Source organism: Amborella trichopoda, chromosome 10 (genome assembly GCF_054954075.1).
Source record: "Amborella trichopoda isolate Santa Cruz 75 chromosome 10, AtrichopodaSantaCruz75HAP2 v2.0, whole genome shotgun sequence".
Classification (NCBI taxonomy): Eukaryota; Viridiplantae; Streptophyta; class Magnoliopsida; order Amborellales; family Amborellaceae; genus Amborella; species Amborella trichopoda.
The window spans coordinates 33,593,716-33,665,804 of NC_142345.1; the positions used below are offsets into that span (position 1 = coordinate 33,593,716).

At 35.5% G+C, this 72,089-nt stretch overlaps 1 protein-coding gene and 1 long non-coding RNA gene across 3 annotated transcripts; one reads left to right on the forward strand and one right to left on the reverse strand.

The window, feature by feature from the left end:
• Positions 1–7,414: 7,414 nt before the first annotated feature.
• On the reverse strand, positions 7,415–27,913 carry LOC18446666 (SWIB complex BAF60b domain-containing protein). The gene is made up of 5 exons (XM_011629646.3): positions 27,356–27,913; positions 17,990–18,104; positions 17,700–17,871; positions 17,353–17,543; positions 7,415–7,949 (listed from the first exon to the last, which is right to left on the reverse strand). Exons 1-5 carry the CDS (start codon positions 27,775–27,777, stop codon positions 7,830–7,832), a joined length of 1,020 nt encoding a protein of 339 aa, XP_011627948.1. The 5' UTR covers positions 27,778–27,913; the 3' UTR covers positions 7,415–7,829.
• Positions 27,914–48,826: 20,913 nt separating this feature from the next.
• LOC110008334 (uncharacterized) lies at positions 48,827–53,988 on the forward strand. 2 transcript variants are annotated; one of them, XR_002283131.2, is made up of 2 exons: positions 48,827–49,168; positions 53,405–53,988. It is a non-coding gene; the product is annotated as an uncharacterized LOC110008334 (long non-coding RNA). The 2 variants fall into 2 exon arrangements; XR_016042548.1 differs by having other exon boundaries at positions 48,828–49,164.
• The last annotated feature ends 18,101 nt before the right edge of the window (positions 53,989–72,089 follow it).

Here is a 72,089-nt window from a genome sequence, read left to right on the forward strand (position 1 = left end):
ACATTTCACGCTGTGAAATAATTGTGGTACTCGGACGAAAAGTAGACACTCTCTATTCTCTCTTTTCTGTATATTTGGTTTAAATTACATGACAAATTCATCTTCTCTTCTTTTTTTTGGTTTGTAAATCAACTTATTCTGATTTAAAAAAAAATTGAATTGTTTTTTCAAATTTTCTGGCCAACTCAATGTGGCCGAACAAGTCAAATCGATTTGAGTCAACCAGTTCACCTGGTGGAATGGGAACTTGTGGGCAACAGTTCATCAAGTGGTACAAAGGGTAGCAGAACCGCCTTGGGAGATGAGTCAAATGGGAACTTGTGGGAAACAATTCATCAAGTGGTACAAAGGTAAGCAGAAGTCCGCTTGGGAGATGAGATCTGTGTTGCTAGATGTGTTGAATTTACCCTTTAACTTCTCTGCATGTTTTTCATGAAGCCAATGTGTTGGTTGATTTTTTTGCCAAGGGGTACTTTTTTTATCCGAGATAGTTCGACTATGTAATCTTCTTTTAGCATCTTTTTAATAAGGGAAAAGTTTATATTGAGCCGAGGCTCTAAACAATCAAATTTGAGCCCACCTCAAAAACTTCACTAGAAGAGGTTGTTTTAGTGTCCAAATATCTTTAAACTGATCATTTCAGCATCAAGATGCATGTACTTAAGAAAAAAATGGATTTCAAGTTTTGGAAATAGTGCATCTTGTAGCATGTTTTTTTACCGTCAATTTTTAAGATGTTCAAGTAGTCATAGATCTGCTCGATCTACAGTATTTTAAAATATTTAAATTTTATAATTGAATATGAAAATATATTTTAAGGCTATCATAAATATTTCCAGTATTAAAACTACTTTTCTCTTTACTATTTAAAGATAGGCTCCAATTTGATTGTTTAGAGCCTCGGCTCTATGTAAATCCCACCCTTCTAATAAAGTCTTTGAATTCCTTAAAAAAAAAAAAAAAACGTTCAGCCACCTGGCGGTAGTTTTCTAAACAGTGGTAGAAATTCCATGTTAGTGATTAAGCATCTTAGTGTAGCGTACTTTGTTATAGTGTAGGGGGTTTCTGCATTTTTGAAAGTTTGTATGCCAAGATGTACACATTAGTTTTCACAATTTCCTTTCTTTGTGATTGATTTGAGCTCCAAGTTTAGAAGAAAGTGACTCAAATTCTAAGGAAAAAAGAGACAAAAGTGTTAAAAGACCATACATCCACATAATACTGTGGAGCACTTCAAGATTGAGGTTGAATACCTCAACCTACACGTACAATGGTAGGAAAAGCCTCCCTCAAACTACAAATTGGGATTTCTTCATTCTCATGGTAGGAAACTAGCAGGAGAAGGGCAGCTTCAGGATCATTCTGAAGAAGGTGGGCTTTTCATTCTCCTTAAACAACAAAAGTCAGAGAAAGAAGACCAAGAAATGACATATGATCAGATATCATGCACCCATATTGCATAAGGCAAAGAAATAATTTTTTGCAAAGTAATCAGTAATTAAAGAATTAGAGTTGTAGAGAAAAGAAACCAATAAGCATAACGGCAGGAATCACTCTTGATTCTTTGTTGCCTTATTTACTATTGTTACAAGCAGGTCACAATCACTCCTAACCATTAGATGTTAACTTGGATGGCTTGGGGTATGTCACGAAATTTAAGAGATTTTTTTTTTTTTAACTTTTGGCTCTATTCAATGACACGCTTATAATTATCCGATTTAATATCTGACGAGCAAGAATGATTGTGACCTTCTTGTACTAAAAATAAAATATCTCTTCGTATGCTTTTCGTTAAATTTTCTTGTTACAGGAAGATAGCATAGTAGTAGACAGGTTTATTAGTCATCTTTTATTAGATTGGGGAATTTTGCGGGTTTTCTTTTACAAGATTGGGGGACTTTTGTAGGTTTCAAGGAAGAAGTATTTGATACATATGCAGCAATTCAACTCTCACTTGGCGCATCAAACAGCTATCTTCAAGATGCATAGCAAAAAAACTCCCTCTACCAAAACTAGAATGAATGGAGTAAAGAAAATTCTAAGTGTAAAGAGAACTAAAAAAATGTTCTTGGAAAATTTTAAATTTAAATTTTTCTTGGATCATCATATCTGAAATTATGACTAAAAGTTTCCACCTAAAACATCATTAAGATGGATTTTGGTAGGGATGCATGTAAATAGGTGAGTCGGCTGACTGATTAAAACCATATTAAGATAAATTTAGGGATTTACCCAATTGCAAAATAAGATAAATGCAATGGATAATAGCAATTGAAATTAAAGTACTGCACCCTATGGTGCATGTAGGATAAAATATGTATGGTACATAAATCAAAAAGAAAAAGGTATGTCGTGTGAGCCACTGATGGTGGAGGTGAACGGCTGGCTCCATTGCTCATGCAGGACTAATGGTTTATCTGATGAATACATTGTCTGCTGAGGGTACACGTTTGTATCACGTTATACTCCCCCCATGAAAAAAATAACTCCAAAGAAAGTGAAAACACAATTACTTTTTAAAAAATAAGGCTGTAAAAATTGCCAGCGAAAGGCAATGACAAGGCAGGCCTTCAACTAACTTGAATACGAGACACCTTGCCCACCAAGTTTAGATGAAAACCTAGTAGCTGATAAGAAGAGGCGGGCGGGTTCAGCCACCGAAAAAAAAAAAAAAAAAATCGATTTTGCCGATGGGTAGTGCATATTTTTTAGTGTTATATGAAATTAGTAATAATACTGACTCACAAAAATTCATTAAAAAAAAAAAAAAATTGAAATGTATACAATTAAATCATTTACTTTTGATACAAGAAAGTCACAATCAACATTGACCGTTAGATTTGAAATCGGGCGGTTGAGGATGTGTCATTGTTTAAGCACAAAGTCCAAAACAAAATTTCTTATAACACTTTCATTTATTGGATTTCTCATCCAATATCTAAAAATGATTGCGACCTTCTTATACAAAAAATAAATGATCTCATAGTATACAATCTCAAAAAAAATATCATAAACCAAACGGAAACGAAACCAAAAACAAATATACGGTTTGTCAGTGAATGAGCAAAACACATTTGATTTGAAGGACTCTGCTGCTAACTCCCCAACCATACATTATCCTTGTCGGACGATTGACGATTTGCAAGATGACTGTTCCAAACCCAAATGCTAGCAGACTATTCTTTTTTATTGATTTATTTATCAAACATGTGTTTGCGAGGATTTCCTAGATGATTGTTCCAAACCCAAAATTGCATTGACCAACCAGGATTGTAATTTTTAAGTATAAAGAGATAACAAATCATATTTTTCTTACTTATTTAAGGTCTATACGTAAATAACCCATTTATTTATTTATTTATAGATTATGTTAGGGTACTCACACTATAGAGTAATTTGTCATTGTATTCAACAAAATTGGACGTATACCTTCATTTTGTACATAGAATTTTTTTTAGTAAGGGTATTTTTAGTGATGAGGAGGGGTATGATGTTATTTACATAAGGTGTAACATCACTTATATGGAACTTTAAATGTACTACCGTGCCATATGTATATCTTGTCACATCTCATGTAGATGAAAAAAAAAAAATTTATTAAAAGAATAATCTATATACAAAATAAAGATATTGAAGTATCCAAAATTTATTGAGTACAATAATAAATTAATGTAAACACTCTAAGATAACCCTTTATTTATTTATCAAATATGTATTTGTGAGGTGCATTAAAGTACGAGGGACAAGGAGCCAGTGGGAATGAAGACATGCATTTCAGATAGTGAGTTAGCTTGTTTGCGTCTTCTGATCTTCCTCGCTCAAACCAAACAAATGTTTACCACATAGTTGAATAGAGAGAGAGCACGCATACTACCTTCGCATTGGGGTGGAGGGATGAGATGACATTCCCTAGGGAGGGCCATGGCAAGCTTAGGATCGACCCCAAAAGTAGGGAGGAGGAAAGAGTCTCTGTAGGAGCAAAGGCACAGAAGGTCGGCTTTGCGTATGGTCGAGCAACAACCAGGGTTTGGGGCCGAGGGCGATGGCCCCCTAATGGCAGGCAAGCATTGCTGCAACTCCCCTGAATCCATTCCACAGATCTCCATCCCGTTCCCAAATTCCACAATCACTAACACCACTATTGCAATTACTGTAAGTCGACCCATCTCTCTCTCTCTCTCTCTCCATGCATGAGGTGATAGGGCTTTTATAGGGACGTGAGGGTCACGGTTTGCACCTCGGTAAGGGAAGAAGAGCTGCATTTTATGGGGAAAGTGGTTTGCAGTAAAACTTTGTTGTGTAGCTTGCTTTGAGAAAAGGGTTTTCTTGATATGCAGAACTTGCTTTGTGCTTCTCTTAGACCACCACTAAATGGTTGGTGCACTCTGCGGCTGTCTCATTTTTTTTCACAACAGCGACAACGATTGCTCATCTTACTTCATGCAACAAGGGCTGGCACTGCTATTCCCTGCCCTAAAAAAGAAGGGCTGGGCTCCAAATTAGGGCCCCAAGGCCGGGCTACGGAGTGCCGGCTCGACCCTCCTTGTTTCTTGTTTTTCTTTTATTTTTTTTCATTTTTTGACCAAACCCTCAACGGACCAGGGCCGGTCCCCACATTTTTGGACCAAGCCCTAAATTACCAGGGCCACACCTGTGGGGACAAGGCTGGCCAGGCTCATTGCCACCCTTGTATTCAACTTCAAAGCAGTGCATGTTATCATGATAATTTAAAATTTTCATATATTTTAAGTTGTTATCCTCACTCAAATTCATCGAGAAATCAAATGTCGTATGTCAAATCAAGCAAAATTTACCGATATTTTCAAGGACTCTTGAGCAATCAAAGCAAGGCAAGGCGCACTTCCAAATCTTATTAGAAGACAGTTTTGCTGTCAAAATCCCTTACATTGGACTGGAAATATATCTCCACCCATATTATAAGATTTTAGCTCCAAAATTTATACAAAGCAAGCATATCTATAAATATTTGTAAATCTTAAAAATAGACAATTTAAATAACATATTACAAAATATCCTATTTTTTCGACTTGGAATCATTCTTTTCTTTCATATCCATATATCTTGAGATCGATGATCAATTTGAAGGTTTTCCAGTGTTAGAACAACCTTTTTTGAGTTTTTTTTTTTTTCTTTTTAATATTTTTGTTGTGTAAGGTGGGTTGTCTTGTATAAGCTTTTCTTCCTTTATAAATTTTGGGTGGTTAAAGCGTCATTGTAATGGGAGTATCTCTATGTCACAGCCGACCTTCGTGGTCATGGTTCTTCAATGCTTCAAGCAGATGAACTTAAAAAACATTTAACGTTTTGTTTCATTGGACATGGTTCTTTTCTGTAATTAATTATTAATGATTAATAATTAATAGATGGATAATAGGTATACGCTTGAGCTTAAATGATTATTAGTTAATGGTAGCAATGCTTCTTCTGAAGTACCATTCCATTGGCCAAGAAAAAAAAAAGGATAATAGTTCCATGCATTGGCCATTTGAGAAATGGGTACACCATTCATGCATATAATAGTGCATCACAACCATTAGTCATAGAAGTGCCTCCTATGCATACCTAGGTAGGCAGATATTCCGCAATTTATCATGCTATAATTATTAAGAGAAATTTATCAACCTACACCTATGATTTAAACTATTTAACATTTTACGCATACTTGCGCATCTGATTCCATTGCACATCTAATTCCACGAGTAATGATCCTATGAGACCCTCCCACACCCATGTGTTTGACCCAAAAGATTACCATTAAATTTAGCACATATCTTCAAAAAAATCAAGTCCCACACCTATGTAACAACTTTTCTAAATATTTGTGCCAAATTTAATGAAGATCCTTTGCTGTCCTACACACATAGGTGTGAGAAGGTTTCATAAAATCATTACTCATTCCAAATTGCTCATCATTCTTTTGATCAATTTTCAAAATTATCGTCAAAATGGATCTTGGAATTTACAAGAATACACCTAGGGTGAAATGTTAAATATTTTTTCAAAGTATTTTTATTAGGAAAATTGTTCCAAGAGGTGGTGGACACATTTCTACATTTGTGTCCCCCTAGGTATAAAGCATCTATCTTTTGTGAATGAGTGTTCAATATAAAAACAGTTAGAAATAATGGTCCAAATGTTTTTTCTTTTTTATAAAATCATTATTTTTAAGTTTTAAAATTTATTTATTTATTTCATATTCATGATTTAAAAATTAGGTCCAAAAATCCATCTCAAAAATATATTTCTTATATATTTCTTAAAGTGGACTCGTAGAAACCGTGTCCTTTGTAATAGCTTCCTTACGATTAATAGGGATCCACCAGTGACCAGTCCGGGGGAAATGAAATTAGAACCAGGAGGCAACCGAGTCACGAGACATTACGTAAGCAATGAACACGTTGCATGGTTACAAACGAGTGGGACCCAGTAATATGACTCTCTCTCTCTTTGGTGGGACCTGCTAAACATGACTATCTAGTTCGGCGGTCTGGTTCCAACACCAGATTCATGGATCCGATCTCTCTCTCTCTCTCTCCATGAGAGTATATAAATATCTCTCAGCGTACAATCAATGGGTTAGATGGCAATAATCATAATCCTTGTATCCATATGATTGACATGTCATATGAAACATGCTACATCTTCGAAGTTTAGCTTGATTTGTTAATAAACTCCCAAAGCTGGTTTAAAACTAGTAGGTAACCAGTCCCAGTCAAAAGACCCCCAAGACTCTGCCGGTAACAACCAGATCATTTTTCTGTTTTTTTAGATTCCACATAAATTTTCATCAGAGAACTGGCTGGTTATAATCTGCACTCCCAATCTGGATCCATTGGCTCGTGACCAGTATGGTAGGTTGGTCAGGGTTTTAGAACACCGGAATATTCATTAAAAATTGCTAACATTCTTCCTCCTTTCCCTTGATTAGTGATCTCAGACCACTGAAACGAACTCCCCTATAATTGGATTGCATTTCAAAATGCTTAGGATGCTGGCAAAAGGATAAGAAACCATCGGCACTGACTATGTTTTACCAGCCATGAAGACTTACCAGATTTCTGATCCACTCAGATTCTCCAAAATTTAAAACATGGTTTGCATCAATATTTTATATGGAAAAAATTTATCCAGATATATAATGGGCTAACAACCAGAAAGGTCTACATCAACGTTTATATTGATAAGGGTTTTCCCGTTAGTACACATAAAGGGGTTAAAAACCAGAAAGAGAAAGGAGCTTGTCAAGCTTGGTGAAGCTTTCTTAAAGCAATTATAGAGTTTTCAGGCTTGTATAGCATAGATGAGTTGGGGAACTCCGTTAAACAACATTTAGTACAATCATGAAGAAGGGGCATGAAAAAGACCGCCACCATCTCAAAATCTCAAACCTGAATTGATTAAAAACAGCTGTCTGCAGCAGTTAGAGAATGAGAATTGAGATTCTGATACAAATTCAAAAGGGTACAAAGCAACTGAAATATACATTCAAATGGAAAGGGAATCGTCAATTCAAGATACAAATACCCTTTTGCTTGTGAATCAGAGAGCACGGCTATATCAAACAGCCTTGGATCGGTACCCAAGCTGAGCAAAAGCCAGACCCATATTAAGGTTTCGTGAGAGCAACTATCTTTAATTGCATGATTTTAAGTTAAGTCAGAAAAAAACACACAAGAAAAAGAGAGGGCCAGCTAAGTATTTTCAAGGGCCAGGGCCCAACTCAAAAGTAAAACCTGAAAACTGAATTTGCACAATCTAAATAGCATTGCTAAACGTACTAACCAGTTGAGCCAGTTGAGTTTTCTCTTTCATCTCTTGAAGATATGCCGGTCCAGCATATCTTGCAGTCGTAATCGAGAAAAGTTTTCACATCCAAAAAGCTCTTGAAGCTTGGCATCACAGATTATCGAAGTGGGGTTGACTGGATCCTGTGCAAACAATGTCAGAGATCAGCTGAATGACGCTTCTATTTAACACTAAGGTAGATGTCCCACAAGAAAACCTCATTGTAAGAGAGTTGTTTTCCAAAAATTCCCAAGTATAACGACAATCAGAAGCAAAGGTAGAGATCCCAAGAATGAAACCCGGTGTAAAAAGGAGCCTGTTTATAACTCAATTCCCATGAATACAAGAGTAAAACCCGGTATAAAAAGGAGGCTGTTTATAACTCAATTCCCATAGTATTCATTAATTTCAAAAAGCAAGGAAACAATAAGAAGAGAACTCAGTTCCCATTGAGCATGTGTGTGTGTGTGTATAGTGAGACACGGAGAGACTCGAACACATGTGGCCATGATGACATGGATGAAAGAGTAAAAAATTTAACATATCCCCTGAAAGACATGAATGCCACATAAAACTGAATCACTCTTGACTAGAGTTATGTTTTCTTTTTTATAAGACATGATGAATTGAAGAAAAATATAATAAAATATAGTATAACAAGGGGCATGGCCCCATAAAGCACAACCAACATTCTCATTATATCTTGCAAATGCAAGCTTGCAATCTGTTAGGACTTAAGACACAATCAATGTACATTTCTCAATATAAAATATTTGCAAACAATGATGCCTCAACAAACATATTTACTTAGTTTCTTAACTCATTAATATATCTTTCTTAATATCAAGAAAATGATTGATCTTTTGAAGGTAAAGTTGTTGGGTCAAACCATAGTATTGACCATTAACGTTTATCTTCTTATCATAAAAAGGTTTGTAGGTTGAATGACACATGTATCCCAGCATTTTAGTTTAAACAAGATTACAAGCCAACAAACAGAACACAATGACACAAAGGGTGGTTGAAATTTTAAATGAGTTTATTTGACACTCAAATGGTTCCGAGGATGTTCTTTTTGAGTGCTGATGTGAGGGAACTTAGATTAAGGAGACTTTGTTCGTGAGGGGTGGAGAGCGAAAAAGGAACATTGCGAGGGTATCATGTCAGATAACTGCTTTTACCATCAGGTAAAAGTTACATGAAAAGCTTATGGAAATTCAAAACTGGAAAATATAGATGAGAGGTAACAAACACCGCTGGACACTTGTTAGTGATTCACAAAGTTTAGGGAAGTCTTAATGAACATTTTTCAGGCTAAATAAGTTGAGCTGGACCCAATACGTAGTCTTAATCACAGGAAGTCCTTTACAACAGGAACAGAATGCGGCTTTGCACCATCATGGACCTGCCAACAGCAGCGACATACAGAACCCAAAAGGAGATCAACTCAGTAAATCAAAGAACCTAGTAAGCAAGTGTCATCCCTAGATCAAAGTACCAGATCCTGGCCTGAAGGCGCTCAAGAACTTATTGTGTTGTGGCCTTGTGGGCTACGGGGCAAGGTTTGGTGCGCTGAGGAACATGACTGAAGAAGCCAAAGTGACAATGGCCTCCGTGAATCTTGATGGAGATGCCAACCTCTAGATGCTCGATCAAACCATGGGACGAGTGAAAGGGAGAATTCCTGCCCAGAAATGTGCCATGGATGATCCGACAAGCGCTAATGAGCTAGAAGCAGGCGTAAATACATTAGCAGTCACGAGCCAAGTAACATTTTGGCAGTGGGAATGCCAGATGATTACAAGGTTCTTGCAATTAACGAGAAATACACCTGATTATTTAGAGGGGCAAGCTTGGAAAAGCGAGACTGATTCAATAAAACAGACATGACATCACTACTACATAAGAGGAGAGCTTTCAATGGGAACATAGTCTATGGGAAAAGATTGAATGTGTTTCAGGGTCCCACGACTAATATGGGGCCCTAAGTACATGAAGAACTCCTACATGTAAATTTTTTATATGCATTCTTTCTTCACAGGCATGTTTTAAATGCCAAGGTCGAAGCGCTACAAAGGATTGCAAGTTCACATGCTCATTAAAAAGGTCATACTATCAAATGATCATCACAATTCCAGTCGGCTTTCGATTCAACATGTTTAGAAACCCAAATTATCCTAGCTGTCAACCTCCATCAGATGTTTCTCAAGATCCCACCGTTGGTGAATGGGTTTCATTTTACGCAAGCCATTGGCTGACAGTGTAAACTTTCACCCGTCTTTCCAATTTTCTACAAGCATGTAACTCCCATGGGAGCATGCTACACTTATTCCCCGGAGAAAGGACCTACTAATGAAGATTTCCTAGATGTGAGAGAGAATCACCAGATTGACTTTAAAATCACCAGATGAATAAAAAGAGGGCCATTTTGAGCTCCTAAACACTTTGATCTGATTCAGTCCTAGGAAGTTATTTTTTTCAGGCAGATGTAGAGCGCATATGATTTTCTTAAGGTTGGAATCTAGGTTCAAGAGGTTACATCTCTAAAATTTGGGTTTCCAAGAGCAGTCTAGAGAGGGTCGTACCTCAGGGAATGAATAGACCATATGCTCCCATGGGAGAATGTAATCTTTAAAACATTGATCATGTATAAGTTACTTGAGAGGCCAGCATGGTGGATACGGGTTTTATCATCATCCCCATCATCGTCAAAGCCTTTTCCCAACTAATTGGGTTCGCTACACGAATCCTGATCCGCCATTTTGCTCTATTAAGGGCCATACCTCAGTGAGGGTATAAGTCCCCATATCTTTCTCACTACTTCCAACCATATCTTTTTGGGCCTACCCATGCCCTTTTTGAGCCTTCCACTTGAACTAACCCACACCTCCTAACTGGTGTTGTACTGAGTCTACACCACACATGGCCACCCCATTCTACGGGTTTTATACTTTCATTAAATTAATTGTAAGGGCAAATGGGATGTACTTTCTTCCTAGAGCCTTTCATTTTGCCTAGCACAGGCCTTATGCAATTTGTCTTAAATATGAGTAAATTAGTTTTATCCAAAAACTAGATGAACAAGAAACATGGATTATAAACAAACAACCCCACCAAACATTGTCAGTAGAATATTATTTCTAGCTTCTATATGTATGTGTTAAACTTACATAGAGAGATACTATTTGTGCGCGTATACTATTCTCGCTTGGGAGCATACTATACATTTACCCCCTCAAGAAAAACACCAACTTAGGAGTTTTTTTTTTAATTTGAAGTTTCAGGATCTATCTAGTTATAACTAGATGATTGCTTTCAAAGAAAAAAAATTAGATTTTGAGTTCATAAACATCTACATCATTCCCTCCAAAAATTGCACTTTCCCGGTTAAATCTTGGGATGATATTTTTTTAGGTACATAGAGACTGAGAGTTGAATTTTTTTTTTTTCTTTGAGGTCATTTGCAGGATTCTAGAGATCACATCTCCAAAATTGGAGATCAAAAAGATATCCCTAGAGTAAGGTTTGCTCAAGGGAGTAAATGGATAGTATACTCTCGCGATGACTACTATTTTCATAGATTTAAAGGTATAACAGGGATAAAAGGTATAACAAAGGAAAAAGCCATAATTTTATCATTGTTTGTGCATTTGGAGTTTTACAAAATTTCATGAAAGGACTGTATCAAAGTGTCGAGGAAGTAACCATCATCATCAAGACGGACACAATGCCCTAGACAAGCCAAGGAACGGCTGCCAAAGATGTCATTGTGGCAAGAGTGAATCATGGTTCAAAACCAAGCAAGGGTTAGATTGTTATCCACCATCAAGAAGGATGAAGATCTTTATTATTTCTTTACAAGAAACCGAAGCTTGCAGGTTTCATGGTATAATGGGATATATGGATCATGAGATTGTAAGATGGCATGATATGAAGGTCCTTTTTCTATTTGATTTTCATCAATGGAAAAGATGGCATGCATATCCTTTTTGCATCAAAGATTCCACCAGGGGAAAAATGCAGAACTATTAAGCCCATAATTATTCTTGAAATGACATAGAAAGCAATCACAGTTGTAGTGGAGGCTGCCAGGGGCTTTTGCAGGGATTTTTGATTGCTGGGGTCTGTACGATGCATGTCCTTTTGAAATGCAAAAAGTCAGGCTGGAAAACTAGACACCAGTGATTAAATGCACGAATTCCGGCTTAGGTTCAACTGGGCCCCAAGCATGAGTGACCCGCTTCAACATGGGTCAGTACACTTTAACATAGAAAACTAAAAAAGGGAACTCGGGACGATTCGTCCTCTGGAATCACCAGGGTCATGATCAGAACTGACTTGGACAAATCTATAGTCGCCTGAAGATTTTTTTAACCACTGTTAGGCACAACCGTCTAGGACAGATTCTTTTCTGTTTTAAAAAATAAAGGTTTTAAACAGAGGAGGTTCCACAACAGGCTAGCCCTAGTCAAACTAATCACCTCCAGCTCCTTTACAATGTAGACTTTTGAAGGATGAAATTCACTAAGCCTTTCCTCAAAATTACTCCAAGTATTCAAGTCTTCCTAATGTAGTTCTATTTGCGTTATAGAATTTTATTTGAATATTTAGAGAATAAAACATCTTAAAGAATATCTTACTCAGACAATGTACACTGAGCCAACTCAAGACTTAGCGAGAATAGCTCAACTACATGGGCTCCCAAGCTGAGCCCAATTCTAGAAAATAGATATTCCCAAATTCTAAAAAATGGATATTGCCATATTAACCTTTGCTGTCACGTAGATCCATAAAAACTCTCTCTAAACAAGGTCACAATAAAATAAAAGAGAACCTCGAAAGAAATCCCAGAAGCAGCACATTCCATTTGGTTCCCCTATTGCCAAAAAACTTCAATTTAAGAAACGACAAGAGGAGACCAATCGATCCCATTCTTTTGATATAAGAACCCCCAAGAACAATGAAAAGTACATGCAATTCCATCAAATACACTCCAACATCCACAACACAACAGAAAAGAGTTTGCATTTCATTCTCATAAACAATATTGATTAAAACCAAACGAAAGGATCTAAAGCCATTCAATCAACAAACACAAAATTCTTTGAATTTTTAAAGTTGTGACTACAGAAGTAGTCTACCTTCTCCATTTCTACACCTTCCCACATAGAAAGTGTAAAATGGAAAATAAATAAATGGCTAAATGTTCTATGTAAAAGAAAATCAAAGATCTAGATAAGGTCTCATTCATCTTGACCTCACAAAGTGGAATATCCTCACTTCAGTTCACTCCCACTTGTTTTCTTGTATCGACTTTCATGAACTCATAGAAAGGTATTAGAATCCATAACCGGAGTGCATCCTATTACTATATCTTCCAAGAGAGTCAAAAATTCCAAATGCCAAAAAACTATTGGTTCCCATAATTATCTCCATTAACTTCATAATGTCCAGCATCTCCTCCATCTGTTCATGACCGTTCCTCCAAAGGGGCAACTACTAGCACACCCATTTTTCACCAAATACCAGCCAAAGCCTACCATAAGGAAAACAAACTTCCAGTTCCAGATTTCAACTCAACTGATCATCACAAATTCAACATTTACTCCGATATCCTGTACCAAATCTGATCCCCTTTATCTAATTCTTCAACCGAGCTTCTTAGTCCTAGCTGAACTCCTGAATGGTCTTTCCACATTCCTGAAGCTTCATATGCGGTATTTACATATTCATAAAATCCTCTCCTCTTTAAATTCCATCTCCCAGGAGGCCAAACCCAATTGGAAATATCACTAATTATTCCTTTTTCACTAATTATTTCTTTTTCATTCATTAAAATTTAAAGTTTTAACTTCATGCCTCCATTAAATGTCCCTCCCAATTAATAATGTATAAACGCCCATAGAGATAAATAACCATTTCTTTAAAGGGCAAAAGCAATAGGAATGCATTCATTCAAAATAACAAAAGAAGACAATATATAACTGAATGTATTATTTATTTCGAGTGAAGCCGTATAATTTTTCTTAACATTTTTGCGAGGCCTTTAATGACCTACTCGTTTCTTAAGCTTCTAGTATGATTGCTGTCTTAAGGTTACAATTGGCAATAGCTGTTCACAGTGCCAGAGAACTTGCTCATAAAAAGCCAACGATCGCTGCAAGTACGAGAACTTAGAAACAAATCAGGAATATATCAATTTAAAATATGCAACTTGAGGGTATTGAATGGTATAAACCTCTCTGAAATCACCTTTCTTTTCTTGAGGGAATCACCCTTCCCCCTTTATGCAATGGTTAAGTAAAAATAAATACAGCTGTAATATGTATTCATCTCATGATCTAGGCATCGGCAATGCGAAAAGGTCAACTCTACTTCAACTGAGTTTTAAACTTCAAAAGGCTAGTGAGTAGAATAAAACCAACCATTGAGAGCTGAAAATATGATATAGTTCATGATGACACAGAGTGGATTTGGTATTTATCAAGAAGGGTTACTATAATTTGATGCAATTATGACAATTAGCTTGTAAAGGGACTACAAAGAAGAGGAGGAGCAGGTAACTGGCTCGTGACAAGGGGGATGCAGAGGCTAGAGACTGAGGTTGGCCACTGTTGGATTGGTAGAATTCCTGCACCTTCTGATATATATAGACACAAGAGCCAAGGAACCTCATGGTTTTCCCACTATAATCTTCCATGATTGCTAGAAATATTGTGAAGGACTCTGATGATAATTCCACATTATATCTGCCATAAAGCCAAACCTAGAAGGGGGATGTATAGATACAGAATTTACAACCCTAAACACTGAACTGAAAGGACAAATGAGTATCTAGGACCTATGGTATAGGGACACGGACACAATAACCCAGTCTGACTTGGATTTGAAGAATCAGACTCACCTACTTATATTTTGCCAAGTCCAGTATGACACATCCATAGAAGTTTACACAATCCATTCATATCTATACATATTTATATACATAATTGATTTGAGATTTTTTAATAACCAAATTCATGTGAAACAAAAAAAAGGTGGATCGAAACCAAAGACATGCACGACCAACTCACAAGACATGTGCGACCACGTGTCTCACAAAAGGGACACGTCTTACAAAACCACCACGGCACATATTCATCCAAATGCGGGTTCGTGTGTCCACATAGCAGCTGCTGCAAATCCAAAATATGTAAAGTACCGTACATGCATGTCAAAACGGATTTCCCCTGTCCATATAAGTGTCTTGTATATCAACATGCATGTCATTCTAAATTCTCCCAAACACACACTACATGCGTGTCATTTTTACGTAGCCTAGGAATTTTGTTCTGTTTATTTTGAGGTGGTATTTACTAGATCTTTGCAGGGGTCCTATCGGTTAAGCATGGGGGAAATTTTAATCCATTACCCTAATGGGCAATATTTAACATGATCCTCAAATGCCGATGTGCTAGTAAACTAGAAGGGTTAAAATAGAGGAAGACTTCCAATTGGAATTGCACTTAGGTGTAGATAGAGTGTTTTGGAAAGGATTATTGGGATACAAGGTTGGTTCTTTGCCTAATAAACCCTTGGATCACGCCCCCCATCTTCTTGTTTTCTTTTTCTGATAGTTAACAGTAACTTAAGCCCTGTACAATGTATAGGCAAGGGCTCAATGATAAGAGAATACAACAGAATGTTTTTAAGGTGTAAGTTTGAGAAGTGGGAAATTTAATGAGAAGACATGAGACTCCATAATATCACGTGTCAGGTGTGTGAATAAAGAAAGAGTTTAGAGGTATTCCGGTGATCTTTGTGGTTCCTAAGTCAAGGATAATGAAGCCTAATAAAGCTGCACGGTCCAAACCTGTTACTTAATGGACCCATCAAAAGAGGGGAAAAAAAAACAACTGCTCATCACTGGCCTAAACCATCAATGGGGAGAATGATAGCTCAGGATGATAGATTCAACAGGATCATTAGATCATCAAGATTCTATTGATGTTGAAACTCTAGCTCTCTTGACAGGGTGAGTGTTTCCAATGTACTCATCATTGGAACTGATGATACTAGCAAGCCATTGAAAATGATAATGGCTGCTAATGGCTGAGATGGTTCCGGACCTCAAAGAAAATGATAATACTAGCAAGCCATTGAATGTCTTCTCTCATCTCGGATTATCTAGCTTTTGACAAGGTGGCTAGAGCAAAACTTGGCAAAGGGAACACCATCCCTCTTCGGCTCTGCCTTAGTTTACCTCATACACATTCTATAGCTTGCATTCTTCATCAGTTGGTTAAGGAGCATATGCTAAAACAATAGAACCATTACAATATTGGAAGTCATAGATGTGCTGCGAACTTGACGTGAACGTACAAGACAGATTGAAAAGTCGGAGATTCACCCCTTTTGTGGATAAGTTGTTCAGAGTTGTTCTTCACGTTAGACCAAGGTTTTAAAAACGGATCGGTGACTCGAATCGGTCACACCCATACCCGTGTCGGATCGGGGGATCGGTGGATCGGATAGGAAGAATCGGCGGAATCGGTAATTTTGTTTCAAATTTTTTAAAAATATAATTCAAGAAAAAACTGTTCATCTTTTTTTTTTTGCTTGGCTGGGTGAAGAATCGGTCGGAATCAATAAATTATCGGTCAGACTCGGTGAAGAATCATCAGAATCGGCGGTTCTGCGAAAAAATCAGCAATTCTACTATTTGGAACAGCCCGAATCCCGTTTTTTGGCCTAATCCAGAGCGTCCTAGGCGATTCCCGATCGAGATTGCCCAATTCCGGATCAGGTCACCGATTTTTTAAACCTTGTGTTAGACTTTTGTTCTTGTAGCCTTTTCACCAAGTATGTGCACGCTTGATCAAACCCAGCTTCACAATGAATAAACAAAAGGAAATAGGAAAGGCAATAAGCATACTAATCTGAAAAATCTTCTTACCATAAATTTCAATTAAAAGAACTGGCAATAGTCATAGGAAATCAGAGATGACAATCAAAGAACACATGGAAACAAGAGATATAGCAAACAAACTAAACCAGAACGACGCACCTCAAACTACAGTGGATGTTCATCTTAGGGTCCTACTAAATACACAAGAATATATAGCAGACAAACCAAACCAAAACAGTTCACCCAAACCACAAAGAACGCCAAACTTATTGTACCAGCAAATAGAAAGTTCAACTTTAACCATCAAGAAAGAAATGATGTAAAGATGTAAAGACATAAAGTGGCTTCCTATAAGATGTTTCCCACTATTAATGGCATCTAACTTAGTCGCATACCACAGAAAAGAAAGGAAGTACACTATAATCCACAGAACTTTGGATTATATGGTCTAGTGGCTCATCATCATCTGCTGCAACAATGAACAATGATGGAGATAGTAAGACAGTGGGTACCGTCGAAGGTTACGCCATGTTCACATTGATCTCATGGTCTCCATCACCATCAATCATTTCAATGCCCAGAGATAAGCCAATGACCGTGTGTTATACTATGTTTCCACTAACAAACAAAGTGATGAACTTGTGAAGTCAAGAACAAACCTCCAGATGGTTAGCTTTTATGTACTCCCAAACATGCGTCACAGCTTCTGACAGTGACATCTCGGTCTCTCCAGTACCAAAAAACTTTGCAAGGGCACCAGATATTGTTCCAGGAGGGGGGCCAGCTTCAGTAAATTTCGTAGAAGACTGAGGCTCTGCCTTCAATCTTTTGGCATCTGGACGTGAATCTTCTGCAAAACAAAGCAACCCAGAATCTGAAATCTTTAAAAGCTATAAATATTTAAGTCAACTCTTTTATTTATCTTTCTGTTCCAGTTCAATTAACAGCCACTTCTATGAAACCTCATAAAATATATCATGTATAGAACAAAAATAGTAATACATACTTGAAGGTTCAAGTGGTAGAATGTGTCTTGATAACAATTTATTCATCTTGAACATGTCAGTGCAGTCTGTATCAAACACCAATCGCAGTGCATCATTGCAGATGATCTTCCTTTTATTACTAGGATCCTGGAGGTTGTTTTTCCGAATGTACGCCCATAATTGCTTCACAATCTGGATCCGGATAAGATAAGTACAACCAGGCTTAGTAAATATGCAGTGAAAGGATGAGTTAAAGCAACATACTAAGCACTTGAGATAAAAAATAATGGAAAAGAACAAAGCAAGGAACCTGAGTCCTTGGCATGGTTGGCTCCCCAACAATGACTTGAAGCTCAGGTGAGACACCACACATCTTGGTAAGGCCTCCAGGTCCCCCTCTTCTTTTGCCTGTGGTGGCTGGTGTGCTGCATAAGTACATTGTATGACAGGTCAAATAAAACATCTTATTCAATTTGAGTGTTTGATTGGTTAGATGACAGAACATCAGAGCAACAGCAGTAGAAATTAACATATGGACTATCCAAGGGGACAAGAAGCATAAATGAGCCAAATCTTTGGACTTAATGGTATGCAACCTTGGTTCCTCTAAGCTGCACATCCCAAATGCAAGCTTACATAGTCTATTGTATTCACTGTGGAGAAGTGTAGTTCATTGGGATCATTGGATCAACATACTTACATTAAAGGAAAATTTATCAAAATACGTCTAACTTTTAAAAATTAACAATTTCAACCATTCCAACTCATGTTGATGCGTATTTTGATGGATATTTTGAAATTAAAGAAAAAGATATGAGTAAAATGTTAAAAGTAAATCTCCCACGTATATTTTCATAAATATCGCTACATTAAATAATGGACAGTACAGGAGGAGCAGGTATCCGTTGAGTGATGGCCCTTCCACTCGGCACCATCGGATCACTAAGGCCAACTTTTGTCCCTGCTCCACGGGTGGGTCTTGCAGTCAAGCTCCCTTCTGCCTTTGCACTTGAGGGCCAATCTCCGTCCGGCCCGAGGAAACCTTTGCATGCCTCTGTTACCTTTTGGGAGGCCTACGCCCCATAGAAACTATCTACTGGTAGACTGTCCCTTGGCCCGTAGGTCTTGACACAAGGTTAGAATTCTAGCTCTTCCAGAGTGGTATCTCACTTATGGCTCGGGCCCCCTCAGAAGGAGGCCTTCTTTGCCCTCCACCTAAGCTGCACATTGGGATCATGTCTTGTTCTTGTGGTTCTCAATCTCTCCCCATCATTTTCCATCATCTTGTTGGGCAGTAATAAACCCAACATTTTGCAGTTTCCCATTGTCAATTGTTGATTGGATGACCGTATTGCATAATCAAATGGCAATTGGAGTATAGTTAATTATATATGAGATGAACTAGCTCTAACCCAAACACTCAACCCAATACTAACAAATAACAACTGCCTTGCCCCTTTTGCTCCTTAGAAACCCTAGCAACAAAAGACATGAATTGGCCCACCCTTCCAAAAAAGATATAAACTAAAGAATACAAAAATCACTTTCAACTAGGAAAACTCGTTTAATCACTTGCACAGTTTTATAAATGAAAAGTCAGGTATCCTAGAGTTTAATGTCATACATTCATGCACCATGGAACTTCAATAGCGAGAAAGTGCTTTAAAAAATTAAGATCAAGAAAGGGAACTACAACTTATCCTTAAACCAACATAGTTTTTTTATTCTGTTCATGATACCTTGAGAGCTATCTCTGGTCTCCTGTCAATATAAGGCGTAAAACCAACATATATAGATACACGCACGCATGCATGCAAACACTAATATAGTAAAGTAAGACAGTGACCATAGTCATATTTATAATAGACAAATATATCAATTATTAAAAACCACAAAAAAAAGGTAATCTAATCATATATCCAATAACTATAGATCACAATTTAAGGATTGAGATCCCATGCTAAATGGGTTTTGAGATCCTATAAAATCAGGAGCGACCTCCCAAAGAGGGTCAGCTCAGGGAACATGGAACCGTGTCCATGGGGCGACACCCCTAGGGAAGGTGCTCCGTAACTAAGTTCAAAGTCCATCATACACAAATTTGGTATATTTGTATTTTCACCAAAAAAAAAAAAAAAAACGAGAAAGAAAGAATGGAACTTGCATGAATTTTTGCATATGAGTGTTCAACAGGGTGGGGTCAACTTGGTTGGCGGGGAAAAAATGGACCACCAAGTTTGAGTTTATAAACACTAGTATAAACATAATAGTCTGCGCCACCATACCTTTATACTCTCTATTAATACAAAAGTCTACTTCATCAAAAAACAAAAAAGTCTCAGCCACCAAGGGATGTATCTCAGTTTTCTCTTAGATTCCAAACTTATCATGGGTGCGTCCATATTTCCTCCCTTTCTTGAAGATATCTAGCGCACTCAACATCTTTCAGCAGGAGAACTCCAGACTGGTTGCAGGACAACTGATTACAAGCCTGCAATCATCCCAATTAAACTAGTCCTTGAAAACCCTCCTTCCCTCTATCATTTCCAACCCGACTCCTCTCTTGCAGATGAATGTCTTCTATTATATGCACACTTGACTAGTTACCAAGACAATCTCTCCCAATTTTGTTGCCTTCAAGCATTATCTCAGATAAACTCTTGCTCATCCCTGAGAAAGAGGAGAGAGAGAGGCCCATTGGAAGCACTTTTCCTAGATTTACGAAATTCACTAGAACCAAACTTCTCTTTAATCCCTATCTTTCCTACTCCAGCAAAGGAACACTACCACTAATTTCCTCAATAATGGTAGCACAGGAACACCTGCTTCAACTCTTCTCAAGATTAACCATCCTCACTTTCATGTTCTTCAGCTGTTAACTTTAGTACCAGAGGTCCGTCCCATAATAGGCTTCCTTAACAACTAGGACGAATCACCAGTAGAAAGTAGGGACATATCTGAAATACCAAGGTTTGCACCAGATGACATTAAAACTGACCCCACATATCATCATAAGATCACCCTTATCTCCTAAATTCATGGCATGAAATTCAGCCATTTCCACCTTAAAGGGTGAGTTTCAACTCCATCTGATGCATGATTCTATCTCTCTTGCATGCCTGATCTACCGAGAAGAACCCATTGCTAACTTATACAAGCACAACCATACTGCTAACTCGCGCATTTATTTAGAGCTGATTAAACAAAATCTTCATATTGATTTGCATGGCCCTAGTCTCATTGTCGATGATGGAACTTTCATTTTCATCTCTCATGGTTCTGGTCCCACAAATCCTATGCAGGAAGTTTAACTCTACTATTTTTCTTTTTTATTTTATTTTCTTTTTTTTTACCAGTGATGTATAATTCCACTATTCTTATCATTAACAATTTTTATAACGGAAAGGCTGTTCTAAAGTTAGAGAATCATTTCTCTAGCATGATTGAAACAGCAAAATATTTTTAAGGCGGTAACCACATAGTACAAGTAAGAACAAAACCATGCACTGTCATTCTATAATGCCAGAGGAAGAAAATTATGATTTTTTTTTTTTTTGATAAAGTTAACCTAGAAACTTACGAATATTGAAGAAGATAGATTGAAATAGAAAGGAGAAAAAAGAAACACAAATTGCAGGAAAGAATAAGAAGATAAACAAATGTTTGTTTAATGTTGTGTTTTGTATAATGTCCATATTTTTTTCTAATGATGTCTTCTGTCAGTGAAAAGGACATTTCTGGTCATTGACCAAAAGCAGTTGGTATTAAAACCATTTCAACTTCTTTGTCTGTATATATTAAAATTACCTCGAGTCCGTGTCCCAGATCGAACCTTCCAAGGCCAGGTCTTGTGCACGCTACTCATACGCATCTTTTTTCTTTTTGAGAAACAATCATCATCATTATTTTATGATGATTGTTTCTCAAAAAAAAAAAAAAACATTGCCGCTAAACCCTCTATTTTTAATTCACCTGTTCAGCTTCTTTAGAATATCAAACGAGTCCTTATGAGTAACCATGGCATATTGCAGACACAATAGAAGAGATACTACATCTTAGTTTGGAACCCTGGATAGCACTTTCCACCACATTTATAGAGAGACCAATGACATACAGAGAGTTGCAAAGGATGGGGCTCGCTTGGCAAGTTTGCAAGAGCATGATGAGCCTTGACCTTAACTCCTGCCAGCCCCTCATCCTTTTTCACCAGTCTCTCTATTTCTTCTTTCATTCCCTGTTTCTCTCTCTCTCTTCTTCCCTTTCTCAACTTGATATTTCAGTTCACTTGACAATTTTCAGAGTACAACTTGATGTTTACCACTCTTTCAATCTCAGTTAACTACAAAAAATAGTAAGATCTGGAACATATTGGCTAGGTTTTATGTAAACAATATCAAAGGATTATGAGCAGAAAAGATTAAGTTAAAGAGGATCTCTTCATACCAACCAAGTAAAGGACTATATAGATCCCATTCATAAATTGTGTCAAATGTAAGACATCACTATTCCTAACCAAATCATATTTTAGCAGCTCAATAATTAATTAGCAAAAGAAAGAAAAGTTTTATTAAGTTACCATGAAACAACTCAGGGAACAGAGAAGAACCCTGATGAATCCTAAATAACAGACTATAAATAAAGTTTTATTTAAGAAAACCATATAGTACAAAAAATAAACTAAAATATATGTAGTGTCATTAATAAAATTAAAACCATATTTGGAAATAATATTTGATTTTAATAAATTTACTTGTGTTTGATTTGAATTGGTATCCTCCAAATTGATTATATATTAATAATTATCCCTAAATTGATTATAATATTAATAATTAAAATTTTAATATTTATAAAAAATACTCAGAATTATACTTGATATCAGCAAGTGCCTTACGAAACAAGCAACGTCTTCCCTTTATTAAATTAGATAGCAAGGTCCTGTTATATCGTATGAAGCACTGGTCTTATTGGATTCCAGGGGCAGCGGCATGCTTGAATTCAGTCTCTCCGAACCGAATTAGCATTTCTCAGATCAGGCAAGGGCCTCTCCGGCGGAGCCGGGCGCCAGGGCCCTGGATGCGCTTGCGATCGGTACATAGGGGAGTTGTTGCCTGGCTTTCTCGTTTACAAAACGTCAAAATAAGCTCGCAAATGGCTAGGGCCTGGCTCGGTAAACAATGGACCTGGTGTCCACATTGGTCCAAAATTTAATTCTGGGCCCAATATTTCAGTTTCATTTGGTGAACTGTCTACCATTTTTTTCTCTCGCTGAACTGTCTAGCAAGCAGCCAAAACAGCATCTACCAAGTTGCAAAATCTTCTAGAAAATTTCTTACCGAAATTTTGGCCCTCCACAGCATTGACATTATTTCTCCAGCTTGGAGATTCCAGTGAACAATTGACCTAAGTTTTTCTGGAAGAGAGTCACTCAATCTGCTACTGACCAGTATCCAAGCCCCTACCACCCCATTTTTCGTGAGAATCTTGTTTCTCTGATGGTCAGATTATGCCTGTTTCCTGTTACCTCCCCTTGTTTTCTGCCATTTTTAACTTCAAGCACAATCCTAATATCATTTTCTCCAGTCTCAGGATGACTTACAGAGGGTTTCTCCACTTCAGGCATTTCAATCCCCTCTGGATGACTTCCACTCTTTCACCATCACGTGTTTACCTATGTAACTTCAAAAGCTCTCCACGTTTGCTTCCAATATCATACAGGACGTCATAGGTCCATCCATGTAAAGGGATGGCTATTACTGTGCTGGAGCACCTTTGTTTTTGATAATTGGGGTGGACATATCTGGCTCCCAGACAAACAGGGTGAGCAAAGAACCCTTAAACTGCCACCATCCCAAGCTGACACCATCCCAAGCTGAGAACTCTCCCAGCATCAATTTCAGACCCCAAGACAAAGAGAAAGTTTCCAGTACCCAAGCAACTACAAATAACTGGGGATTTGGTTTTCTAATTCTTTGTAGTCTAGGCTTTCAATCGTAGCAGAACAAAGGCTTTAAAAGCAGAGTCCTTTCATGCAGAATTGTAGCACAAAATGTGATAGCCGACCTTGTTTTTGACCTACATTTTTATTACCCAATCTGAGAGCTGTTAAATTCAATCAGTGAACTATGAAGCAACCCATTTCAATAAAGGAAAAGACAACGCAAAAACAAAGCCACCTATATGGTACCAGTGAGGCCTACTCAGGCTTACAACATTAAAGTCTTTTATTTGCAAAAGAGACTTATAAATCCCAAAATCCCCCAAAAAACTAAAGAGCCCAACACTATACGAGTATTAGCTCCTATTTCCTTCACCATAATCTTTGCACCCCCAAATTGAATGTTTTTAAAGCAGGGTTTAAAAACTCCGCTAGTTGACTCGGACTCGGTAACCGGCCGAGATGAGTATTCCTGTGCATGCTCAGGGACGAAATACCAGAACTCAGGCAAGCACAGTAGCGACTCATCCGAGTACTGTTACTTGAACAAAAAAAATAGAAGGGGGCAGATTCTCTCTCTCTTCCTCCCTCCCTCCCTTCCCTCCCTCCCCCTATATATATATATATATAGAGGATTTTTTATGGTTTTTTTAGATAAAGTGTATCTGCTATCTTCTCTATTAATCTCAGTAATTCAGGCAGTCCACTCCCTTCTTGAACATTCTCTTTGCAGATAGGTTATTGGGCATCAATACATTCCTCTGTCCAAGTGGCATGTGAAGAAGAAATAGCCATAAAATCTGTCCAAGTGGTGTGTGAAGAAAGGGTATCCATAAAACCCTCCCTCAGGAATGATGAGAAGCCCATCACTACCATTGACAATGAAAAAGGCCACCAAAGCTCCTCACACTCAGAGAAGGTCGAGAATCCATGAGTTGAGCTCCAGCTTCATGATGACACCTCACCCGAAATGCCATAATTATTTTGTCTCTCAAGCGGCTTGATTAGTGTTTTTTTTCAAATTAGCTTCAAGAATTTTTATTTTATTTTTTTAAGTTTCCTTTCAAATCAATGCTTTTTATCTTCTATAATTTTTAAATTATTTAATTATTTTTGCTTTCTTTGGGATTTTTCCCTAATTTTTATAATTTTTCTGATACTTATGTAGCCCTGGCCAGGACTCAGGTCAGTCCACTCAAACTCACCTTAGTTTCTCAGCTCTCGAGCCCAAGCTGAGATCCTAGACATTGTTATGAAGAAAAGGTATTGCTGCGGCAATTGTGAACAGGAAGGATGACAGTTTCTTGTCTGGAAAGACTCTAAAAGTTAAAAAATGACAAACCCATCGCTATAATGGAAGAAAAACTGGAATGATAGCATAAGAGGAAAAAGACGACAATCCAATCCCTGGAATAGAAGCAAAAACTAGAAAAATAGGAAAAAAAATATAAGAAAGCAACAACCCCATCTATGCAATTGAAGAAAAAACTAGAAATATCGCTCTCAAAGAAAAGAGAAAAAGGCCACATCTCCAATTGAAATAGAAATCACATGGGAAAGATAGAGAAATGAAGTGAAGAAGAGAGTCTAGAAGAGCGGCAAAGAAGGAATAAGGTAACTTCATCTCTATAATTGAAGCAGAACTACAAAAATAACCAAAATAACCCAAACAGAAGACAACCCATCTTTACAATTAAAGGAATAGCTAGAAAATACAATTTATGATTGAGTAAACAAAATCATAGAAACAAGGCACATGCGTGACAATTTAATTGCAATGACAAATCACAAGCAATTCGACCTAGCGCGTATAATGATTTAATGTCATGATGCACTCAACCATTTGAGTCAGGAGGAAGTATTATAACAAATTGTGTTGCTGACCTAACCCATTAGTCTAAATGTCAGATGGGTCTGAATTGACCTCGAGAAGTTTTAAGTCAAAGAACAGTTTTCGCAAGATCTTCAATCAGTCTACAATAAATCAACATTTCTTCCTTAGCTTCTCTCATCTCAAATGGCAGCAAATAGGTGCTTCAAGTAATACTTGGATCATTGACTTGGGCAAGAGCACCATGTGAACATACCAAAATATTAGGAGCATGATTATGATGCAGGTAAAGAGGATCTGCTCATACCAAGTAAGAAACTGTATAGATCCTATTGATAATCTTATGCGAAACATAGGACCCTCCGATTCCTAAACAATTGACTTGGAAGATACATTAACAAATCTAGCATAGTAAAGATGGGGATTTTTTTTTTTTTTTTTTTTTTACATTACTTCAACCACGCATGTTAAGGAAGCATGTACATCACTAGAGATTATCAATCACACAATACGGCATCTTAGTCAGTTAATGAAAAACAAAAACTACAAAAAATAAAATGAATATATATGTGATATCACTATCGAATTATTGAACATATATTTATACATAATATTTTGTTTGGACAAAAGAAATTTCATTTATGTCTATATCATCCTACACAGTTTATTACGATAATAATTTTTAAAGTAACACTTATCGTAATATAAAACGTACAAATAACAACAAGATATTTGAACTATAACAAAATTCAAAATAGTCTTGTAAATTTATCATAATATTAACACCAAAAATTATACATGATATTAACAAGTGTCTTACGGTTACGAAAGGGTCAAAGTGCCTAAACTGACACGGCAAGTGAAGTGTCAGGGTAATACTAGTGTTTACATATCAATACGTGAACCCTAAATTCAAAACGTCCAGCGCACTGTTTTCCTTCTAGAAGTATTGATAATGACAGAGTCTTGCAGTTTCTACTGATGGTCTTAAAAACCAACAAATCGGAAATCTATTAATTTCATCTTTATATAGTGGTTGTAATGTGAAAACAGTGAAGCAAACCATTTGGATACAAAGAAAAGATACCCACAGAGACTACCAAAAAGGGCCTAATGAGTGTCACAACATAAAAATATTTAACTGGGTGAATCCCCCAAATATCCCCAAAGAAATGTAAATGCTGAAGACAACAGAACCAATATCATTACTGGTGAAAATTTTGTAAGTTTGCATCCTACTGTCACTTTTCTGCGAGCTTTGGCTCCCACTTTCTTTAATATTTAACATGTTCTCCATACCCAAATTCAATATTTTCAAATAAATGGTATTGCAACAGTATTTGCATTAAATAAGATGCAGGTTTGAAAAAAACCATGTTCAACTTTGAAGTGAAACGAGGAAAGAGCCAAATAGAATATAAATTACAAAATATTTTCTAGAATTGAAACAAGAACTGTGATGTTTGCAAAATAGGAATAAAATTGACAAGCCACGCTCTGGAAATGAAGTAAAAACCACAGAAATAGCAGAGAGAGAACAACAAACCCAACTCTGCAATTGAAAACTAGAGAAATAGTAATTCAAAAATATAATAATAAGAGCATAACCCCCCCCCCCCCCCTCCCTACAAGGGCAATTGAAACAAAAACTACATAAGTAGCAACGAGAGAGGGATTAATGGCAGGAGAATGACAAGGGGGACTGGCAAAAATAAGACAACCCCATTTCTGTAATAACACCAAAAACCACACAAATAGAAAGGTAAAGACAAAACCATTTATCCAATTGAAGCAAAAGCCATAGAAATAGCAAAAACTACAACAACCATCTCTGCAATCAAAGCAAGAAAACCACAAAAGCACAAGGACGTAACAAAGCAAGGGTGACCCCAGAGCCAGAAAACCCTAACCTCTCTCTAGGCGCCTCTTGCTGAACTACTGGGGCCTGTTGCTGAGGCACAGGGCTCACACAATCAAAGGCAGCCATGTGAGCCTCACCGAAAGGGGGCGCCGCAGAAAACCCGCCAAGCTCACCATGACCATGGCCATGACCAATATGAGCAGGCGGAGGGCGAGCCTGAGCTCGTTGCTGCTGGTGGTGGTGGTGGTGAGCCTGGTTCGAGTGAACCAAGAGGTCAATCTGAGAGTGAATGAAGGCCTTCTTATGGGTTAGGTCATACCCTAGCTTGGCCTCGAGTTGTTCTCTGATGCTCGTGGAGTTCAGAAGAGAAGGGTCGACCTGCTGTTGCCTGAGAAGGGTCTCGAGCCCTGAAACAATCTCCTCGTCTGTAGCCATTTGAGCAAGAGAAGAGCCGGGTAAAACCAGAGGCATCTAACGGAAAAAACCGAAAACGCTTTCCCCCTCTCTCTCCTCCTCTCTTTCTCTCTCCTCTCTCTCGGGGTTTCTCTCTCGAAGTCTCTCTCTCTCTCTCTGGAGATCTATCTTCTCTCTCTATCTCTCTCTTCTTAGGTGAGAGAAGGCCGATTTTATCCCTTTTATACGGGAAGAGAGAAGAGAAGCGGGTGTATAATAATAGAAAGAAATAGGCCGCACGGATGGATGTAAGGGTCATGTGCCCCTTCGTTTGTTGAAGCTCCCATCCTGTTTTCGCAAACCCACACCCTTGCTCTCTTAAAAGTCCAACTTCATCTCATTTGCCTCTCCCTTGTTTTCTCCACAAAATTAACTATTGAGTTCATCCAAAATAAACTCACCTCTACCCACGAGGGGTGGCAATGGGCCTAGTGGCCTGGCCCGGCCTTAAAAAACTAGGGTCTCATCTATAAAATGTGGCTCAAGGATTGGGCTGGGCCAATACAGACCCAGTCCGATTCAACCTGAACAGATCCTTATTTTTTTTCATCTTTATTGCATTGTTTCCCGTTAATTTTAATCGATGAGGCCTAGCTCGTTCTCACCCGGATAGGGCTAGGGCACAAGGTCGGTGCGGCCTGGCTCGTTCTCACCCGGATAGGGCTAGGGCAAGGTCTGGGCCAACCTTTAGGGGAATAGGTCTGGGCTACGACCAGGACAGACCCGGCCCATTGACTGCACTGACCCGGACTTCTCCTCCTTATTTCTTTCTACAATAAACACATATTTTCTTTGGATGGTTCTACAAAATGAAATCTCTTTTTTCTTTTATATAAACTCTCTCTTCTCTAGTATGTTAAAGCTAGAGCATCCACTCTCCCAATGCACTGCAATAGATTTCTACGAAGTAAACTCTTTTCATGTTGTTTCTACATAATAAACTCATATCTATCTCTTTATTTATGAGTGGAAATCCCTTTTCTCATGAGGAATTTCTCTACTCTCTTCGTATTTATAAATTATTAATGGAAAAAGTTTATATGAGGTGTCAACCTTATACTATTGAGATGTGCGCACTTTAAAAAGTAATCGGAAAAATATATTTTGATGTTAAAAATACTTTCAAATTGCTCATGTCAACCTTGAGATGTATAGAAAAAAAAAATTAAAGGATTTTAAGTCATGAAACAATGCATCTTGTAATGCATTATTTGGACCATTCATTTTCAAAACTCTTAATTGTTTATGTATCCACTGCATATAGATTATTCTTTATGTTTTATATTTAGGAGAGTTATTGCAAGGCTTTCTAATCCCGAAATTGCATCTTTCATCATAATTTGAGGTATATCTTTCTTCAATACAATATTCAATAAGGCGGAGGCAGCTGCCTAGGCAGTGAGGGGTCTGGGCCGCCCAGACGCTAAGGTGGGCACCCAAACCCAAAGGCAGCCGGTATTTTTTTTTAAAAAAAAAAAAATGGATCCCCCCACACCTCCCCCCATTATATTGTATATAGAGTTGTCTACTTTTTTATTTAATAAGTTAGTTTTGTATATATTCTATTGTTAAGATGTCGGAAGCACGGATCAAACATACACATTTACAACTTTGGACTGAAAATGAAATAATTATAACTCAAAAGAAGTGTTTACAAAACCGGCCGATCTAACCGCTAATCGGCCGGTTAGATCAGAACCGGGCACCTGTTTTGGGTGGTTTTAGTGATCAACCGGTATTTAAAAAAAATTCCAAAAAAATGTATATAAATTCTCAAAAATAAGGAATTTGATTTGTAATACATTTTTAAATATTCTTTACATTATGGTAAAGATTAAAAATTATTTTGTTCATTAATACTCACTTTATATTTTCCCATCTTTTTTAGAAAATTTTAAAAATAGTCCTTAGAAATATAAAATGGGCTAAAATCCATTTTTTTTCATTAATTTTCAACGTCATTTGAATTTTTTTTGTTTTAATCATTATTTTATATGTTTTTCATATTTTATTAGATTTTTTTTACTTTTTTAAAAAAAAAATTCAACACTTTTTTTACTGCCTGCGACTTACCCGGTTAGAGCAGTTGAATCAGCCTGTTTACCGGTTAGGCCGATTAAACCACTTCCAGGCCCATGTCTGGTTAACCATTCCAATCCGATTTTGCGAACACTGCTCAAAAGCAACAATAAAAGTTTCAAAAGTCATTAGCAAAAAGTCATATCCGCCCAACAAATATCACAAACTACAAAAAGTCTTCTTCACCCTGCAACTATCTAATAAGCATTAAGCAAATAACAAAAATTATGGGTTATGAATCAATAAATCGAAAAAATGCCATTATTTAATAACCATTAAGCAATTATTAAACTAACTAATAAAATAAAAATGGTTTATGAATCATATAAGTAAATTCATGTATACAACTAAAAGAAATAAAAAATAAAAAATAATATTCATTCGATTTGGGGGTAATGGATTTTTTATCAAATTGCTTTTCCAAAGACATAAACTACATATCCAAATGAAAAATAATAAGGGAGAAATATCCCCGTACCCCCTATTTTTGGTTTTTATATCTCAATAGAACCAATGATTTAAAATATATCTCCTAACCCCCTGACTAACTTTATCCACTTTTAACTATTTTTTTAGCTATAACAAATATAAAAAGACATGCTCATTCTAAACTCTTCCTTTCTTTATGTGATATATTCCTTCCAAATTTCTCTATTTCTCTATCGTCCTTGAGATTCTCCCCAAACCCTTCTCTCTCTTTATTTTTCCCCACTTTCTCTCTCTAGGTCTCTTGCTCTCTTTCTGCCCTGTGTTTCCTAAAACCCCTCTCTTTCATTTTGGGTTCCAAAAAAGGCACAATCTACATACAGTTAATCATCCATGCGAATAATATCCAACTAATTAATAGAAAAAATCCACATAAATCAAGCAAATATATAAAGAAAAATAAATCATGGAGAGGGGGAGTGGAAAAATTGAGAGAGAGAAAAAGGGTTTGGGAAAAGTCATGGAGAGAGAGATTTAGGAGAAAATCATATGAAGAGAGATAAATGATGGTTTTTAGGAAGGATATATCTTTACTATATTTGTTTGGGGCAAACAAATAGGTTTAAAAAAGATAAAGTTAGCTTAGAGGGTTAGAAAATACAAAACTTAGAATTTTTATGATCCAATATATGTTTTGAAACCTTGGGTCTATTGAGATATAAAACTTAAAAATGGGGAGTATAGAGATATATTTCCAAATAATAATCCAAATATGCAATTAACATATCAATATATATATCACAAAGTATAAAAAACAAAATACAAATAGCAAATAATAATATCATTAGACATTAAGGGGGAAAAAATACAAAATCTAATAAAAACTATTGAAATATACCAACCTACTTGAAGTGCACTCGATTTTGTGTTAAACTAAAATGTTTGGGATCCCAAATCTCCTCTTTTACAACCCCTATAAGCCTCAAAAAGATTGGGGATGAATATGCTTTAATATAGTGAACATTCGAGGATTTCGAAAAATAAAAAATTTGATCTCTAAAAAAATATTCAAATCTAGTTGTTTTTCAAGTTGTTTATCACTCTAAAGTTCGCTAAAATTGTTTTTTGGGGCAAGAATAGCCCGCCAAACCCTTATTCCCCTTTTAAGGAGATAAAATTACGTATTTTATCCTCTCCCAAAAAACATTTTCCGGTAAGTTTGAGGCGGACGCCTAGCTTATTCTACCTAATGGTGTCTGCCTAGACCACGCCTGGGTGTTTTACCAAGAAGTATGCCTAGGTGATCGGCTTTTCATTCATTGCTTCAATAGAATAAGATTAACAACTTACCAAACCTCTCCCTCTCTCTCTCTCTCTCTCTCTCTCTCTCTCTCTATGGGCAGTGATTTCATGTAATAGTTGTATCGTAGTATAATGCAACAATTTTCAAAAACCATGTTGGGGCCATTTATTTGATCCAAATTTTAAAATATACATTCTTTTCATTCTAGTGAACAACCACAAATAAAATAAAATAAAATGGAAAACACAATCTAGACAGTATTTTTTTAGCCCAATTAAGATAGGCTGTCCATTTTGATATGATGCTTAGATCTATTACTTTGAAGAATTTTTTTAGATGGCTTTATTATTATTAGATGAATAATGTTAAAATAGAAAAAAATGCTTTTAAGTTTGTAAAGGCTAAGATCTTGAAATTCATCGAATGCAACCTAGATTCGTTGTTGGAGGGGACTCATTTTGACCATATCTAGGGTTCAAATTGAACTTTTTTTTTTTTTTTTCATTATTGAGATGAAGTGAGTGTGTGTAAAATTTTGGGTCATACAAATACCACAAGTGTGGTTGCATTATACTATGATACAACCGTTGCATTATATATATATATATATATAATGCTGAGATTAGCCCACTTGCTCATATGAACATATGAGCCCAATGTTCCAGATTGAATCTAGGCCGATCTGATGGTCACGAATGCATTTTGTATCTGACTGTCATGAACGTATTTTGTATTTTAATTTTAATTTTTGTCTACAAATTCTAATAAATTGAAATTTTAGGCTGTATTTTTCTCCACGAGGCGTACCTAATAAAAATATTTTAAAAATAATTCATGAAAAATAAATTGACCAAAATACTCCTGAAACATTTCAGGGGTATTTTGATTAATTTATTTCTTGCAAATTATTTTTTTGATATTTTTATTAGATTCTCCTATTTTTGAAGAATACATGCCTAAAATTTCAAATTATTTGGATTCATAAAAAAAAATATTAAAATTCAAATACGAAATAAAATCGTAACCATCAGATTGGCTCAGATTCAATCAAAGCCGTTTGGCTCATATGAGCTATTGGGCTAATATCAATATTTTTCTATATATATGTATATTGGATCAAGAACAATATCACATACTGACACCAATTGTGTTTATTAGTTATAGCTAATGCATCATGTTGTTGCCAACTAAATCTTCGTCGTCCAATCAAGATTCAAGAGATGTGGATCTCCAAACATCATTTGGGTGGTTTTTAGGCTTCAAATAAATCCAAACAAAGTTCGTAAGTGTTAGATATGTTGGAAAACTTGGGTGAAACAGGGCCTAGAGTATATAATATGAAAATGAAATATAGAAAGTAGTAAAGAAGATAGACTTTCCTATTAGTACTTGCTTATAATGGTATCGTGTACAGAGCACCAGAGTAGCCTTAAATTAAAGAGAGAAAGTGGACACAAATTTGAATGTACACAGAGAATGATAGTAAGTAATTATAGATGGACAGAAAAAAATTAAGTAGTAAAAAAGTAAAAATTAAAATTCCCTTTGATAGTGTGTAAAGACATTTAGAAGTGATTGTTGATGTGAACAATTGTAACTGTTGACATTGTCATGTGATTGTTGGGTTCCAACACTCATAATTCCAAGGTTAACAACTATTGATATCCCTAGAAGTTACTATGTGCACACCTCTTCAATATCAGTAGCTAGTTGTATAATTATTGGGTCTCATGGACGATACAGATAGACATTCGATGCACCATTCTAGTCTGGGTAGCATGATGCTAAATTGGAGCGAGCCTCGAGCCTGACCCACACATTTTTTAGAGAAGTAATTGGATATCTTCTCGACTAGAATTTGAGGGTGTGAAGAAAATTATGATATATAGAAATACCTGCAGAGGTCTCTCGAAACAAGCCTTCATAATCCAGTGAGAGAAATTAGAGATGGGCACTTTTAAATTAGTAGGCTTCACAGTTGGTGCACTGTGATTCAAGCCAATTAAAAAAAATAAAAATTTTGGCCTTTTACAGTTCATGGCAAAATAAAAATAAAAAAAACATAATATATATATATACATATATCTTGGCAAACTAGCTTCCAAGTTAAGTCAACCTTTGGAGGGACACATTCCTGATCAATTTGCTATAACTATTGGTCCTCCATCAATTGGTTTAACACCACAGGTTATTGTTGTTGTTTCTTCATCAATCACTCTTACAATGGAACAACTTTAGTGGTTGTGTTATGGTTGATAACACAATCTTGATTGTCCAATGAATATGTTTTAGCTTCCTAGTTAATAGACTATAGCTTCTCATCATATTATGGCCAACGAGTCTATTTTTATTGATTGTAAACTCTCTTTTGATATTATTCATATTGCTATTGGAGCCACTAAAAAAGTTTCTAAGTTTGACATAATTGCTACATCGTCTGATCCTTTTGATAAATTGAATGTTTTTTTTTTTTATGTTTATCATGTTCCATCCATCACTATGAATCTGCTTTCTAGTGAGATTACCCGTTCTAATTGTAATATTTTTTTCACTCCATTTGGATGTCATGTACATAACCTAGGAAAACTAATTGGGTGGGGCATAAAGTTGATGCTATGCTTTCTGGACCATCTTTATTTAATAACCCTTACTAAAACCTCCACCTATGTTGGAACACTTGATAAAGGATCTTTGTGGCATCAACGTTTGGATTATAGTTCTACTTCTTGGTTGCAATTTTTATTCTCTCATGGTGTTATTCATGCTAAAACACTTTAACTGTTAAAGATTGTGAATCGTGCAAACTCTCTAAACCGCATGTAATACCATTGTCGTAACAATGCAATTTTTGCTTCTATGTTTGGTCTTGTGGATTATATTGTTTGGGAATCAGCTCCTCTTACTTCTAAAAGAGGGGTCATATAATCATGTCATTTTTGTTGATGATCACACCATATATACTTAGGTTTTGTTAATGAATAACCACAGTGAGCTATATGACATTTTTATCCTGTTTTGTTCCTACGTTAAAACTCAATTTGCTACCAAAGATATTCAACATAAAAAATTGCTTTTTGACAAAGATATTCAACATAAAAAATTATGCCCATATCCTCTGAAATAAAATAGCGTTGATGAAATAAAAATCTCCACATCTTAGAAATTGCATGATCTCTTCTATTGTCAACCTCAGTTCCAAAGGCTTTTTACGCAAAAGTTGTTTACATAATTGTTTATCTGATAATATTATGCCTTCTACTATCTTATCTGGATGTTCCCCTTTTAAATATATGTTCACTCAATCTCTAGACTGTTATATTCTGCGTGTCTTTGGTAGCACATGCTTTATTTTGTTATCAGCATATGAATGAGACAAAATTTCAACCAAAGTAATTAAATGTTGTTTCTTTCGTTATCCTCACCCTGTGACTAAAAAACTTCTAGTGTTATATGATATTTTGATATAGGGAGAAATAATAAACCAAAAACAATAAAAATACAAAATAAAAAATGTTGAGATAATATATCATCTATCAAGGTCTACAAGGGAATTCATCCTAAAAAGGTCTTTTCACAAAATCAAATTAACTCAATTCCAATCTCCGCTCTTTCTGTTTACTGTTTACAAAGAGGGACCTTGCTCATTTAAATACAACTGAAATAATAAAATAAATATATAAAAACACATTTATCTCTCCTTCTAAAAATCTGTTCTTTTTTTTAAAAAATAACCTCTCTAACTACATGTATATCAAAAGTTTGACTTTCTAACTCAAAGATTAACTTTCTAAATATTAGAACATATCATCTAAGATGGTCATTCCTATTTCTCTCTATCTAAAATATAACTCCTAAAATTCTAAATAAATATATTTCTATACAGCAAAAAAAATACAAAAATAACCCTAAATAAACTAAAAACCTTCATAATACCAAATCTAAAATCAATAAAATATAAAAATATTGCCATCATATTTTTTGAGCATATTCTTTTTCAGTTTCCTCCACTTACTGCTAACTCTTCTTCCACTTTTCTTTTTTTTTGTCCCTTGCTCTGATGTTATTATCTTGTGTATGCAACCTCACCCTTACCTCATATGGATAGTCGATTGTAGAACACTCAACTATTGTTAATGAACCACTTCAAGCACATGCACCTATTGTTCTTGTACAAATGCTTTCTTTCTGCCATAATAATTGTATATTTGTCTTAATTGCTTATTTTGTTGATTATGAAATTATTTTACCTAAGCATCAAGTCTTTCTTTTTCCTGTTCATTCTTACTCTTGAGCTGTATACTTATGAGAAAACTCCCAAACAGCTTGAGTGGCAACATGTTATGTTAGAAGAATTAACTGTCTTTGATAGAATGCATGCTTGGGATTTTATTCCTCTTTCCAAATATAAAAGTGTCATTGGTTACTGGTGGATGTACAAAATTAAAACTAAAACTTATGGCAGTATATAGCACTATAAAGGATGACTTCTGATGAAAAGTTATAATCAACAATTTATGATTGATTTTGCTTAAACCTTTACTCATGTTCCCCGTATGACTACAGTTCGCATCCTAATTTATTTGGTTGTTATTTACCAATCGTTGTTATGTCAACTTGACATCAAAAATAGATTTCGTAGCGGCAATCTTGCAAAAAATGATTATATAAAGTTATCTACTAAGGTTTTTGCCCCTGACAATAGAGTTTGTCAACTACAACGCGTACTATATCCCCAAAATGAGTGCAGGTAAATATAACAAATTATGACTCTAATACAAGAGAAATAACCTGAGAAGACACACATATCAAAGAACAAATTTGCCCACGTATCTCATATAATAGAAGTACAACGGGTTTTTACATGATATTGGGTTCATTGAACTTCAAAAACTTTCAAATACCATTACAATTTACCACAAACTGATATACAAGCCTAGGAACCTTTGATTCGAGCCTCAATGAATGTACAAACTCAAGAAAAGAAAAAGATATACTGATAAAATAAGAAAATATGGACTCCAAGGGGCACATATTTCACGTATACTTGACTATATATAGAGATGCCGCTTATCTCTCTGCTCCTTTCTAAATTTGGGTTTTGAGTGAGTCTGGTTGTCAAGTATTTTCTCTCTTTTTTAAGTCGACGCACCGCTGAAACAATCATGTTATGGGTTTTCTCTCTCTAGGTGTGCCGGAATATATGTTATGGGAAATCACTCTCTTTTTCTCTATTGCTTTGGTTATGTGTCTGAGGTTGCAAGAATCAGTCTTCCTTTTTACTACGTGAGAGAGTCTTCTTACAGAGAGTGAGCAAGGAATTCTATTGCATCTGTAATGCTAATCCAAATATATCAAGTGGGTATGACCATTCTCATTTGATGGTTCCATAAGATAAGGATCAATCTTGTTTAAATTGAAATACTCCCTCAAATAAATCAAATAGATAGACTTCAATCATGTTTGAATAAATTTTTTAATTTAAAGACAAAACAACCATACTTTGACCAAGTTTTTCCATGAGAAAAACTAGGAAGGCTGTTATTTAGTGACTTTTTTGATTAAGATGCACTAGCACGCTCAAATATGTCTCAATCTAATAGATGCTGCTCTTTGATGGGGAGTCCTTTGACCATGAAATTTGCTATGCTTAAAGAGGACTCAAAGATGAATCAAATGACGCAAGTTTCATCTTATTTGGATCAATATTAAAAGAGATATCCATCGAAATTAGAGTTTTTTACTGCAGATTTGAGCAGCAAATGTGAACATTTCGAGCCACATATCTTGATGCTCTGAAAATATTTTACTTTGAAATTTTGATATGTTGTAGGGCTCATCATGGAGAATATCTCCACCAAATTTGGTGGCAAACCGCCCAATAGTTTAGGAGATATAGAGAGTCCATTGATTAAAACCTGACGTAATAAACATCAGTTGTTCCAGCTCTAATTTCTCTTACATAACAGCTTCTTTGGTTGAGGCTTTCCCACAATGAAAGGGCTTTGAGATAGAATTCAACTGACTTTGGTCCCATAAGAAAAATCGTCCTAGATTGGGTGATATCTCGATTTTACTGGCTAGTGGTCATCTTGCCTGCAGCTTGGTCTTTATTGCTGAAGGGAGTGATATAAGGATTGAAGCCCCTTCTATATGACTAAAACCTTGGAAGAGGGGTTATTGGAGCTCAATTGTAATCTTTCCACTAGTTTTAAATCAATTTCCAAATGCTTAGGATCGGTCTGTCAGTTAAGCTTGTTTTAACGGATGGTGGATCAAGAGATCCTGTCAAATGATGTCCAATCTTGATGATTTTTTGAGGGGTGGCATATTATGGCCAAATGTTGGTGTATGCAAAGTATCATAACATTTTGATATGATTTGGTGAGATTTCCATGTGTCTAACCATTAACCCCTTTTAATGGATGGAGTTTTTGAAGACTAGTCAATTCGTATTTAAACGCTTTCAATATTATGTGGAAATGCATATTATTGCCTAGGAATATAAGTCTCATAATCTAGTCTCATATTGAGATGTCTTGACAATCTTTTGAGTTGGTCCAGTTGTTAAGGAATATAGTTGTCGACTATCAGAGCTTTCATGGCATATCTAGCCTCGAATGACAAGTCCTGATTATATTAGACTTCTTGATATGATAACTGAGGTATATTTGCATACATATCTTTGAAATCATGCTTAATGATCCCTCATTGGGTCCCTCCATCCATTAAGCTTGTATGTGCTTAACGACCATTTTATCTTGATCTTCCTAGTCCTTGAATTGATCTTGACTATTGGTTTTCATATCTTTGAGTATCTCGAAATTACAGCTAACATGCGTTAAACAACTTCTTCATGCTTGGTTTGAAAAATTTAGTTCTTGTTATTGTCTTTATCGCTAGAACCATCATGACTGTGTCACACCCAAAGGATGTACAATTCTCCTACTCTATGTTGATGATATGATTATTTCTGTTGATGATGAGGCAACCATTCATCTAGTCAAGCAACAACATACACAACTTTTAGAGGTTAAAGATTTGATAATCTTAAGATATTTTTTGGGTTTAGAAGATGCTTATTCTCCTGGTAGGTATTTGCTTTCTTAACTTAAGTATGCCACATATATTATTTCTCAAGCTCACCTGGCTGATAATACAAAATATATTAATACACCTATTGAGTGGAATGTCGAAGTTCATTATACAGATGGTGAGCTCCATCTTTATCTACATCTTCTGGCAGCTTACTGGAAGCTTGATTTATTTGACCATCTCTCGGCCATACATTACTTGTATTGTTCATATTGTCAATTAATTCTTGGGAGCCTCTCATTTTATTCACTTGGCAGCTATTTTATGTATTACTCGTTATATTTGAAGCACGCTTGATCGTATTTTGTTGCTCTCTTTGTTTTCCACTCTTGAGCTTTCTGTTTACATTTACTCTAATTTTGCAATGGCCACTAATGATCGAAATCCTACTATAGGTTTTTGTGTTTTTCTTGATAGCTGTTTTTTTGGAAGAGCAAGAAACAAAATGTATTGCTCAATCCACAACTGAAGCTGAGTATTGAGCCATGGTTGAAACAACCAATTGAGGTTGTTTGGCTTTGCTGGTTACTAGTTGACTTGGGTGTAGAACTTTATATTCCCACACCATTGCATTGTAATAACAAAAGTGTAATTTATAGTGTTAAAAGCCTGAAGTTTCATGAACGCACAAAGGATATTGAAGTAGATTATAATTTATTCGATAATAATATTTAGATGAAACTATCTTTCTGTCACATATCCCATCTTTCACATAGCTTACTAACTTATTTATAAAGTCACATAATTCTTCTCGTTTCTCAAGCCTTCTTTCCAAACTCTCAATGGGTTCACTTCCTACTATCCGAGTTTGAAGGGGAGTGTGGAATTGTGCATATTTTGATTCCTTTATTTTAAAGATAGGATAATATGTTCTTAATCAGGCACACTTAAAATATTTTCTTTCCTTTTTCTGTATATCTATGTAGACACCTCATTTTTGGAATTGACATTTCTTATGAATTTATAGATCTCAAGGCATAAAAATTGTCCCATAACCCATAGGGTAAGCCTTAATTTAACCCTAGGGATTACACTTGCTTAATACACCATAGCCTATGACAAACCATAGTCCATAATCCAACCTAGGATAATCCATGATAAGCCCAAATCCCATAAAATCCGACCATAGGAAACCTAAATCCCAAAATAGGCGGGTTTTGTGAAGACAAAAGAAGTGAGAAGTTAAGAAATAATGGTAACCGGACAAAGTTGATGGGAAATAGTAAGAAAATAATATGGAAATTGAAATTCCAATAAGATTGACATCAATTAGAGTTGGTTACTAGACTGTGCTAGGCATTGCGGCACAGAAGTACCAAAAATTGTGCCAGAGGTGTAGCATGGCCAACTGTCTACCTCTTATTGGTAGCAAATAGCCGCCTTTAAGTTTTTATGCATATTGTTTATTTAAACTCTCATTTGTTACTCTGTAAGGGTTGACAAGTCATCTTCTCTTAGAAAACCCTAGATCCATTATTAAAAATACCGAACGCCTTAGCTTAGAAATCCTAGTTCCAGCCCATCCTTGGGCATCTGAAATTTTAGATTTATAGGAAACCTCGATCCCTCACTCCATAAAAAAAAGCCTCCATTTCATCTATCTCTAATCCCTTGAACCTAAATTTTCAGGAGCCTTTCATTACAAACTACTCAAAGTCAACAATAATCAATTATTTAAGAAGAAAAGGGAGATTTAATCATCAAAAGAACCTCTGTCTGAGGCTTCTACCCCAGGTACCAGACCGCAGACCCCAACTATTTGTAAGTTCTCTTTATTTTTTCTTTATGTTTAAATTTCACTATATATTTTTTCTTTTCTTTATTTTATACTTCCTGCATCCATACTTTGTTATTTTGATGAGTTTACAACTGGCATTGCCAATGGCTTATAGAGGGTTTGGTCTCATTGAAATCTGATCACCTTCGGATCGAATTCGTCTAGGCCCCACTATCTTTTTTAAATAATTGAGATACAATGAGTTCGTGCTAGATCTGGAATCAGATGAGGCCCGGATTCAACTATATACAATCTCAACGGCTGCATAATGTAATCAACTCTATAAACATATATGGGATTTTCTCGTACAGGTTAAGTATAAAAAAAATTATTCTTCTTTCACATTAACCATGAGCGAATTTAAGAAATCCAATGCTAATCACCTCATAATGATCAAATATCTTTGTAAGGTAACTAAATGCTTGGATGTACCCAAAACTAGCATATTTTTAGATTGTCATCCAAAAATCTAGTAATGAGTAATTTGAGTATTGTTTGGATAACACCAAGGGGTTTAGATTGAAATTTGGAAAGCTATCCTTTAAAAGTGAAAAGCCGTTTTCAAAAAAATTAAAGTGAAAAGCCGTTTCCAAAAAAACACCAAGGTGTTTAGATTGATTTTCTTTTTCTTTTTTCATGCGAAGTAGCACCCTTCTATAACAGCCTTCCTACCTGATACACCCACTCTCCCACACGACATTCTCTCTTTCCCCTGCACAACAAACTCTCTCTCTCTCTCTCTCTCTCTCTCTCTCTCTCATTCCCTCTGAAAATGGATGCATTCAACATTACTATGAGCTCAAAGATGAGAATTGATACATGCAACACTACTACACACTCAAAGATCAGATCCCCTCTAAACGTATCCTATCGGAGCTCGAGACACTCACAAAGAACCATTTTGACCTTACATAGGAAGTTCGATTTCTTGGGTTCGTTGTGAGGAGATCCTAAGAGGGCCTCATCCAAGGAGAAGCACCATGACTGAAAATTAGAGGAGCTTAAAATAATATATGTATGAAAGAGAAAAACCAGATCCTTAGTAAAAAGTGATCCCTTGAGAGAGAAAATCACCTCCATGACAGAAAAAAGTGAGGTAAGTTGAGTAGAAGAGAGGAAAGATATAGCAAAATGCTCCCATTTGATGATGGTGAGCATCACTCCCAGCCAAGCATACAAGAACATTGAGAGTTATGTTTCCCAAACATGTCTTCCTTCCTCAAATGATCCAAATTCGTCTTCTCTAGCTCTCTCTCTCTCTCTCTCTAGCTTGAGGATCAACAAGTATAGAGACAACTACCTCACAGAATTGGCACAGAGTTCCTATTGGAGATTTTGTGGGGGGGACTTTTTTGTAGTTTTAGACAAGGTTGCCTTCTGTATTATAAGGCTAAGGATTTAAAAAATCAAAGTAAAGAGCGCATTCAAATAGTGTTGAAAAATGTGGTTTTAATATTGGAAATCGTTGTAATACCCTTAAAATATATTTTCATCTATAATTATAAAATTATAAGCATAAAAAATACCGTAGATAGAGCAGATCTATGAAAGTTTGAAAATCATGAGAATTGACGGTCCAAAAATGCATTACAAGATGCACTATTTTCAAATTTTGAAATCCATTTTTTTATCATATCCATACATCTTGAGGTCCAGATGGTCAATTTGAAGATATTTGGGCATCAAAACAACCTCTTCTAGCGAAATTTTGTACCAGCACCCTAATTTGATTGCTTAGAGCCTCACACTTATATAAACTTTTTCCTGTGGACAATGCCAATTTTTTTATTGGAAAAAGTTCATATAAAGTTGCAACCTTAAAATGTAGAAATAAAAATGCACCTCAAAAATCTATCAGAAAATGATGTTTTAATGTTGAAAAACCCTATAATCGATAATATCAACATCGGGACGTATGAATATGAAAAAAAAAGAAGATTTTGAGTCCTAGAAATAGTATGTCATGCAACACATTATCTAGACTGTACAGTTTCTAGATTTTCATATGTTTATAGATCTACTTATTTTAACCATTTTTGGAGTTTAAAATTTTATAGTTAGATATAAAAATAGATTTTCAGATAATCTTAAGAATATTTTACACCAAAATTACATGTTATGATAAATTTTGACGGTGCGCCTTAATTAGATTGTTTAAGGTTGCAACCTTATTGAAACCACACACTTTTTTATTTGATATCTAAACCAGCCCTAAGAGATTAAATTAGAATTTGCGGTTCAATTTTCTTACGATTTGGACATCAATAAAGTGTATTTTTTTTTTTTCTTTTTGGAGGTAATTCAGTGGGTAACTGGGGATGCTATCAGTATGACCCAAGCGCCTTTCATGACATCAATGAAGTGTTGGAACTATGCTTCCTGCAGTCACATTTGAACCAGAAGTACAAGCCTTTCGTTCAAATTTTAATGCAAATTTAAATAAAGTTCGTCGTGGTCAAATGTACACATGGATCGTCTCACTATGGCAAACAGCCGAACTGGGATCTAATGAACTCAGTTTGATATGAAATTTGGTGGGTTGATTGAAGAGGTGAAGCAAAAATACTGCCAAAATTTTATTATGGATTCGACCTTCACTTATCGAAGTCCGCCAAACCAAAGCATACTGGTCAAGGTTCGTGCAATTTGGAAGCTAATCTGTGCATGGTCTACTACTCCATGCCTTTCACCTATTTGTTGAGTTCCCTGTAGTGCAAGGGAGTTAGGTTTGATGCATGCCAAATTCAATTTTGAAGGCTTTAAATTTTGATATTTTGGATTGCTTTTAACTTCAATGAGAGTAAAAGAGAGACATGACTCTATGATCTTGGCACACTAAGACCAATAGTCATAGAATTTCGAGTGAGTTATGAGGAGGATTTATATGCATGAAAGTACCAAGAGGGTTGAGAGTTAACTCTTAGTCAGGGTCAGTTATTATGTTTGTGCCTCATGATTGACTGATGAGCCAGGGCGACACAATTTATGTGTTTATTTGATTATATGATGTGAACTCGATGATGAGATAGTCATATATGGGAAGTTTAGGGCCAATAGAGGGCATTAGTCTAAATCCCCGACTCTTAGAACCTTCTTGTACCATGTGCATATATAGTTGCAATGCATGGGAAGTCACTCCTCCAGGGATGTACTAGTAAGAGGAATGCACATGTGTCAAAAGAGGAACCCCTATACCATGTGTGTGCATGTCTTACAGGGGGTGTGTCTGAAATTCACTTATACTTGGGTATTCAGAGTCATTCATTGGTTTGACTTTGATAGGCTAAGATCATGAGCCCCTGATTATCAATTGTGGGCCATGAGTCTGTTGTGTCGTAACGAGAAGGTGACTTTAGATTCTAGGTCTAGTTAAATGCAGTGCTCCATTTCATAATTGAGCTCCAAGGGTCCTAATTTCACTTATAAATATTTTTAAACAATGCTAAAATATTATTTTATGGAAAATCATTAAAATAATTTTTATGGATTACTATGAATTTTTTGGAAAGAAAAATATACTTTTCAGAATTGTTTGGATGAAATGACAATTAAAGATATTCTCCCAAGACCCATATAGGATATCCAAATGGCTAATGAGTGTCCACGTGGAGGCCTAGGGTATCCAAATGGCTAATGAGTGTCCACGTGGAGGCCTAGGGGTCCCACGCCACCCCACACGGAGGATCACATGGGGTGACTCTCTTGGGGATCCCCACGTCTTTTATATTTTGTTGAATTAAGTGAGGGGCATTGTATTTTGGTATTTGTGGACTATTGTGATTTCAAAAAAATGTTTTGAGCACTTGTTAAATGTGAAAAAATAAGAGATTTGTGCACATGTGTGAGGCGTCTAAAAGGGGATTGGGTTTGTAATTATAAGCCTAACCCTAAGAGTATATGCTAATTGTGCAATTAACCGCCTAGCTTATCTGGCATAATTTTATTAGCGCGACATACTTATAAAATAGAGGGAACTTTTGAATTTGACTTTTTGTAGGATATTTTGACAAATTACCATAAGGGTATGCCATCCAACTTGATTTTTGGTTTAATTAAAAAATGTAAAGAACATGAGCATTTTAATAACAAGGAAAATTGGAATGAATTACAGGATGATAAATGTATTTAAATCCATATTACACATCATGATGGTATGATAGTGGATGGTGAGCTAGGATCAAGCCTCTTTTTATAGCCATTGGATGATACCATAGAGGACTAAGATTCATCAATTTAAAAGTATCTATACACTTAATAGTTAGAAACCTATAAATACACCTTAAGCCTTACACCACTTTACATGAGTTCTCTCTCTCTCTCTCTCTCTCTCTCTCTCTATGTGGCAAGCCACTCTATCTCTCTACTCCCATAGAGTAGCATGCCCCCAACATTCTCCTCTTTTTTTTCTCTTTCTTTAAAGTTGGATTCAAGATGATGTGAGAGAAAGTTCCTTTAAATCTCTTTGATGACTCCATTAATAGTGATCTAAAGCTCAAATTCAAGTCATAAATGATCTAGTTTTAAAGCTTTCATTAATTGAGTAAGATCTCTTGAATTTCTTTTGGTTCTAGTTGATTCATCTTGCTGTAAATTTCTAATTGCAATAAGTTATCTTCAACATTGGATCAATGATCTCTTGAATCTACCTTGATTCCTCTTAATCAATATTGTTGAAAGTATCATCTATGCACAAAGTGATCTAGTTTCCATGGGATTTTATCTATGAATTATGATTTTACTTATTACTTTTTTGAGATTTTCATGACTAAATCAGTCAATTAGATCTTCATTTTGATACTTCAAATTGTTGTTTTCATAAAAGGATCTTATGCTGAATTTATGTGGCTTGATTTGTGAACTCAATTGAACTAATTTTGTGTTTTAATAGCCATGATTTCTCCCACGATTTTTTCATTTTATTCTTGATTATTATAAATCATTCCATATTTTAAGTGTATATTAGTACATTATTAGCTTCCCACTTTTGGGATGATGAGTTTGGCCCAATTTTGAGTTACATCATCACACGTCACCCAATAGCACATAGCTAAGGCCCAAGAACGTAAATCGAGCACCCAGGAGCTCTCATCGGCTTCCCATGGGGATCTGGTATTATACACTTGAGCAAATGTGTGTTTGTTATGTTAGAAACTATCATGTTATATTAAGTTTAATAAAGTCCATTTATGTATAATTTTGCATTGTAATTTTGACTCGTGCAGAATTTTTAAAAGCACCCCATACATGTGTAGTTTGGTGATCTCCTTGAGTAATTTGTTTTATTGATGAACAAGGGATCGTAGTTGAGTTATATCCTCGACTTTTTAGTGTAATTTGAAATCATTTGTCCACCGTAATCACAGTAATCTTGCTGTAATTTCATTTTATAAATTCAATTTAAAGTGCATTGTTTAAAATTCAAGTTGTATTGTCTTGAGTTTTGACACAATTATACTCGAAGTGTATGAGAATTGGTTTCTATAAACTCTCAAATTCCAATTTATCAAGAAGTAATTTTTGGATAAGTACAAAGCTTTCTTGATAGGTTTTAAATAGGGATCATAAATGGCTTAACTTGACCAATTGGGTTAGTTGGTTAATCCAGCCCAGGTCTAAGTCTAGAATTAGCAAGTTTGGTATGGTTCCATTTGACATGGACCTTGTAGGCTCAAGTTCTTTTTTTTTTTTTTTTTGGTGTGCGTGTAAATAATATATGGGACTCCGAATAAAAGTAAGCACACAATAAAAATGGAAGTTGTAATTTTGTTTCCAGTCATGTAGACATATAATGAAACAATCTTCAAAAACCATGTTAGAGCCATTCGTTTGAGATCAATTTCTAAATATACACTCTTTTTATTCTAAAGAATGACCACAAAAAATTAAAATTCGAAAAAACATCCTAGAAGTAATTTTTTAACCCAATTAATATTGGCCATCCAATTTAGAAAGATGCTTAGATATAGACTTTAAAAGGATTATTTTCTTTCCAATTTTTTTTAATAGTGTTATTATCATTAGATTAACAATGCTAAAAAAGAATAAAGTGATTTTGAATTTTTTAAGGCCTAAATCTTTAAGTACACCAAATGGATGGTAAAAATTCATTATTGAAGAGCACTAATTTGACCATATCTAGGGTGAATATTGAAATTTACTTTTTGTGAGACAAATTATGATGATAAACAAAGTGTGTGTGCAATATTCAATATTCAGAGTCATACAAACTCCAAAAACATGGTTTTCTAGAAGTGTGGTTTATTTTATTACTATGATATGGTGGCATGAAATCTTTATACATATATGTGTGTGTGTGTGGGGGAAAAGATCTTGTTAGCCCACTAGCTGATAGCTATAGTGTAAGTCCAATGACCTAGATTGAATTTGGCCTATTCAATAGTCACGATTATATTTCGTACTTGAATTTGAATTTGAATTTTTTATATAAATCCAAATCATTTGAAATTTTGAGCATATATTTTTAAAAATTGGAAGAATCTAATAAAAATATTGAAAAAGTAATTTGTAAAAATTAAATCGACCAAAATACCCTTGAAACATTTCAGGAGTATTTTGGTGAATTTATTTATTAAGAAATATATTTTTTAATATTTTTATTAGGTGTGTCTTGATGATAAGAATGAACACCTCAAATTTCATATGATTTATATTTGTAGAAAAATATTAAAATTATATTATGAAATGAGGTCGTGACCATCAAATCGGTCAAGATTGTTGGGCTTACACTGTAGCTATCATCTAGTGGGCTAACTTTAGATTCTCCTTATAAATAAATAATAATATTACTTATTATATATTACTTTATAAATAATAACATGGCTTAACATATTATGTAGGGTGTTCACGTTGAGTAATTTATCACTATACTCAATAAAATTTGGACATTTATATACTATTTTTTGTATATAAAGTTTTTTTTTAGTAATTGTATTTTTGGTCATTAAGATGGGTGTGATATCATCTATATATAGAATATATATTAATACTTATATAATATCGTAGTAATATATATATATATATATATATATATATATATTATATTATATAATATAAATATATGTAATACATATTAGTAATAGAGAAATGATCCTATAGGACCCTATCCCACCTATGTGTGTAGGACCCTAAGGGATCACCTTTAAATTTGACACGGATCTATAGAAAAGTCAAGTCTCATACCCATGTGATAACTTTTCTAGATATCCGTACCAACTTTAATGGTGATCATTTGGGGTCCTATACGCATGGGTGGGGGAGGGTCCTATAGGATCATTACTTTGAGTAATATATATCTATATTATATTATATTATACATTTATATATTTATCAAATATGTAAAATATATTATGTATTATATTATAATATTATATATTATCTAATATTGTATAATATATTATTAATATGATATATAATTTATATAAATAAAATATTTTAATAATATATTATATTGTAAATAGTTATAGTGAAAAATAGATCCGAGTGTGAGAACAAATGCACGGGAAATGTTTCCCATCTCAATAAGTCTGGTTTTGTTTGATCAAGAATTAGACCATTTCATGGCAAAGTTTTTTACCATGATATTTTATTTGCATATGCATTTGCACAAACCAAACCCGTTGCGATTTACATATGTAAATATTTCTCGGTACGCATGGCAACGGGTCGTGTCCTGTTGGACCCAAACCCAAATATGTCGAAATGGACCTAGAGCCGGACCTGGATGCAGAGCCGATGAGTCTAGAGAACCCTATACTCGTACCCGTGCCCATAAGCAGGACCCGGACCCGGACCCAAACCCAAACCCAAACAGGTTGAAATGGACCCAGAGCGGACCCGGACCCAGACCTGATGGGTCTAGGGAACCTTATACTCATACCTGTACCCATAACGACACTATGTACCCGGGATCCGACCTGTACCTGGACTCCAGCCACTCCCAATGCTTGTGCCGCATCCATCTCTCTACTCTTCTCCCTATATTTCTCTCTCTGGTTTTGTGTTTATCCCACGTCTTACGGGTCCGAGTAGTGTCCACTAGAACCCATACCCGACCCGGATCCTACCCCACCGGGTCCAAATGCCGGACCCAAATCCACACTTGTATCCAGCATACCGGTTGGGTTGTGAGCCGGTCTGAATTTGAGTCTATTACGACCCTTATTTTGTAAGAATATTTATGTGCGAACCAAACATACTCATGGTTCGTGTATAATGCATATGTAAATAAATCCGATGATAAAATTTTGTATTCTTAATAAAACAAATCCACATGACTTACCCTAGTGATGTGGAGAAACATTCCCCGTGCATTTGTTTTGAAACCGGAGCTCCCCAAATTATATAATCGAGTTAATAAACCTCGTTGCTTCCGTGACGTTCGTCTCTCTAACTCAAGCGAGTATAAAACCATCCCCCATCTCTGAGTGTCTGGACGCTAGGGAGGCGCCAATGATACTCCTCTCTCTCTTCTCTCCTCTCCTCTCCTCTCCTCTCCTCTCTGAGAAGCCCTCACAGAAGTTCGAAGCCCTTATGGATTCGCGATCTTTGTCAAACCCTAGCGGAGCTCTTTCTTTCTGCTCTCTTTCTATCTCTCTAGCCCTCACGGAAGCTCAGAAGCATTATCTAGACGGATTTGTGATTGCTCTCAAACCCTAGCGGTGCTCTCTCTCTCAGTCGTTCTTCACTTGAACCAGAGTATTGCACAGAGGCATGTATGATGCTATTATGATCTTTTTCTTATGCTATTATGATCATTTTTTTTATGCATCATAAGCCCTGTTTACATTGTTTTTTATCATAACTCTGTAAACCCTATTTTGGAGCCCTAATGTATGAAACTTTGAAGCCCTAATTTTCAGATTTTTAACAAAGTTGTTTTGATTAAATTTCTCCCAATTTCTTCATCCTCTTCCAAAAATTTCAATCCTAATTTTTGAATCCTCAATTTACAGCATTGTTTCATCTAAAATTTTTTTTATCCCAGTTTCTCAGTCCAAATATTTTTATCGTATCCCAAATTTACAGCCCTATTGTTGTATTTCTCGAAAGAGGAAAGCATAGAATTTTTCAATCCAAATATTCCATTTTTAGATGCAACGTTGAATTTCAGCCCCACAATGGCACAAGAATGATTTTTGGCAACTTTGGCGTTAAATTTATATTACCAAAGCAAAGAGATTTTTAGGTAGGAAGAACTTATGGACAAAGTTTAAAGAGAGTTATTGGAATAAAAAACAGTAAAAAATCTGTACCTGCCTAATCCTTCTCTTTTTATACTTTGAAATTTTCTTTACCAGAATTTTTGATAATTGTGTTAACAGTAGAAATTGAAAAAAAGAAGTACAAAATTAAAAATTCAATCTTGAAGTCATTCTTCTTGTATACTTTGTTTTATATTCTTTACTGTGATATTTTGATAATGGTTGTGGTTTATATAGAGCCAAGTTCTATACAAACCAAAGTAAAGCGCACCTTCAAATGGTATCGAGAAATGTGATTTCTGTGAAGAAACTGCATTTCTGTATAATTGGGCCTTAAGCCCACATTAAGATGCTTATCATGTGAACAATAACCCCAATTTATAGGGTTACAAAGTTGTGTACTACTCTGCATTTTTATATAATTGGGCCTTAAGCCCACATTAAGATGTATTATTGAGCTTATCATGTGAACAAGAACGCCAATTTATAGGGTTACAAAGTTGTGTACTACTAAAGAAACTAATATATGTCATAAACCACCACATAAGAGGAAAGAAAATATTGTTCTTAAACATCAGTGCAGGTTTCTATATTTTCCACTCTCTCCATCAAACTCAAGATGCATTAAGAGAGAACAACTTGAGTTTGGACAACTGAAGACGGCGGGCGTCAAGAACAAAACTGGAATATAAGAAGCTTGAGCAGCTACAAATTAGTGATCATCAGAAATCGACTTCTCGAACAGAAAACTCCATCATCCAATAGGATTGAGTAATGAAAAACTCAATCATTAAAGATAGGCATATGGAATCGACATGATCGAGTAAACTCGATCATCAGACAGGAGTAACGAAAAGCTTGATCATCAACCAGGATCGAGAAATTTGATCATCGAACATGAGGCACTTGGAAGAGCTAACAAAAATCAGCAGCGGATCAACAAGTACAATTGGACCTTAGATTCGGAGATGAGAACAGTAAGATCCAAAACATATCCAAGAGTCGAAACACGACTCGGCAGAGAAACTGATCAGAGAGTCGAAACACGACTCGACAGAGAGACAAATCAGAAAGTTGAAACACGATTCAGTAGAGAGAGAGATCAGAGAGTCGAAACATGACTCAACAGAGAGACAAATTTGAGAGTTGAAACACGACTCGGTGGCTGTTTTGCATATGGTACAGATTGGCCGTTTTTAGATGCTTGATCAACAAGTACAAAAGTCAGCGACGGAGCAGTGGTGGATCGACAAGCTTAAAAAAAAATAGAAGGTAAGAACAGAGCGGCAAATCGGAGTTCATCAATGAACAAAAACTTCAGATATTCACCAGAGACACAAATAAGTCGTTGAGACAACAGAGAAAACATAATGGCATATGGAAGAGCCAACATAACTCGGTGTGGATCTGAGATGGATTCAGCAGCTCGCAGACCAAAACAGACATGAACGAGTAATAGAACAAGCAAACTCAAACATACAACAAATTTTAAGAGGGTTTTTTTTGTTTTTGTACCGGTTTTTCAGAAGGGTTTTGGAGGGTTAATTTTAGAGTATTGATGTCAAAGAGAGTTTCAGATGGGGTTTCCGATCTAGAGGAGGAACTTCAAATTGGGGTCTAGAGATTACGGAGACAAAGCGAGTATTAAAGGCTGTTTTTCGAGGACGTTTTTCAAAGGAGAGTTTACAGTCAAGGCTTTTGTCACTCTCCTGAAGACGTGAGCTTTACCTATTCAAAGTGAAAAACATGTAGAGAGAGAAACTTGAGCGAGGAAAAGCCTTTCAAAACAAATGGGGGTTCAAGATTGAAAGCACACAATACCAAAGACACGAGGGAATAGCATGAAAACTTTGAAGCATGCAATTTATACAGGGGGACTTGTGTAATCAGAATAAGAGAGAACATCAGATTTTCCAGTATTCTCCTCCAGATCGGATAATCCAAGTTGACGGTAAGATGTTGCAAGTCTCTCGTTGTTAGAAAGAGATCAAGATGAGACCTGCTAAATTCCATAGTTTTGGAAAGACCGGATAAACCCATTGTACCCAGCAGTAACAATAACCAAACCCCACGTAGTGGCAGAGTGGCAACATGAATTAGTAAAAGGAGGAGAGAAATTTTCTTGAGGCCATGTGGCTGAAGCCTTGGAAATGCTATCCAAGAAGAACCCACTACTCAGAGAGAAGCAACGAGACTCTCTCTCTAAGGCAAGAAGGGGGTTGAAGGTGTTCAGGGTGATAGGGATTGGGCTTTGAGGAAGCAGGATGGTCAGGCTTGAGACCAGACCATGCAATGGCCACTAATGCACCAGACGAGAGGAAGTGCTCACAAGACCATAATGAAGCAGTGACTGAGGTGATCTTAGATCCGTGGCAAACAAAGAAGATATGAGGCAAACAAATTTGATCTGAGGCTAACTATTGCGAATCAAACCTTTGCAATGGCGTGGCTCTAGGCGAGGGATATGGAAAGTAGGCGAGAATATGGAAAGAGAGGGAATCATGTGAAGAAATTGTATTTCTATATAATTGGGCCTTAAGCCCCCATGAAGATGTATTATTGATGTTTTCAATCAATAGAGAGAGAAATAAGGAGAGCAGAGCAGAGAATTGGTCTCTGCAGGTCGCTTAGAGAGAGAAAGTGAGGAGGCGATTTGAGAATGTGGATTTTCCGAAATAGTAGAGAGGGGGAAGCTTCAGTTTGGGGTTTCAGGGTCAAGAAAGAGAAATGGGTGTTTTGGCTTCGGGGTATAGAGAAAGGTCATCTAGGGAAAGGTCATCTAGGGAAATTGGTTATAGCAGAGATATAGAGAGAGAAAGAGACAGAGAGAGGAGAGAGAAGGTTTTAAGAAGAGAAGGAAGAAAGAGAGAGATCGTGAGAGATAAATCAGTAGAGAGAGAAGAGATAAGAAGTCTGAGAGAGATCGTTAGAGATAGATCAGAGAGACAAAAAGAGATTAGATATAAATACCGAGTGGAGAAAGAGTTGTACCGAAGGCCTGGACAGAAGGCCCAAACAAAATCACAGAGAACCTCGCTCTGATACCATGTGAAGAAACTGTGTTTCTGTATGATTGGGCCCTAAGCCCCCATGAAGATGTATTATTGAGCTTATCAAAGATGTGAACAAGAGCCCCAATTTATAGGGTTACAAAGTTGTGTACTACTAAAGAAACTAACATATGTAATGAACCAACTTCCTGATATGGGTACACATAAGAGGAAGGAAAATATTGTTCCTAAACATCAGTGTAGGTTTCTATATTTTTCACATTTTCAATATAGGAAATCTTTGTGATAGCTTTATAATATGTTTTCATCTTTAATTATAAAATTTAAAGCTTCAAAAACTATGTATCTATGAAATCTTGAAAATTAACGGTCCAAAAATGCCTTATAAGATGCACTATTTCAAAAACTTAAAGTCCATTTTTTGTCTCATTTCCATGCATCTTGATGTCGAGATGATCAATTTGAGGATATTTGGAAATCAAAACTACCTCTTCTAGGGAAATTTTTGAGGTAGGCTCTAATTTGATTGTTTAGAGCCTCTGCTCTATATAAACTTTTTCCTTTGATAATTGGGTTACTTGTGCAAGTTGAATGTTTGAATTCATATATGTTTTGAAAGTTGAATGTTTGAATTCTCATACACTGTGAAAGTTGAATGTATGTTTGTATTGGAGATTTTCCCTTTACCTTTTATTTGAGCTGTGTGATTAGATGTATATGTGTCACTTTTTTGCAGATCAGATTCTGAGTTGATTGTTGCCCATTTTCACCATTTGTGTTTGATCAGTGGTTTTCAGTTGATATTCATCCATACAAGTTATACTTCTTAGAAGATTGCAGTACTCACATTCCTCTTTTCTTTGTTTCTTTCACAAGAAATATTTCTAGAAGGGAGAGTGGAATGGCAATAGTCTGGAATATTTGTCATGCCTTAGTTAACCTTCTTAAATTTAATTCTTGGGGTACCTTTTATGGTTTAAGATGGTTCGTCTTAATTATTAGCCAAGCTCTTGTTTTCGCCTTGGTTTGCATAAAACATTTTGATTGCTTGTTTTACCACAGTTTCAAATTGAATATCCTAGTTTTGGTTTGGAGTTTTGACAAATAAATTTGAGATGATTAACTATGTCTAAGGTTTGAACGCATGGCCGTGTTGCCTTCAATTTGTACAAATACTTGGAACACACAGATTATTTGGCCATGGCAAGATAGTTTTCTCTCTTTATTGAGAAAATATGATGTTTTATGGAATTCTGTTTTTTGTTTGACTTCATTATATGGAAACAAATGATGTGCCTATCAAAGGGCAAGTTGATGGATTGATCTTATCCACTAATGTTTGTATAATCACGGTGATGGTTTCATTAACATGATGGATTCATGTTATCCCTTACCTCCTCTACACAGTCACAATTAATTTATTGTTTGATGGAATGATTGAATGTTGGCCCCAAAATGGATTTGCTTAATTTTTGTTTGATAGAAGGTTGGATCAAATATAGGCAATGTGTATTTGGCTACGTTCATAGGAGTATTTGGATGGATTATGGGTATGTTCTCCATTTAGGTATGGATTCCCAAAAGGCAAATTCTAAGGAACAATTTGACAAGAAAAGAAAGAACTTTATATTGACTCTAAGTCAAGATAACTATTTCCTTGATCTCATGTCGAGGATGTCAAGGCAAAGTGAAAGGTGGGAGGTACTTTCACCACAATAGCTTGGAGAAACACGATAAGGGAAATGAAAGCCAAATACGGGGAAGAATGTGGAAAGGATAAACTAAAAAGTACAATAAGATCCTTAAAGGCTGACTACAACCATGTGAAACAATTGCTCGCCAAATTGGGCTCTTGGTAAAATGATGCTAAAAAGATGGTGATAACCTATGAAGCTGTTTGGGACCCTTTCATTGTGGTGAGTCCTGCACTTATTTACCTATAAATGAACCATGTTTTTACATGTCTTCCTATTTTAAACCTTATGCGACAAATGTTGATGAATTTAATGTGCAGAGCAACTCTTGGGAATCAAAACTTAGAAGAGGTTCCATTATTAGATTTAACGATCTAGAGTTATTTTTTCTCTTAGGCATCAAAACTTAGAAGGGGTTCCATTATTAGATTTAACGGTCTAGAGTTATGTTTTGGTGACTCGACTGTAGATGGCCAATGTAGTGTCGCATTGGTCAACATATTCTTAACTATAAAAACACATCATTGGAGATAGCTCGAAATGAAGTGACGAGTGGCACGGGTGGCTTATCTAGTGATATAAATATGCTATTTTTTGACCCAATGGAAGATGTGCCTGAGGTGTTTGCATCTTCTATTTCGAGTGAAAGTGCCAAAAAGAGGCACAGAAGTTCTATGGGATCATGGCCGCCTCGTAGGCAGCAAGTTTCCAAAGATGATACATATGATGCTCTAACCCAAATAATTGCTGCCGTGGAAAAATGGCTACCTCTACCCCTACCCTTGCCTCTGCATTCGCTTCTACCCCTAACCCTTTTCAAACCATTTTTTCTAAATGCATTGAATATGTGGTGGAATTACATAAAAAAGACTTAACTAAACTTATTATTTTTAGGGCCTCGAAGTTATTTTTAAGGCCTTAAAGTTATTTATGAATCATGATGCAACAAGTATGTTTTTAACTATTCCTAAGGAATACTGCAGGGACCTGCACTTTGTCTTTAACATAGGCATGTTTTGTCCAAGATTTGGGTTTCTTTAAATGTTTTTGCTTGGTAACGTTTTTGCTAATGTTTTTATATGGACATATATTTTGTTGGCATATCATGGGGACATGTTTTGTTTAATATTGGGTGTTAGTTCAGGACAATATATTGCATGGATATTTTATGGATATGTTTTTTTGTTGGTTTATTAGTCATTAATATAAATTTACTTTGAATGTTTCCTATGATGATGAAGATAAGTAGTATGTAGATGTATGGTTCAGATTGCTCATACTTCTCCATTATTTTCTATCTATTTATAAAATGCAATGGTTTGATTATGAGATATTTATGACGTATAGATTTTGTGAATGCTAATGTATTAATATGGACCCAGAACAAGCCCGCCAAATTATTGTTGCAATCTACTACATAATAATTTGTAGACCATCCATTTGTAGGATGCGAATACACACTTCAATTCTTATTGGGCTGCATTTATTGATTACTAAAATGAATCTCATGTACGTAGTTGTTTTGCCCTTATACGTATGGATGTCAACACTTTTTTAAGGTTTTATGGAATGCTTCGAGACAGATCCTTGCTAAGTAATACCTTGAATATTGTTGTAGAAGAACAAGTGGCAATTTTCTTAAATACTGTAACTCAGTCAAACCAATGGAATGGCACAACTCCGCTCTCAACAATCGGGAGAAATCATTAGTAGACATTTCAATAAAGTTATGAATGTAATATTGAACTCGGGACCAGAGGGCGTAGCTTGGGACTTCATCCTCGCATCTCTATATCACTCCAATTCTCTCGATTTTTTAACTCAGATAATTAAAGTTTTGAGTGAGGGAAATGAACTTGAACCAATTCCTCCTCCCATTTCGTGACTTGTGTATACCCTGACTAGTTTAAGATATGATAGATTATGAAAGAATTGGAGGTGAACAAGTGGGTATGTACTTTATTAACTTTATCTCAAAAAAAAAAAAAAAAAAAAAACGAGTGGGTTTGTACTTAATTCAGTGTACTCAAGGTTAAATTGGTTAGTCTATTCTAAAAAAAACCACTCCTCCGATGAAGGGCATTGAGTATTCTTTTAAACCACATATTAATCGCAGTGATACCAGATACAGTGTAAGCTCCAGACGATCCGAGTCAAAGAAGATAGCAGGTCCATCTATTTGCTGTGGTGGAATCCGAATAGTTAAAGATGTCGGTCTAAGTATTTGGTTTATGGATTTGAGAAGAAGTTCAGAGAAATCCTCGGAGTTGTACTCTATGTTCCATGTAACTTTTAATTTGCGAAGTTTTGTCATGTAAGCCTGCTCTCTAGCCAAATGCATATCACATGCATTTATATCGTCAAGGGTCTGTAGATTTTCCAATCTTCTAAATCTTCTGACTCTTATGCATTTTGGTCAAGGATAGTCATTTATTACATGCCGCATTTCTTACATCTTGTACATTGTTCCTGGAAGCTTTTCACACTTCTAGATATGAAGGGTTTGTAGGTTCACAAGGCTCTCAATGATTTTTACAAATCATGCCAAAACATATGTTTTACGTATTTTTACATGTCTCAAATGCATGCCATCTCTTAATTTAATAGGAACATCCACCTTAGACTTATCATACAATACTCTCAGTTTTCAAAAGTTATAAGTCAATAGGCATTGATTGCATACATTCAAATTGTTGTTTGGGAATAATAAGAGGGAACAACTTCCTACCATATATCTATTTTTTAGAGTTTTTGCAACATTGCCAACAACAAAGAGGCAACAGGTTTTGTCTAAGGGTTTAAAGTCACCCTCCCCACCATAAAATTCCCCCGTTCACTCTTCCTTGGTGATCAGAATCATGAATTCACACATAACATCATGAACTCGGCAAGACGACATATCCCCACCCTTGCCTACATCACTAACGAGGAACATGCTTTTATCAATAAGCTCATGGAAGTACTTCTTTACTATCTGCTCCTTGGCTTTACTCTATTCAATGTACCCTTCAGCAACCCATATAATCAAATAATCCTTGAGAAAAGAGCTACAATACAAGAAGCATGCCTTGAGATGTGGAGGGAGGTCATTGTAGCTAAATGAAAGAACTTTGTGAATCGCATCAGCACCTTCATAGAATGCCCATTTGGCATCTGCAAGAGCGTTCACTCAATTTTCGAGTGATAACTTCGTGGACGTTATGCCTCCCATAACAACAATAGTTAGCGGGAAGACATAACATATGCACACAAGATGATCTGCCAATTCTCCAAGATCCTCAGGACAACTTCTTCCAATTCTTTTTGGAAATGCATTCAAGTAGAAAAGATCAAAAGATACCCTCCATTGCATTCGTATAAGAGAGTTAATGTAGTGCTCTCTGCGTTCACCATCTCAGCTACGTCTCTATCGCGCGTTGTTATGATTTTTCTACTTCCATTTATAGACTCCGGCAATGCAAAATTGATGAAATCCCACACATTTCTTTTCATGACACCATAAAAAACAATAATAAACCTTTGACCTTGTACATGATTATTGAGACAATTTAGAAGTTGGATCTCAACATCAATCTCAGTTTCATTTGAGCTCCCCTCCCCACTTATTGTGGAACCCAATTGTCAAAGAACAAATCGAAGTATGCTCACCTTCCATCTCTTTTCTTTTTTTATTTCCATTTTTTTGTTTATAAAAGAAGGGATCGCAATGCAAAGCTCCTCTATTATAAGCCAAAAGCGCGAAGAGTTTGACATACGAAAATTCAATGCTTTGCTTTGAGAGGAAGACACCAATGGCCGAATATGTGGTGATGTTTTTGTTGGGGAGATTGAGCTATTTTATCATTAAGGAAGTGCAACTTCTCTCTGCCATGTGCTAAGATGCCGTTTGGATCAGAAACGAGCTCGACGGAATGAAAACATTCCTAGGGAGCACTGATAATGGAAAAGAGAGAGATGAGGGACTCATAAAATGGGTGGGACATGTGAGAGATGTGGCCCATGATGCCGATGATGTCCTCGATGAGTTCATAACTCAAATGAATATTTTACAGCACCATAGAGGGCTAAAGCATGGCTTAAATTTTGTCAAGAAGCTCTTGATTCATCATCAGTTTGCAACTGATATCCAAGAGATTAAAATGAGGGTTTTGGAAATATCGGAATGGAGGCCGTGGTACAAGTGGAAAGAGCAACACAACACACACCCTCGAATGAATCGAACAAAGATTGGAAAGATCCATGCCCGCTTCTGCTCCGCAGGGGGAATCTGATATCATGGGGATTGATGAGACTGTGAGTAAATTGAACGATTGGTTGTTAAATGGTGAGCTAAAACGTAGAGTACTTTTAGTGTGGGGAATGGGTGGCATTGGGAAAACCACTCTTATAAGGCGAATTTGCAATTCCATAATGAGCACATTTGTGTATTCAGCATGGTCCTTGTGTCACCATCCTTTAGCAAAGTGGGCGTACTTCAATATGTTCTTAGACAATTTGGTTCAGCAGGAAGTGAGGAGGGGAGCCCAACTAAAGCTTCTAGATTGTCTCAATAATCATGTATATGGCAAAAGGTTCTTGGTTGTTTGTGATGATGTCAAGGAGGAAAATATGTGGGATTTCATCAATTTTGCATTGTCAGAAGATAGAAATAGAAGTAGAATAATTATGGCAACGCGCGACAAATGCATAACTAAGATGGTGAATGTGCAGTGCTACATTTACCCTATTGAACCAATGCAAGAGAGAGTACCTTTTGATCTTTTTGCCCGAAGGAATTTCCAGAAAGACCTGGAAGAAGTTGTTCAAAAAACCTTGAGAAATTGGTAGAAGGTCTTGTGGCATTATGTTATGGCTTACCGCTAGCTATTGTTGTCATGGGAGGCCATTTTAAAGGAAGTCATCACCCGTAGAATGAGTGAAGGCTCTTGAAGATGCCACATTGGCAGCTCGTGAATGTGCTAATAAGATTCACATAGTTTTTTTCATTTAGCTATAGTGACCTCCCTCCACATCTCAAGGCACGCTTCTTGTATTGTAGCTTGTTTCCCAAGGATTATTCAATTAGGAGAAAAAGATTGCTAAGGATATGGGTCGCTGAATGATTCATTAAAGAGAGTACTGGTAGGGTCGAGGAGGAAGTAGCAAACAAGTACTTGCACGAGCTTATTGACAGAAGTATGTTGCTCGCTGATGACGTAGGCAAGGATGGGGATGTATCTAAATGCTGAGTTGATGATGTTGTACATAAATTAGATTGCCAAGGAAGAGATAGTGGGTGAATTATATGGTGGGGAAGGTGATTTTAAACCCTTAGACAAAACCCGTCACCTCTTTGTTGTTGGCAATCGTGCAAAAATTCTTAAAAGCATAGATATGAAAGGAGCTTGTTCCCTCTTATTATTCCTAGACCGCAATTTGAATGTCTCAAAACAAGTTACACTGACTTATAAGTTCTCAAAACTGTGAGTGTTGTATGCGGATAGTAAGTCTAAGGTAATTGTTCCTATCGTATTAAGCGATGTCTTGTATTGGAGGTATGTAGGAATACAAAGAGGATATGTTCTAGCATGATTTGTGGAAATCATTGAAAGCCTTGTGAAGTTACAAACCCTTCATATCCAAAAGTGCGAAGAGCTTCCGGAAACAATGTACAAGTTGCAAGAAATGAGACATGTAATTATCGACTACCCTGGACCAAAATCCACGAGAGTCAGAAGATTTAGGAGATTGGGAAATCTGTAGACCCTTGGCTATGTAAATGCATGTGATATGCATTTGGCTGAAGAACTGGCTTACATGAAGAGACTCCGCGAATTGAAAGTTACATGGAACATAAAGTGCAGCTTCGATGATTTCTCAGAACTTCTCAAATCCATAAACAAAATACCCAAACTAGCATATTTAGCTATTCGGATCCCACCACAACAAATAGATGGATTTGCTGTCTTATTTAACTTGGATCGTCAGGAGATTTCACTGTATCTGATATCACTGCGATTACATATGCGGTTGAAAAGAATACCCAATGCCCTTCATCGGAGGAGTGGGTTTTTTGAGAATCGACGCACCAATTTACACTAAACTAAGTACAGATCCACTTGTTCACTTTCAATTCATTCTTAATTTATCCTATCTTAAACTAGTCAAGGCATACACATGTCAACAAATGGTAGGAGGTGGTGGTTCGAGCAAGGTTTCAAAAACGCTAGGCGACTGGCCACGTACCTAATGCCTAGGGCCAGGCAGGCGCTTAGAACCTTGGGCACCCTAAGGTACAAGATATATATATATATATATATATATATATATATATATATATATATATATATATATATATATATATATATATATATATATATATATATATATATATATATATATATATATATATATATATATATATATATATATATATAAGCTGTAATTGGTTTCCAAGTTTTATCATAAGATCCTTTGATTCAACAAAAGATTCAATTAATCCAGCAACAAATAGAAACCTCTATATGAAGTGAGCATCCCAATGCTTTTTGGGAAAGGAAAAAGCACAGTATTAGTCTACCATATGAACAAGGATTTGATGAAAAACAAATACCTACAAAAGCTAGACCAATACAAATGAACACTACTTTATTAGACATGTGTAGAAAAGAAATTGATGACCTCCAAATAAAAAAGTTAATACGACCAAGCTCATCACCTTGGAGTTGTGCAGCTTTCTATGTCAATAAAAATACTGAAAAAGAACGAGGAGTCCCTCGATTAGTTATTAACTATAAACCTCTCAATAAAGCTTTAAGATGGATTAGATATCCTATCCCCAATAAAAAAGATTTATTAGATAGAGTAGCCAATGCTTGTATCTTTTCCAAATTTGATATGAAATCTGGATATTGGCAAATACAAATTCAAGAACAAGATAAATATAAAACATCATTTAATGTATCATTTGGACAATATGAATGGAATGTAATGCCATTTGGCTTAAAAAATACTCCATCAGAATTTCAGAAAATAATGAATGATGTCTTTAACGCTTATTATCAATTTATGATAGTTTATATTGATGATGTCTTGATCTTTTCTGAATTTATAGATCAACATATCAAACATATTAATACTTTTATTCATGCAGTCTAGAATGCTGGATTAGTTGTATCGGTAAAAAAGATAACTTTATTCAAAACCAATATTAGGTTTCTAGAACACATTATTCATCATGGCACTATTATCCCAATAAATAGATTTACACAATTTGCTGATAAATTCCCTGATCAAATACTTGATAAGAAAGAACTTCAAAGGTTCTTAGGATGTTTAAATTATGTAAGTGATTTTTATCCTAATCTTACCATAGATGCTAAACCTTTACATGATAGATTAAAAAAGATTTAAATACAGCAGATGGTAATAGACTCTTTATCAATTATAAATTATCTAATGTTTCTGTCTGTAATAACCACCAATGTATTAATACACCATTTATTATGGTTAAAGGATTAAGTCAAGCAGTTATACTTGGAGTTCCTTTCCTTACACTTCTATATCCTCTATCAATAGATCAAACAGGAATATCTTCGAATTATCAAAATGTACCAATACACTTTGACTTTATTTATAAACTAAAATTAAAGGAAATCAATAATGTTAAAAGTCAGTTACAGAATAAAGAAAATTTTTTTTGTACTTTAAAACAAGAAATTAAAGCGCCCAGATCTACAGTGAATTTGAACCAACTATTCTATAACAAGTAAGCAAATAGCATACCATTATATTTGATTAATTCTTGTAATATTCGGATATAGTTAAGGCAAAATAAAATTATTATAATACAAGGAATAATTGATATGTCAATAACAAACCATGATGTGTGTGTGTGATCACCTATTTTAATACTAAAAACAAGTTTAAACTGCATTAAAACATTTTAGATCTTATATATATATATATCAAAGATTACAGACTATAATCAGACGGACTGAAACATAATCAAACTGCAAAGTATATGAAGCAAACATAAACAAACACTTATTGCTTACAGATACAATAACTGAGGAATAACTTCTAGTTGTGAGGACAATATGATGGGAGTGTATGGAAATTACAATCACACATTTGAGACTTATGAAAACTAAGATAGGAAACTGAGATATTAAGGTAGGAGAGAACCTGGTTTGATGTATCAAAAAGATAGGAAAAACCTGGATAGCATGAGACAGGTTCTGGTTGTTAGGTCGGGACAGCAGTGATGGTCTTGCGTAGAGAGCAAGGAGGTGAGAGAGCAGAGAGAGAGATGAAGAAGGCGGATGAAGAGAGCTCAGAGAGAGAGAGAGAGGAAGAAGGCAGATGAAGAGAGCAGAGCAGAGCGGAGTGGAAGAAGGAAGAAGTTCGGAGACCTGCCTCTAAATGAGGAAGAGGGTTCCCTTTTATAAGCAAAGGATGAGGTTGCTTCGTGAGGAAGAAAAGAGATGAGGTGACGTGATTAGACCAAAAGGAAGAGGAGAGGACATAAAGAAAAAAAAAAAAAAAGGACAAGACCAAAAAAAAAAGTAAAGGAAGATGCTTAAAGGGGCATCTTTGAACAGTGACATTTTTGTCTTCTTATGTCGGTAGCATATTGTCTATTTTGTCGTATGTGTCGGCAGCTACAGTGAAGGGCATAAATCATTTGTCGTATGTGTTGGCAGCCACAGTAAAGGGCATCTTGACATAGTGGCTTGAGGTGACATGTGATATGGAAAGTATCTTGAGATGACATATCTGAGGTGACATGATACTGTGGAGCATCTTTATGGCCTTTGGCTGAATTCATTGGGGTCTTCTTCTTCTAGGTCTATTTCTTTTTCTTCTGGGTCTGCTTCTTCAAGTGGGAAATATTTATTGGTGTGCAATGGTGAGGATTGTACGGTTTCATCTGATGAGACTGGCTTTCTTCTTGCTTCGGCAAAGATCTCCTTCATTTGTTGTTCTAAGGTTTCTTTGGAAGCATTCGGGTTTGATTGGAGCATATTTCGTAAATATGTGGGAAAGTCAAATGAAGTATTGGCTGTATTATGGTCACTTGGACTTGGGTTATATATGGGTTTTTGTGGAGGCATTCTTTTGGGAATTGTGGTTGTGGGATCCATATTAAAGATATCCCACCATTTAACTGAGATGGTTTTGCCCAGTCTTGGAATAAAGGTATGGTCGGCTGTATTATTAACAGAGATTGTATATTCCCATTTCATAATCCATGGGAGTTGGTATAGTTCCACAAAGTATAGGTGATTGTCAGTATTATTATCACTATTATTGAACCTCACAAATTGTTCCTGCACTTTTAGGAAAGCAGGAGGTAAAATTGAAGTAGTTGATCCCCAAACTAAAAACAAATTTTTAAACCAGTTAGGGAATCGTTCGAAAATAGGTAATCTGAACTGAATATACCAACTATGAGTATTGTTTGAATTTTGAGAATAAAACATTTTATGCCAAGCTTCTATGTATTCGGCATATTTATAATATTTTTATGAAAAATAGAGATTATGTAATTTCTTTTCTTGAGCAGGATCGCAACCCCACTCATCATAAGAGAGTAATTTCTTAATCTTGATTTTGGAGTATGCAATGACTCTAGTATTTTGTTGGTAATAATGGACAACAGATATGGATCCTGTTTCCATAAGAATTGCTTCATAATAATATCTAGTTTTGACTCCATTGGTTGGATTCAAATGGTTTATCAAGTATAATGGAGCAAGTTTGATAAGGTCCATATTTATATGGTGATGATCAATGGTGATGTCCATAAGGTAGGCTCTTTCAATGTATGAAGACCTAGGAAAATTAGGCTTCTGATTTGATTTGGACTAATTTTCCTAGGTCTTCATACATTAAAAGAAGCCGAATTTTCCTAGGTCTTCATACATTGAAAGAGCCTACCTTATGGACGTCACCATTGATGATCACCATATAAATATGGACCCTATCAAACTTGCTCCATTATACTTGATAAACCATTTGAATCCAACCAATGGAGTCAAAAATAGAGAATATTATGAAATAATTCTCATGGAAACAGGATCCATATATGTTGTCCATTATTACCAACAAAATACTAGAGTCATTGCATACTCCAAAATCAAGATTAAGAAATTACTCTCTTATGATGAGTGGGGTTGCGATCCTGCTCAAGAAAAGAAATTACATAATCTCTATTTTTCATAAAAATATTATAAATATGCCGAATACATAGAAGCTTGGCATAAAATGTTTTATTCTAAAAATTCAAACAATACTCATAGTTGGTATATTCAGTTCAGATTACCTATTTTTGAACGATTCCCTAACTGGTTTAAAAATTTGTTTTTAGTTTGGGGATCAACTACTTCAATTTTACCTCCTGCTTTCCAAAAAGTGCAAGAACAATATGTGAGGTTCAATAATAATGATAATAATACTGACAATCACCTATACTTTGTGGCACTATACCAACTCCCATAGATTATGAAATGGTAATATACAATCTCTGTTAATAATACAGCTGACCATACCTATAATCCAAGACTGGGCAAAACCATCTCAGTTAAATGGTGGGATATCTTTAATATGGATCCCACAACCATAATTCCCAAAAGAATACCTCCACAAAAACCCATATATAACCCAAGTCCAAGTGACCATAATACAGCCAATATTTCATTTGACTTTCCCACATATTTACGAAATATGTTCCAATCAAACCCGAAGGCTTTCAAAGAAACTTTAGAACAACAAATGAAGGAGATCTTTGCCGAAGCAGGAAGAATGCCGGTCTCATCAGATGAAACCGTACAATCCTCACCATTGCACACCAATAAATATTTCCCACTTGAAGAAGCAGATCCAGAAGAAGAAGAAACAGACCCAGAAGAAGAAGACCCCAATGAATTCAGCCAAAGACCATAAAGATGCTCCACATTATCATGTCACCTCAGATATGTCATCTCAAGATACTTTCCATATCACGTGTCACCTCAATCCACTATGTCAAGATGCCCTTTACTGTCGCTATCGACACATACGACAAATGATTGATGCCCTTCACTGTAGCTGCCGACACATACGACAAAGGAGGCACTATGCTGCCGACATAAGAAGACAAAAATGTCACTGTTTAAAGATGCCCATTTAAGCATCTTCTTTTTCTTTTTTTTGTCTTTTCCTTTTTTGTTTTTTTTTTTTTCCCTTGTGTCCTCTCCTCTTCCTTTTGGTCTAATCACGTCACTTCATCTCTTTTCTTTCTTACGAAGCAGCGTCATCCTTTGCTTATAAAAGGGAACCCTCTTCCTCATTTAGAGGCAGGTCTCCGAGCTTCTTCCTTCTTCCACTCCGCTCTGCTCTGCTCTCTTCATCTGCCTTCTTCCTCTCTCTCTCTCTGAGCTCTCCTCATCGGCCTTCTTCATCTCTCTCTCTCTGCTCTCTCACCTCCTTGCTCTCTACGCAAGACCATCACTGCTGTCTCGACCTCACAGCCAGAACCTGTCTCATGTTATCTAGGTTTTTCTTATCTTTTTGATACATCAAACCAGGTTCTCTTCTATCTTAATATCTCAGTTTCCTATCTTAGTTTTCATAAGTCTCAAATGTGTGATTGTAATTTCCATACACTCTCATTATATTGTCCTCACAACTGAAAGTTATTCTCCAGTTATTGTATCTGTAAGCAGTAAGTGTTTGTTTCATATACTTTGCAGTTTGATTATGTTTCAGTCGGTGTGATTATAGTCGGTAATTTTTGATATATATATATATATATATATATAAGATCTAAAATGTTTTAATGCAGTTTAAACTTGTTTTTAGTATTAAAATAAGTGATCACACACACATCATGGTTTGTTATTGACATATCAATAATTCCTTGTATTATAATAATTTTATTTTGCCTTAATTATATCCGAATATTACAAGAATTATTCAAATATAATGGTATTCTATTTGCTTACTTGTTATAGAATAGTTGGTTCAAATTCACTGTAGATCTGCGCGTTTGGTATCAATCTTCAGATTCTTCAACAGACACAGAATCATCCAATGCAATGAACGACACTAATTGTAGTTGCCCTATACCTATACATAATCTTCATATGCTCACTCAAGAAGATAATTTAATATTAGATATTATTGAGAAAATAACATATCTAGATGAAAAAAGATATGTAATCACTAAATTTATTACATTAACAAAAACAAATGTAAAAACACTTCCAATTAGTAAAACACCTGATGAATACAACTTTGCTTCTATTATGAAAAGAGTAAGTGAACAATATACTTTTTACCAAAAAGAACCTTCTCTTTCAGACTTAAAACAAGAAATTAAAGAAGTAAAAAAAGATGTATATCAATTAAAAAATAGAATCAAGACTTTAGAATTACAAAAAAGATTTATTAGATAGAGTAGCCAATGCTTGTATCTTTTCCAAATTTGATATGAAATCTGGATATTGACAAATACAAATTCAAGAACAAGATAAATATAAAACAACATTTAATGTACCATTTGGACAGTATGAATGGAATGTAATGCCATTTGGCTTAAAAAATGCTCCATCAGAATTTCAAAAAATAATGAATGATGTCTTCAACGCTTATTATCAATTTATGATAGTTTATATTGATGATGTCTTGATCTTTTCTGAATCTATAGATCAACATATCAAACATATTAATACTGAATCACAATATAGAACATGATCAGGATAATGACCTTTTATGAACAGAATCATCTGAATCTTCAGATTCTTCAATAGACACAGAATCATCCAATCCAATGAACGACACTAATTTTAGTTGCCCTATACTTGCACATAATTTTCATATGCTCACTCAAGAAGATAATCTAATATTAGATATTATTGAGAAAATTACAGATCCAGAAGAAAAAAGATCTGTAATCACTAAATTTATTACATTAACAAAAACAAAAGCAAAAACACCTCCAATTAGTAAAATACCTGATGAATACAACTTTGCTTCTATTATGAAAAGAGTAAGTGAACAATATACTTCTTACCAAAAAGAACCTTCTATTTCCGACTTAAAACAATAAATTAAAGAAGTACAAAAAGAATTATATCAATTAAAAAATAGAATCAAGACTTTAGAATTACAAAATCTATCTCGATTAGAATCAGATACAGATGAACTAGAATTCGATCAGCTTATTACATATGACCCTGATCCACCAGGAGAAACACAAGAAACTTCAGAAGCCAAACTTCATCTGGTAACAATTCCCTCTGTTAATCTGATAGATAAAATTATGATTCAAAAATGGTTTGTTCAAGTCATTATAATTGTAGCAAAAGATTATAGTTTTCAAACCTCAGCCTTAATAGATTCAGGGGCTGACCTTAATTGCATCAATGAAGGTTTAGTACCTTCAAAATATTTTGATGAGACAACTCAAATCTTAAATACAGCAGATGGTAGTAGACTCTTTATCAATTATAAATTATCTAATGCTTTTGTTCGTAATAACCACCAATGTATTAATACACCATTTATTATGGTCAAAGGATTAAGTCAAGCAGTTATATTTGGAGTTCCATTCTTTACACTTCTATATCCTCTATCAATAGATTAAACAGGAATATCTTTGAATTATCAAAATGTACCAATACACTTTGACTTTATTTATAAACCAAAATTAAAGGAAATCAGTAATGTTAAAAGTCAGTTACAGAATAAAGAAAAATTTCTTTGTGCTTTAAAACAAGAAATTAAATATAAGTATATAGAAGAACAAATACAAGATCCTTTAATTCAACAAAAGATTCAATCAATCCAACAACAAATAGAAATCTCTATATGCTGTGAGCATCCCAACGCTTTTTGGGAAAGGAAAACGTACAGTATTAGTCTACCATATGAACAAGGATTTGATGAAAAACAAATACCTACAAACGCTAGACCAATACAAATGAACACTACTTTATTAGACATGTGTAGAAAAGAAATTGATTACCTCCAAACAAAAAAGTTAATACGACCAAACGCATCACCTTGAAGTTGTGCTGCTTTCTATGTCAATAAAAATGTTGAAAAAGAACAAGGAGTCCCTCGATTAGTTATTAACTATAAACCTCTCAATAAAGTTTTAAGATGGATTAGATATCCTATCCCCAATAAAAAAGATTTATTAGATAGAGTAGCCAATGCTTGTTTCTTTTCCAAATTTAATATGAAATCTTGATATTGGCAAATCAAATTCAAGAACAAGATAAATATAAAACAACTTTTAATGTACCATTTGGACAATATGAATGGAATGTAATGCCATTTGGCTTAAAAAATGATCCATCAGAATTTCAAAAAATAATGAATGATGTCTTTAACGCTTATTATCAATTTATGATAGTTTATATTGATAATGTCTTGATCTTTTTTGAATCTATATCAAACATATTATTACTTTTATTCATGCAATATAGAATGCTGAATTAATTGTATCGGCAAAAAAGATAACTTTATTCAAAATCAAGATTAGGTTTCTAGGACACATTATTCATCATGGCACTATTATCCCAGTAGATAGATCTATACAATTTGCTGATAAATTCCCTGATCAAATACTTGATAAGAAAGAACTTCAAAGGTTCTTAGGATGTTTAAATTATGTAAGTGATTTCTATCCTAATCTTGCCATAGATGCTAAACCTTTACATGATAGATTAAAAAAGCATCTTTTACCATGGACAAATATTCATACTAAAACAGTTCAACTAATCAAACAAAAAGTAAAAACCCTTGTTTGCTTTTCTCTTCCTCATCCTACTGCTTTCAAGATAATAAAATGTGATGCCTCCGAAATAGGCTTGGGTGGTATTCTCAAGCAACGCATTGATAATCAGGAACAACTACTCAGGTAAACCTCTAAAGCCTGGAACCCAACCCAGCAAAACTATTTTATGGTAAAAAAAGAATTACTTGCCATTGTTCATTGTGTTACAAAATTTCAGAGTGATATTCTCAATCATCAATTTCTCATACGAACTGATTATAAGGCCGCTAAAGATATTCTATAAAAAGATGTTCAAAATCTTGTTGCTAAACAAATATTTGCCCGCTGGCAGGCTATCCTGCCCGCCTTTGATTTTACCATTGAACATCTTCACGGGTCTTTCAATTCTCTCCCTTATTTTCTTACCCTTGAATTTTTGCAGGGGGCAACACTGGCGCCAACGACGAAGAATCACCACTATCACTTGCACTACAGCTCTTTGCAGCTAATAAAAATAATGCTACTCTATCACATCCACCTACTCTCATGGGTTCTTGTAGCAATTCTCGCAATGAGAAACGCCCACTTAATATAATACCATTTGAAGGTGAGTTCCCGCCTTTGGCAACCCTTTCACCTTCCACTTCTTTTATTCACCAAATTACTTACCCAGAAGCTAATACATTTACTTCTGCTTATTCTCAAGCACAGTCCAAATCAAATCAGAAGTCTAATTTTCCTAGGTCTTCATACATTAAAAGAGCCTACCTTATGGACGTCACCATTGATGATCACCACATAAATATGGACCCTATCAAACTTGCTCCATTATACTTGATAAACCATTTGAATCCAACCAATGGAGTCAAAACTAGAGAATATTATGAAATAATTCTCATGGAAACAGGATCTATATCTGTTGTCCACTATTACCAACAAAATACTAGAGTCATTGCATACTCCAAAATCCAGATTAAGAAATTACTCTCTTATGATGAGTGGGGTTGCAATCCTGCTCAAGGAAAGAAAATACATAATCTTGATTTTTCATACAAATATTATAAATATGCCGAATACATAGAAGCTTGGCATAAAATGTTTTATTCTCAAAATTCAAACAATACTCATAGTTGGTATATTCAGTTCAGATTATCTATTTTCGAACGATTCTCTAACTGGTTTAAAAATTGGTTTTTATTTTGGCGATCAACTACTTCAATTTTATCTCCGGCTTTCCAAAAACTGCAGGAACAATTTGTGACGTTCAATAATAATGATAATAATACTGACAATCACCTATACTTTGTGGCACTATACCAACTCCCATGGATTATGAAATGGGAATATACATTCTCTGTTAATAAACCATCTCCGTTAAATGGTGGGATATCTTTAAAATAGATACCACAACCATAGTTCCCAAAAGAATACCTCCACAAAAACCCATATATATCTCAAGTCCAAGTGACCATAATACAGCCAATACTTCATTTGACTTCCCCACATATTTACGAAATATGTTCCAATCAAACCCGAATGCTTCCAAAGAAACCTTAGAACAACAAATGAAGGAGATCTTTGCCTAAGCAGGAAGAAAGCCGGTCTCATCAGATGAAACCGTACAATCCTCACCATTGCACACCAATAAATATTTTCCACTTGAAGAAGCATACCCAGAAGAAGAAGAAACCGACCCAGAAGATAAAGACCCAATGAATTCAGTCAAAGACCATAAAGATGCTCCACAGTATCATGTCACCTCAGATATGTCATCTCAAGATACTTTCCATATCACGTGTCACCTCAAGCCACTATGTCAAGATGCCCTTTACTGTCGCTGCCGACACATACGACAAATGATTGATGCCCTTCACTGTAGCTGCCGACACATACGACAAAGGAGGCACTATGCTGTCGACATAAGAAGACAAAAATGTCACTGTTCAAAGATGCCCCTTTAAGCATCTTCTTTTCCTTTTTTTTGGTCTTGTCCTTTTTTGTTTTTTTTCTTTATGCCCTCTCCTCTTTCTTTTGGTCTAATCACTTCACCTCATCTCTTTTCTTCCTTACGAAGCAACCTCATCCTTTGTTTATAAAAGGGAACCCTCTTCCTCATTTAGAGGCAGGTCTCCGAGCTTGTTCCTTCTTCCACTCCGCTCTGCTCTGTTCTCTTCATCTGTCTTCTTTCTCTCTCTCTCTCTGAGCTCTTCATCCGCCTTCTTCATCTCTCTCTCTCTGTTCTCTCACCTCCTTGCTTTTTACGCAAGACCATCACTGCTGTCCCGACCTCACAGCTAGAACCTGTCTCATCCTATCCAGGTTTTTCCTATTTTTTTGATACATCAAACCAGGTTCTATCTTATCTTAATATCTCAGTTTTCTATCTTAGTTTTCATAAGTCTCAAATGTGTGATTGTAATTTCCATACACTCCCATCATATTGTCTTCACAACTGGAAGTTATTCACCAGTTATTGTATCTGTAAGCAGTAAGTGTTTGTTTATGTTTGTTTCATATACTTTGCAGTTTGATTATGTTTCAGTCGGTTTGATTATAGTATGTAATCTTTGATATATATATATACGATCTAAAATGTTTTAATGCAGTTTAAACTTGTTTTTAGTATTAAAATAGGTGATCAAACACACACATCATGGTTTGTTATTGACATATCAATTATTCCTTGTATTATAATAAATTTTTTTTCCTTAATTATATCCGAATATTACAAGAATTAGTCAAATATAATGGTATGCTATTTGCTTACTTGTTATAGAATAGTTGGTTCAAATTCTGTAGGTTGCCGATAATGACAATCTGGACGATCAAGGGTCCAGCGTTTTCCCCTAAGCGGCTCGTGGCGGGTACTTTGCCTAGACTTGTCCTTTCGTCTCGTGTCTTAACTCTTGGACCAACTTTCTTTGATGTAAAGTTAAGTAGGTTTCTATAGTAATATTGAAACTTTTACTCTTAGACATTAA

What these genes read in the sequence shown, in the direction of transcription:
- LOC18446666 (XM_011629646.3), bottom strand. Translation starts at nt 27,777, where the DNA reads ATGCCTCTGGTTTTACCCGGCTCTTCTCTTGCTCAAATGGCTACAGAC. An exon ending in CAAGAGGCGCCTAGAGAGAG is followed by an intron (nt 18,105 to 27,355) that starts GTTAGGGTTTTC and finishes GTACTTATGCAG; the next exon opens with CACACCAGCCACCACAGGCA. An exon ending in TAAAAGCTAACCATCTGGAG is followed by an intron (nt 7,950 to 17,352) that starts GTTTGTTCTTGA and finishes TTGTTTGCACAG; the next exon opens with GATCCAGTCAACCCCACTTC.